General features: G+C 35.2%; 1 pseudogene; it reads right to left on the minus strand.

The window, feature by feature from the left end:
• Positions 1–33,919: 33,919 nt before the first annotated feature.
• On the minus strand, positions 33,920–34,317 carry LOC127232325 (prothymosin alpha-like; annotated as a pseudogene).
• Between the last annotated feature and the right edge of the window lie 37,772 nt (positions 34,318–72,089).

Here is a 72,089-nt window from a genome sequence, read left to right on the forward strand (position 1 = left end):
ATGTGCTCTGGGGGACTTGTCTCTTCTCGCTTCTGTAAGGGCCTTTATATGAATCTCTTAGAATACACCTTGTACCTAGTTATGCTCATAGATGCAACCCTCATCCAGCTACACTTTATTCTCTAGATATTTGAAAAGGATGCTGTTGCTGTGTTTCCTTTGACAGTAGTAGAATTATCTTTTTAATTTTTCACTTATAAGGATATAAACAATTTCTAATATAATTGTATTTTGGCATTAGGTTGAAAAAGTGATTATAAAAAAGATAGTTATGTGAGAGAAAGAAAGATAGAGATATGAAGGCTTGGTCCTCAGTATTCACAAAGAACTTCATTTTTATGCCAATGATGAGATTACTACACTTTCTCAAAGAAGAAGGCTCATAGTAACCTTTTTTCCTCTTTCTATTCTAATTTTGTGAGAATAAACTTATTGCATGTATTAATTATGCTGATTCCATACATATTGAAACTATTTTTCATAGCACCACCTAATTACCTAACCATATTCAGCTAAACAATTGATTTCTTGGTTATTTTTGACAAATTTTAAAATTATAATTGCATCTGTTCCCTTCTTCTTCTTCTTCTTCTTCTTCTTCTTCTTCTTCTTCTTCTTCTTCTTCTTCTTCTTCTCCATACCCTCCCATGGAACTGCCTTTCTACCATATTAATGGCTTGTTCTTATTTAATTGTTCTTACAAGTATATGCACAATATTTCTATAATATACTAAAATTTAAGCATGTTATTAACACACCCTGTTGTGTAATTAATGATAACTGCACCCACTGGAGGAAGCGAAGGGAAGACAGAAATACAAGAAAACACCTAACAATAGAAAGATAACCATTACATCACCAGAATCAAGGGACTCTACACCAACTAGAACTGAACACTAAAGCAGATGAAGCAGAAGAGAACGACTTAAAAAATATCTTCATTAAAATGATTACAGGCCCTCAAAGAGGACATGAGAAAATCCCTTAATAAATGGAAGAAAAAACAAACAAAAAATTGGACGAAATAGAGAAAAAGAACATGCAAAAGTGCAAGAAATGAACAAATCTCTTACACAAAGTAAATAAAGCCAAGAAAAAGCAATCAAGCAGGTGAAGGAATCGGCCCAAGACTTCAAAAATGAAAGAGAGACAATAAAGAAAACAAAAACTGAAGGAATGCTGGGAATAGAAATACTAGGCAAATGATCAGGAACAAAATATACAAGCATAACCAACAGAATAAAAGAGATGCAAGAGAGAATCTCAAGTGCTGAAGATAAACAAGAGGAAATAGGCTCATCAACCAAAGTTCTTAAAACCAATAAATCCTACACACAAAGCATCCAGGAAATGTGGGACACCGTGAAAAGGCCAAACCTAAGAATAATAAGCATAGAAGGTGAAGAAGCCCAGCTCAAAAGTGCAGAAAACATATTCAACAAAATCATTGAGAAAACTTTCTCAATCAGAAGAAGGACATGCCCATGAAAGTAAAAGGAGCATACCAAACACCAAATAGAGTGGACCAAAAAAAAAAAAAAAAAAAAAAATTAAAGACCTCTCGAACATAAAAATCAAACCACCTAACACACAGAATAAAGTAAGAATATTAAGATCAGCAAAGGAAAAAGGTCAGATAATATATAAAGGCAGACTTATCAAAATTACACATAAATTCTCCATGGAAACCCTCAAGGCCAGATGGTCCTGGATAGATATTCTACAAGTTTTAAGAATCCACAGATGCCAGCCCAGGATACTATGCCCAGAAAAAGTCTCAATCACTATAGACAGAGAAAACAAGACATTTAATTACAAAGCCAAATTTTCAAAATATGTATCTACAAATCCAGCCCTACAGAAAGTTCTGGAAGGAAAACTCTAACCCGAGGAAGTTAACTATGCTCACAAAGACATAGGCAATAGATAATCCAACTTCACCAGAACCCAAAGGATAAAGCAGGGCAAATATATTCACAATACTACTGCCAACAACAAACCTAAAACAAACAAACATTAACAATCAGTGGTCCTTACTTTCCCTCAACATTAATGGTCTTAACTTGCCTATAAAAAGACACACGTTAACAGATAGGATATGAAGACAACATACATCCTTCTGCTGAATACAAGAAACACATCTAAGCTTCAAAGACAGATATAACCTGAGGGTAAAAATTTGGGAAAAGTTATTCCATACAAATGAACCAAGAAACAAGCAGGTGTGGCTATCTTAATATCTAACCAGTTGGTACACCTTGAAAGCAGTGCTACAAGGGAAGCCCATTGCGCTAAGTGCTTATATGAAGAAAACTAATCACATTAGAAAATTAACAGTACAACTGAAAGCTTTAGAACAAAAATAAGTAAACTCACCATTGAGAAATAGACAACAGGAAATAATCAATTTGTGTGCTGAAATCTATAAAGTAGAGACCAGGAAAATAATACAAAGAATCAATTCAAAAAAGAGTTGGTTTTTCGAGATAATCAACAAGATTTGGACAAAACTTTATCCAAACTAACCAAAAAGCAGAGAGAGAACATGCAAAATAACAAAATCAAAAACAAAAATGGGGACATAACAATGGACACTAAGGAAATACAGACAATTTCCAGGTCATACTTTGAAAACATGTACAAAATTTCAAAATTCAAAGGAAATGAACAAATTTCTGGATAACTATCCCTTACCAAAATTTAATCAAGAACTGATAAGCATTATCTTTTTAACAGACTACTAACCACTAATGAAATAGTGGCAGTCATCAAAAGCCTCCCAAAAAAAAAAAAAAAAAAAAAAAAAGCCAAGGGCCTGATAGTTTCAGTGCATAATTCTACCAGAAATTCAAAGCAAAACTAATACCAATACTCTTCAAATTGTTCCACACAATAAAATCAGAAGGTTCATTACCAAACTCTTTTTTAGGAGGCCACAGTTACCTTGGTACACAAGCCACACAAAGACACAACTAAGAAAGAGGAATACGGACCAATATCCCTCATGAATATTGATGCAAAAAAATAAAATATTGGCAAATTGAATCCAAGAACACATCAGAGAAATCATACACCATGACCAAGTAAGCTTCACCCCTAGGTTTCAGGGATGGTTCAACATAAGAAAATCTATCAATGTGATCCACCATATAAACAAACTAAAAAAGAAAAACACATTGACCATCTCACTAGATGCTGAAAAAGCCTGTGAAAAATTCAAAAGCCTTTCATGATAAAGATCATGGAGAGATCAGGGATAGTAGGAACATATCTAAACATAATAAAAGCAATATACAGTAAACCAAGAGCTAACATCAAAGTGAATGGAGAGAAGCTTAAGGCAATTCCTGTAAAATCAAAAACAAGACAAGGCTGCCTTCTGTCTCCATATCTCTTCAATATTGTACTTGTAGTTCTAGCTAAAGCAGTAAGAGAAAAAAGAGAGAGAAAGAGAGAGAGAGATCAAAGGAATACAAATTGGAAAGGAGAAGTCAAACTGTCACTGTTTGCAGATGATAGGATAGCTTACATAAGCAACCCAATAAACTCTACCAGGGAAATCCTATAGCTGATATACACTTTCAGCAAACTAGCAGGATATAAGATATATTCAAAACAAACAAACAAAAAATCAATGGCCCTACTGATGGGAGATGTCATTCTGTATATGTTTCTCATACTGGTTAATAATAAAACACTGTTGGCCAATAGGAAAGGAAGATAGGAGGGACTAGGAGACAAGGAGGAAATAGGAAGTAGTAAGGAGAGTCAGGATGGAAAGCCTGGAGAGAATAGAACCGCCAGCCGCCTCTCCCTGGTAAGACCACGTGGAAATAAATAGAAATGGGTTAATAATTAAGATAGAGCTAGCCGATAAGAAACTAGCACCTGGCAAACAGCATAATATCAAATACAGAATCTCTGTGCGTTATTTGGGGCTGGCGGCGTGGCAGCAGGACAAGACCAGGTGGCAGGCAGAAAAACCGTACTCGTTACAAATGGCGCCCACGTGGCTAGGAAGAACTTCCACTTAAAATTTAACAAAAGCTTAAAAAAGGGTTTTAGAAACAAAAGAACAGAGATAAGCAAAGTTTCTTGGTAGCAGCATTTTTCGCGGTTGAACTCTGCTTTGCTAGAGACAAGCAGATATTCGCGCAGCTCCTTTAAGGGAAGATTCCTGACTCAGCATAAGCGGAAAAAAACCGCACAGCTTTTAAATAACTCTGCTAACAGTTTATTGGTGTGTATGAGAGATGGCAATGGCAGTGACCACATCTCCAAGCCGGCAGCATGCTTTCTGGGTGGCAGCGCAGACCAAGGCGGTGAGCACAGCTTTCCGTGCTGGAGGTAAAAGTACCCGCCACCATCTTTGGTAAACCGAGGCTGACACAGCTATGACTTTCATTTTAACAATGTTGTTGTTTAACAGATAAAGACTCATGGCCAGAAAAAGATAAAGATTTACAGTAGAGACAGATTTACATTAAGAAAAGGTGCTAAAAGTTTACAGTGTGTTTTAAAAAAATACATAGGCTTGGGAGAGAAAAATAAAATGGTTTTAAATAGACAAAGAGGAACTGGGTGTGGTGGCACACACCTTTAATCCCAGCAATTGGGAGACAGAGGCAAGCAGATCTCTGTGATTTGCAAAGTAAACCTGGTATGCAGAGTAAATTCCAGGACAGATAAGAGTTACACAGTGAAACCCTATGTCAAAAATAAAAAAAATAAAAGTAAAATAAACAGAGTAATAATAAAGCCACATAAAGATGAAAAGCTCAGAGAGAATCTGGTTACTGTATGGCATTATATTGTCTTTATATCATTTGACTGCTGAGGAAACAACAACTGTTGAAGGAAATGCTGGATTAATTCAATTTATATATTTTAAAAATGCTTTGACTCAAAAATGTAAGTTCAAGGACAAGTTACTGGGGAAAAGGATTTCTATTTTTGTTTCCACAGAAAATAAAAAGCTATGGATTCCTTCCAGACTAATGTGGTTTGAGCAAGCCAGGCCCCCTGAAACAGAGTTGTTGGTGATCCAACATTCAAAACAGCTGAACAAAACAGCCTTGCAGACTACAGCCAAGATTTCTGCGTCTTCTCAGGATCCCCCATGACAGCACCCCCTGTCAGCAGGAAGTAGTTTGGAAAGAACGACGCCCAAATTCCCAAATACTGTTTATAAATGTTTGTTTTCATTTAAATGGACTTGGTTATAAATGGTTAATGATCACAACCAATATTCTTTTTAAAGGTAAAAAGGGAATTATGGTATAGATATGGATACTTTGTATTGGAATGGATTTTCATTTACTGATACAATTTAAGGTCAATTTTGTGATATGTATATTTCTCCTCTTGTTTAGGTATTGTGTTTATATAGCTCATTTAGAAATGTAATGTATAATGTAGTACAGATTATAGATAATTACCTATGATAGTCAAAGCTTAGAGTTAAGTTAGTTAGGTTTTCAAGATAAACAGAGATGTATTTGAGATAGATAGGCATTCTTCAAACCTTTCAAAGACCTACAGAATATGGCATTTAAAATGGTTTAGGGTTTTCGTGACAGTGAGACATAATTGCTCTTGGCAATACCACCTGCAACAGAAAGGAAGATGGACATTGAAGAAACTCGTTATGGAGTTTGCTTTCAATATGGCAAGACTAGACATGTGGACAAGATACTGCTCTTGTCTGGACTGTTTGACTTTGTGCTATATAAACTGGACATGCAGGACCCATAGAAAAGTGATTGCTGATTCAAGATGGACATTGCTATAGAGTTCCTGCTTCATGGAAGAGTCTGCCAGACAGTCTGCAGGACACAGAGGAAAGTGACTGACAAACTGCCAATACAAGAAGACAGTTTAAAGTTTCCTGCTTTGCTGAAGAGTCTGCCAGACACACTATGGCCTATGGGCTGAAGATGGAAGATTACAGAAGAACTTCAGGTGACTGACAAAGGCAGGATGTCTCTGTCATTTCTAGAGTTTATATATTATCCTTCTGTGGTCTTTGAAGGAGTTGAAGACAGATAGTTATGGTTATAGTTTTCCTTAGTATTAAAGATAAGTTACATAGACTTTAGACACACAAAGATGGGATAGATGATGGAATATTTTCTTCAAATCTTGCTAAATGTTAATGGACTAAATAGTGTTAACTGTGATTCTTATTTGATAACTGTTATGTGATATATTTTGCTATGTTAAGGTTAAAACCCTTGTTTTTATTTAGACAGAAAAAGGAGATGATGGGAGATGTCATTCTGTATATGTTTCTCATACTGGTTAATAATAAAACACTGTTGGCCAATAGGAAAGGAAGATAGGAGGGACTAGGAGACAAGGAGGAAATAGGAAGTAGTAAGGAGAGTCAAGATGGAGAGTCTGAAGAAAGCAGTATGTCGCCGGCTCCCCGGTAAGAGAAATACATAGATCAGCAGAAATGGGTTAATAATTAAGATAGAGCTAGCCGATAAGAAACTAGTAACTGGGCCAACAGCATTGTATCAAATACAGAGTCTCTGTGTATTATTTGGGGCTGGCGGCGTGGCGGCAGGACAAGACCAGCAGCGGCAGGCGGAAAAACCGTTCGCCTTACACCCTACTATATACAGATGATAAAAAGGGCTGAGAAAGCAACCAGATAAACATAACATTTTACAATAGCCACAGACAACATAATGTATACTGTGGTAGCACTTACCAAACAGGTGAAAGACCTGTATAATAACAACTTTGTATCTTTAAAGAAAGAAATTAAAGATGATACCAGAAAATGGAAAGATCTCCCATGCTCTTGGATAGGTAGGATAAACATAGTTCAAATGGCAATCTTACCAAAAACATTCTACAGATTTAATGCAATCTCCATCAAAATCACAGCATAATCTTCACTGACCTTGAAAGGATAATAATCAACTTTATGTGGAAAAACAAAAGACCCAGGATTGCCAAAGAAAGGATAATAATCAATTTTATATGGAAAAACAAAAGACCCAAGATTGCCAAAGCAACCCTATACAATAAATGAACATCGGGGGGTCCCCAAATTCAAGTGTTATAGAGCATTAGTACTCTAAACAGCCTGGTATTGGCCCATAAACATACAATTGAAAATCCTGATAGTAACACACACACCTTCAAACACCTGATTTTTGACAAAACAGCTAAGAGTGTACAATGGGAGGAGGAAAGCATCTTCAGCAAATGTGGCTGGCACAACTGGATAATAATGTGTAGAAGACTGCAGATAAACTCATGTCTATCACCATTCACAAAACTTAAGTCCAAATACCTCAACATAAATCCAGCCATACTGAATCTCTTAGAAGAGAAAGTGGGAGGTACTCTTGAACAAATTGGAATAGGAGACCGCTTCCTGAACATAAATTTAGTAGCACAGACACTGAGATCTACAATTAATAAATGGGACCTCCTCAAACTGAGAAGCTTCTGTAAGATAAAGGACACAGTTGACAAAATCAAATGGCAGCTCACAGATTGGGAAAAGATCTTCAAAAAATCCTACATCTGACATAGAGATGATCTCCAAAATATACAAAGAACTCACCAAAACACCAAGAAACGCTATAAAAAATGGGCTACAGTACTGAATAATTATCAATAGAAGAAATCAAAAAGGCTGAAAGACACTAAAGAAAGTTCCCAACATCCTTAGAGATCTAGGAAATGCAAATCAAAACAACTTTGAGATACCATCTCACTCCTGCCAGAATGGATAAAATTAGGAACACCAATTATAATTTATGCTGGAGAGAACGTGGAGAAAGAGGAACACTTCTACACTGCTGGTTAGAGTTCAAGTTGTACAGCCATTTTGCGATTATTATGGTGATTCTTCAGGAAAATGGGAATCAAGACAAAGCATCCCACTCTTGAGCATATAACTAATGAGCCACATCCATGCAACAAAGACATGTGCTCAACTATGTTCATAGCAGCATTATTTGTAATAGCAAGAACCTGGAAACCTAGATACCCCTCAACTGAAGAATGCATGAAGAAGAGGTGGCACTACAAAATGGAATACTACTCTGCTGAAAAAAAAAAAATAGAATCTTGAATTTCGCCGGCAAATGGATGAAACTTTAAGAAATCATCCTAAATGAGGTAACCAAGTCACAAAAATTGGAACATGGTATATAGTTACTGAAATACAGATTTTAGACATACAGCAAGGATTACCAGCCTATAATTTACACTGCCAGAGAAACTGGATATATGAAGGATTCTAAGAGATTCATATAAGGTCCCTCACAGAAGTGGAAAGGGATAAGATCTCCTGAGCATATTGGGAGTGGGGCAGCAGTGAGTGGGGAGAGGACTAGGAGAAAGAGAATGGGAGGAAAGGAAAGCATGTGGAACTAGGAAGATTGAGCCATGCAAGGAATAGATTAGAGAAAAGAGAGATAGAGAGTGTGACAGAGACAGAGAGACAGAGAGAGACCATATAAGAGGGAGCTATTATAGGTTTGAAGAGAAAACTGACTCCAGAGAAATGTCCAGAGACCTACAAGACTGATCTCAAATAAGATTTTGTGTAACAGTGGAATGACTACCATAAATGCCCTTCCCTGATAATGAAATTGATGACTAACTTATCCACCATCATAGAGCCCTCATCTAGTAGCTGATAGAAATAGAATTAGACACCCACAACTAAACATTGAGCTAAACTGGAATCCAGATGCACAGAGGGAGTACAAGATCATGCTACTGAATCCCTCAGAGACAGGTGACCTGAACACGGAGGAGCTAATGGGCCCCCAGACTGATAGCTGGTAGTCCAGCATTGGTGGGATTCACACCCCCTTAACATGGGTCTCTGTTAGAATGCCTGAGCAATCTAAGGGAACTTAGATATTGGAAACAGGGTGTATCCCTTTTACACCGAAGGAATTTTGGAACATATTTACCATGGAGGGATACTTCCTTAACCTTGGGGCATCAGGGAGAGCCTAGTCCCTACTCCAAATGACTTGACAGATTTAGATGAGAACTCCAGGAAGGCATCACTCTACATGTGGATTTGGGGTGGGTTTGGGATGGGAGAGTAGTTAGGGGCCATGGGAGGAAGAAAGAGAGGGAGGAAAGGAGATACAGAGAGAAAATTAGGATCTATATGTTAAATAAGAAAAATAAATAAATAAAGGAAGAAAGAAAAAAGAAAGAAAGGAATAAAGAAGGAAAAAAAGCTTAAAAAGAATTTAGTTCATGGTTGCTATACTTAGGAAAATATAAGCATGGAATTCAAAGACACATGCCAGAAGCATTGTGTTCTCTACAACTAACAAAAAGGCATTGTGCATAATATATGAAAATAATAGTTATCCGTATTCTAGAAAATTGGTAAAATGACAGCAATAAATTGTTCTGTTTGACCTTCCAATTGTAGAATTGTAGAAGCTTAGGCTGACTTTATTTGTGGACAATAAATCTTAAATTAAAAGACTCACATTTTGTTCATCAGAAAAGCATATCTATAATTCTTCACACATATTGGTTATTAGTAAACTGATCTCTGATGGTCTTGAGTAGACAAAATTCAGTGAGAATTGTAGAATAAATGCATCATAATGAAAATCAAGTCAAACTTAGCTAAGCAATAGCTTCCAGAAAGGCACACATGCAAACAACAGAGTTAAACTTTGACCTTCCCTAGCTTACAGCCCCAGAAGAAAGGGATATGACAGCATTTTCTTCAAGACAAACATGGACTCTTCCTTGTTTTAGTAATGATCTCATTCTATTTGTTTTCTTCACAGATTTCATCCTCCAATTATTTTTCCCTGTCCCCTAATTTAGCACATGGTTCCTTACTATTTTCATTTCTTTTCAAATATAGTTGCAAGACATACAATATGTTAAAAATTAAAAGAGTGTTTAGGAGGCATGCTTTTCCAGTATTTATAATAAAATACTAACATATTTGACAAATTCTTCAATTATAATTAAGAAAAGAGAAAAGTAAGGAAAAACTCATACAGTTATGTAATTTGGCTATCATAATAAAATATTCTTGAATTAGTCTGTTTTATAGTTTTATTAATCAGACACCTTTTTCTATGTTTTATATGTGAAATAAAATAAATGAAATAATTTAGAACTATGTGTTTAGAGCATTACAATCAGAGTCTATCTTCATACTTATTTTGTTGCATTGATTTAATAATCCAACAAGAGCAATTTAAGGAAAAAGGACTTATTCAGGCTCAATTGTTTAGAGTAAGGTGAATAATGGTGGAGTAGCCCTAACAGTAGGAGCTTGTGGCAGCTGGTCCTATTGCAAAAGTTAAAAATCAGAGACAGTCTAAGAATGAAACTGTTGATTGGATACCTTCTCCATCTTTATGTAGTTAAAGGCAAAATTCCAGGGAATGCTGATAATCTGCTTTAGGACATGTCTTTCCACCTCAAATAATAAAAGGTTAATATAAATTGCATAAGTCCTCATAGCTGAATCTGTAGACTTGTCTTCTAGGTGATTTCAGGTCCTGTTAACAAAACTAATGTCTTGGAATACCACACTCATTGCAAATAAATCTTTATTTCAATGAATGAGCTAACATTTCATCATATCAAATGTGAAACATTTTGCATATGCTTGCTGATAGAGGAGTGCACAGGGTGGTGGTGTGGCGGGCTTTTGATATTAGGTCTCTTATCAGGAAAACAGACTTCAACATATAGCTGGTAAGGATGTGAACAAATTGCTTGATGCAGACTGTCATAGATAGCAAAAGCCTGACCAGCAGGGAATCTGCTGTGAGACATTCACTGGAAAAAGTTGCTGGCTGTGACCAGTAAAGCAATCCAGAGAGCGATTTTGCTTTCCTAGCCTTCCTTGCTGTAGACCTACTACTCTATAGCATACATTAGCAGTTGTGGAGAGTCACTGCACATCCTAATTGCTCTGTTCTCAATCAATCTGTCCAATTTCATTCTAAAAAAGAGACTAAGGAGTAAATCAATGACCAAAGATGAGATCAAGAGATGTTTCATTATTAGATTGTTTGTTAAAGGAAAATAAACATTGCTTTAAGAGTACTTATCCCAAGGCAAAAAGCAGGAAAATAGGTGGACAAGTATACAGGTAGCAGTCTTGACAACTACATGAATTATGACATACCAGTTTTACAGTTTTCTGATTTTTTAATAGTGGTTTTCTTAGGTACTGTAAATTGAATAAAATCTTATAATGAATCAGATATAATTTTTGTTAAACAATTCCTTCAACTAAAAACAAACAACAAAAACTGAACACAAATGTTTCTTACTACTTCAACTCATTATGCATGTTTCTCTCTCACACTGATTTTTCTACCACTTAGACATACAAAACATCTTCCTCTTTCTGTAAATCTGTAGGGTGCTTTGTTAATGCTTCTTTAGAGGATTTCTTATAAGTAGAATTTTTATCTCCTGACTTGAATATATGAGTCCTTAAGCAGAATACCGTCAATTGCATGCAAAAGAGATTACAACAATTGAAATCTACATTAATGAAAATCTCTGTTTCCATTGCATTTAAAAAACCTCAACTATTTTTTCTATTTAAATTAGGTTTGAAAATATATGTTTGCTTTTCTACATATATACCCTTGGTTTCTCAGAATACATTTTATTTATCTTCTATATCTCATTTAACAAAATATAGCTTTTAGCAGAATCTATAAAATTGTTTGTCTGTACTTATTTAAAAGTTTATTCTTATTTATATTTAGATGTTAAATTTCAATCGAATTTATTTTTGTTCATAATAAACCAAATGAAAATAAATTCAATTTCCTTAATATTGTTTACTGAATAGATTATTTTCATACTGATGGACACATTAACTGGATTATAAGGATTGGTATTGTAAAATTGCACTTTTGAAATAAGTGAGAAACTGTAAAATATGTATTATATTTCTATATTTAATTATGTTTATAAGTACATGTGTTTAAGTTGGCACGTGTCATATATATATGTATGTATATATTCTATTTTCTTTACTAATCCTTGTGATTTTATATACATAACAGTGTTTTTTTTTTTCTTTCCTTTCATTGAAATTTCCATTTGCATGTGCTATATTAGTTGATCTGCAATGAAACCTATGGTTTTCCTTATTGCACACAATTTTTCTACCATTAAGATCTACTGATTTATTAAATATTTTGGGTATAATTGCATGGAAAGATATGTAAATAATAGTTTTTAAAAGATAATATTTTAATGACTATACAAAGTAATGAATATAGAAAATGATAAGGTGGACCTTTTGCCATTTCAGTGACATTAAGTGAATATTTTACTGTGTGTGTGTGTGTGTGTGTGTGTGTGTGTGTGTGTGTTTGTACTGTCTTTACAAACATTAAAAAAAGATGTACTAGTGTGAGTAAATGCTATCTTATGAAGCATAAGATTGGTCATCCTGAGACAGATACTTTCTGTGGAAAGCTGTCTTTACGGGACTGCAGTCTGAATCAGCCTAGCAGCCTGAGGTTCATACCTGAGGGGGGGGGGTGTGGACTAAAGAAAGGATAGCTAAATACATTGAAGGAAAGAAAGAGACATAGGATAGTGTCAGGAGGGCATATTCAGTTAATATGGAATGCACCCTGAGTTTATCCTTCACCATACTTCTATACCTAAACAAAAAGGGGAACATGGTATCATGCATATGGAACAAAAAGATTTCTCTTCCTCTCTTCTCCAAGGATTCAGTATCCACACCTTAGATTCAAATTCTTATTACCTGACCTTGAGGGTCAAACCAGGTCTGTTGTTATTTAGACTAAAACATCCAAGGCCAATATCAAACATTATACTGTAGCCACACATTTGACCTTTAGATCTTATGACTTACTGAGAACAGTTTTGAACTCTCTGCCCTTGAACCAAGATGGAGTAAATTATCTTATGGTCACCAACTATTTTCACACAATATATTTTTTATATTATTTCCACTTCATTTAGTTCAAGATGGTCCCCATCTCTTTATCACTAATATCACATTCTTCCTATCTTCTCTCCAATTGAATAATATTTGTCAGTGAGCCACAATTCTATCAACTGGGAAAAGAGGAAGCCCACAGACTGGGAGAGAATTAATAGCTATACATCTGACAGAGAATTATTATCCATGACAATCAGGAAAACAGAAATTAAAACAACTTTTACTTTATGTCAGTCATAGTGCAAATATTAAAAGAAAAAAAATCTAATAACAGATGTTCGAGTAAATGTGAAGAAAGTGGAAAGTTCATTTCCTATTGGTGGGATTGCAAAATGGCACCGCCATTCTGGAAATAGTGAAGAATTTTCAAAAGATTATAAAATTAATTCCATATAACCCAGCTATACCACTCTTTACCATATGTCCAATTGCTTGGCATCCTATGTCACAGATATTTACTCAATCATTATTGTTCCTGCATTATTCGTAAAGGCTAAGAAATAGAAACAACCTAAATGTCTTATAAAACACAAATTAACAACGAAAATATGGCACATATATATTATGGGATCCTGTTCATCTGTAACAGAAAATTTACCGGTAAATGAATGGAACTGTAAAAGTAAGGTACCACCGACTCAAAGGCAAACATCACATGTTCTCTCTCATCTAAGATCCCTCACTCCAAATCTTCAGATTTGAGTACATATGTAGAAGTAACTGCAAATCCAAGAAACAGTAAAAGTTTTGTTTTGTGGGGGTGGTGGTGTAAGAAAGGACTAGCAGATTAAATATGATCTGACTGAGGAAATTGAAAAAGGGGGGGGGGAAATCTCATTATGTGCAAAAGAAGGGAGATAAGTTCAAAGGTGGGTAAAATAATATTAAGGATATCTGAAAATGTGTTATTGAATTATATCATATTATTAGTAATCTACATTAAAATTATAAAACATAAATTCTGCATATAAATATGAATACATAGGTTAAATATCATTATCTATTCTGGCCTGAAAGTGTTCCCCTCAGGGAGATCAAACCATTTAACAAATGTTCTAACTTTAACAAAATTTCTAACAGAATGCATGAGAAGTCCTCTTATGAGTTGTTAGTTAGGGGTATCTATGAGATTCTCACATTACAGGCTATTGATTTTGGTTGTCCCCCAGTGGTAGACAATTAATAAAATACCATACTTTCAGAAACCTCTGAATTTGAACTGACCTGAAGACCTCTTCTTAGACAACTAGGTTTTGTGGTACGAGAAAGTACCTAAAAGATTCCAAAAGAGGGAACCAACCAACAGTACTGCCTAGTATGATGTTCATGGACTACAACAATGACCGGCATGGCATAAGAACCTAAGTTGCACTAGTGGCATTGATACCTTTTCAGTAATCAACAATTCTCTAATTGGACATAAGTCTAGTTCAAAAGAAAGGAAATTATGCCTGTTACAGAAAACCTGGTAAACTCCCTAGGGCTAGGGAAACCATGATCTTGGAGGAAAACTGAGTTCTCAAAAGATGAAACAAAAAATGGCCAAGAAGCACTTTTAAAACACTGCCTGTAAATTCAAAGGAATGCAGATTTATGCTACTTAGATTTTTTTTTTTATAATTTCCTGGTAAGAATGGTAAATATAAATAGATCAGGTGATAGAAAATTCTGGTGAGAATACAGGGAATGGAGAATGATGTGAGTGTAAACTGATGAATTGGAACTGACCAAGACCCATAACAGGGACCCAGTCATAAAAATGGGATGATTCCAAAAATTCCCTATTTTGATGGTTAAGAAAATAAGGCAGATATTTTGTCAGTGTCAGAGAGGATGGATAACTCCAAGGAAATAGTGTGTTCCAGGAACAACTGGACTGATGCACATGAGAATTTATCATGCATAGGACCCACACAGGTTCAAGTCAGATCCAGTCCTAGCACAGATGGTGAATAGGAGAAGTGAGCTCCCATCCCTAATTAACACCTTTGCTTTCAAAGAATCATTAGTATTCTGCAGTGTAATCTCAATAAATGTATGAGAAATAGATAAATGTAGGCCCCATGCAAAGCAACAGATGGCCAACAGTCATACTTGGACACTTTCATCAGGACCACTGGCTCCTCAGTAATGACAGAGACTTATCATTTATTTAAAATCTCAGCCAATATCTTAGGCTTGTTTCTAACTAGCACTTATAACTTAAATTAACCCATATTTTAAAACCTATGCTGTTTTATGTAGTTTGGTTACCTTTAATCTGCAATTCCCATCCTGTCTCCTCTCGATTTTGTGCTTACTCTCCATCTCCTCCATCTACACGCATCTTCTTGGCCCTGAAAATCCTGCCTACCTATGGAATGTTCAGGCTTTTGCTAAACTAATCTAATTGACAAATCTTCACAGTCTACAAAAAGATTATTCTGCAACAAATAATAAATTGAATGATATTTTTGGAGACTTCGTGTATCATATTGCTTTGCTTGGGTTTTTGTTTTTCTTTTTCTTTGTTTCTTTTTTTTTTTTTTTTCTTTTTCCTTATTGGTCTTTTGCTTGTATAGTAATGCTTTTGGCTTTGTTGTTTCCTAGTTTATCTTTGCTTCACTATGTTTTGTTTTGTTTTTGTGTGATATGTTTACTATCTTTATTTTTCCCTTTATTTCATTATTGTTCTGGTATCCTATTTTGTTTTGTCAGTTTTTGTTCTAAAGAGAAAAGAAAGACAAGGAACTAACTGGATGGAGAATGTAGGAAAGTTCTGTGAGGACTTGGAAAAAAATGGACAAATGGTGATATACAGTGTTGTATGAAGGTTTTTAGTCATTTAGTAACAAAGAAAACAGACAACAAGCAAAAGGCCTCTTATGTACAATGATAAATTATGTATATGCTGTTAATTATCTTAGATTAAAACACTGATTTTTAAACCTAATTTTAAAAATGGTTGTTTTATTATTTAGAAGGTGAATAATTTATTCCATTTATTCACTTGTATTTTACATGTTTTTTTCTACATCTAGTTCTTATTCTTCCAAGTAAAGTAAAGTTCATTGTGAAATTAATAAGAGGATATATGTAGTAATAACATTATTAAAAGTAATATGTTTAGTTGTAATATGTTTAGTCATCTTATTAGGGGTAAAACAACCTATTGGGACACATTATTAAATATCTACTTTTAATTTCATCAAAAATCATTATCCAAATTTATAACAATCAAATATCTTTCATGTCACAGTCCAGATCAAAGTTGACAGAGAACCATCCTACACCAGGTGGATTGCTTAGTTATTGTCAGCTACAGTGAATACATAATGACCTTGGAAAACTTTTTGATGGAGTATAAGATTTGGTGATATTTCATAGCAATACAACAGATATTGATGAACCATGGGAAGATAAAAGCTTCAAACTCAAAAAAAAAAAAAAAAAAAGCCTTTTTCTTCGTGGCCTTTGTATTGGAAGCTATTATGTAGCAACAATTACAACAGCTGGTCAATGAAAGAATATCATCAGGACCATTCAAGGATGCATAGATGTGATGCTATTTGGCAAGTTGCCTATATATCTGAGATAAAATAAGCCTAGCAACTGGATGCTTTAGCATCTGGACAAACAAAAGATATTGTTCAAATATTTAGCAGTAGATAATTGAACACTCTAGTAATAGTTGATGCAAAGGAAAGGAAAGTGGTTAGAACCCAAATGGGATTGCAAATATTTGGATACATTGAAACTTAACTTTAGGAGATAGATTTATAGAGAGATAAACTCAAGGCTGTGTGATTATCATCTCCAGTCTTTGAGGAAGACTTTCAGTAAGATTAGGTTAGAACTTCATCATATAAAAAATCATGAGTCATATATACACTTCAACACTGAATATTCATTTTACACCTTTGAATTTTTATTCAAATTAGATCAGCCCCCATGTTATCCATTTCTATTTTAAGCTTGATTGTGTTATTTTTCTAATAATATACACATATATTAATGAAATTTTTTGTTACATGATTCAGCTTTTTAGATCTCTTCAACAATCTACTTATTAAAATTAATTGAAAGATTATTTACTTATAGTAAAATGAAAGAAGAAAAACATTATATACTTATTTGATTGCTAAGGTGGCATATCATTTTGGCTCATGGAGAGAAATTCAATATGAACAGGCTAATTTTTACTATTTACCTGAAATTTTAGTACTCAAACTTTAAGACATAACTATGTTCACATTTATTACAATGTTTAGAAGATTTTGGTGTAGAGGAATGTCTACTTATTTTAAAATTTAATATTAATCCTGATGGGACTGTGGATGCAGCTTATTAGGAAGGTGTTTGCCTTGTATGCATGTGTCTGTACTTTCAATCACCAACACAAAAATGCTTATAGTCAGTGGCTCACAACCCCAAAGCTCATTAAAAATAATCACATTGGATTTCCTGTCCAATTATTATATATTTGACTGATTTATTTAATTAACATAAATAACTCCTTAAATTCAAGTACACAAAAATGAAAAAAATCTCCTTTCATTACACTTCATTAAAGTGTACCTTTACTAATAATAAATGTGCATCTCTTTTAAGACTACATCTCTTTTAAGACATGTTATGAAAATTATAAATTTCCTTACAAACTGCTAAAATTGTTACAGACCCTTATAATAACTTCATTTGGATAGAATTCTTATCTGTCTCTGAATGGAAGAGCAGAGAAAGGCAGGACCCACAGGAAAGTGACTGCTGATAGAAGATGGATATTGCTACAGGGTTCCTGCTTCATAGAAGAGGCTGCCAGACAATCTACAGGGCACAAAGAAAAGTGACTGACAAACTGTCAATACAGGTGGACAGTTTAAAGTTTCCTGCTTTGCTGAGGAATCTTCCAGACACACTATGGCCTATGGGCTGAAGATGGAACATTACAAAAGGACTTCAAGTGACTGACCAGGTGAGTTGTCTCAGTTGTTTGTAGAGCTTATATATTATTTTTCTGGGTCTTTGAAAAAGTTGAAGATACATAATTATGGTTATAGATTTCCTTAGGATTAAAGATAATTTAAATATAGGACTTTGGACTCACAAAGATAAGATAGTGGAATATTTTATTTAAATCTTGCCAAATGTTAATGGATTATTAACTGTGGTTCTTATTTGATAACTGTTTTGTTATATGTTTTGCTATGTTAAAGTTAAAATTGTTCTTTTTATTTTAGACAGAAAAGAGGAGATGATGGGAGATGTTATTCTGTAAATATGTTTCTCATATTGGTTAATGAAAAAGGCACTGTTGGCCAATTTGAAAGCAAGATAGGTGGGACTAGAAGACAAGAGGGATTCGGGAAGAGATAGGGGGAGATTCAACATGTAGGACCCAGAGAGCAGAGGCCTGAATCCTCTCTCCAGTAAGATAAGATCACATGGAAATACTAAGTTTGACAGGAATGGGTTAATATTTAAGACAGAGCTAGCCAATAAGAAATGCTAGTAACTGGCCAACAGCTTTATAGCTAATACAGTTTCTCTGTGTGTTATTTGGGGCTCTGTGACCATTATGGCAGGAAAACTACTCATAATATAAACATGTGATAGCTACTTTTAAAAACTATATATAATAACTAACATACCTTAATATTTGTGAAAAATAAATATTTCTGAATGATAAATCCTCTTGGTGTTCTTTTTGAAATGTTCATGCAATATAACATTTTGAGATTTTGTTCATTAAGTTTCTTCTTGTGCTGGTCCATGCATGTATAAACACATTCTGAACACATTCTGAATTCTATTGGCCTCACATTCTCTCTCTCTCTCTCTCTCTCTCATATGTATACCAAATCAAAATTAAACTTCCTCAAGTCTAACAGTATTTCTCATATATTCAGTTTTTCCTTCATTTTTGTTCTGTTTTGCAATTAGGCTCATAATCCTAATATGAAATAAAATATATGCATTTGTCTTTTAGTATAATTTTCATGCCTGTTAATTTAACAGAATAATTCATTATTTCATAATTTTTCAAAGTTCCATAACATTCCATTATATCACCACAATTTCATAATCCATCCTTGAGTTGATGGATATCTAGGCTGATCCCATCTGTTGGTTATTGTGCACAAAGCAGTAAGAAACACAGATGGAGAGGTATCTCCATGGTAGGATAAAGATTCTTTTCAATATATGCCCAGAAATGGTATAGACAGCTCATAAAATGGCTTTATTTTAACTTTATGTAGAACACAAACACTAGTTGCACTAGTTGATTACTCAATTTAACACTGATTGAAGTCCCTTCTCTACATGCTTTCCCACACTTATTATTTGATATCTTTTTAAATTATAGCAATTCTGACTGAGGTAAGATAAAAACTCAAAAGTAGTCTTAATTTGCATTTCCATAATAGTCACTGGTAATCACTTTTTTGAATGGTTATTAACCATTTGCATTTCTTCTTTGTAGAACAATATGTCGGACCTCCATCTTAAGGATTGATAGAAATGATATTGTGAAGTTACTATCATATTAAAAGTAATTTCCCTATTTAATGCAATCCCAATAAATTTTTCTATGTAATTCTTTACATATATAGAAAAAGCAACAAAAACCTTAAATTTATATGGATTTAGAAGAGACTTGGGTAGTCAAGACCACCAAGCAAATCAAACCAAAATTAGAAAAAACGGCATTGTCATTTATATACCCAACCTCAAGTTATATTGTGAAGCCATGTTAATAAGACATCATGCTATTGGCATAAAAACAAGCACAAGAAGAAAAGTATGGCACAGATTATAAGGTAGATAGAGATAATGTGGTACTTTGAATAAGAATGATCTGCATAAGGTCATATATTTGATTGCTTAGCAAGTGAAACTACTTAAAAGGATTAGGAAGTGTGGCCTGGTTAGTATAGGTGTGGTTGTTTTGGAGGAAGTTTGTCTCTGAGGTTGGCTTTAAGATTTCAAAAGCCCAATGTTTCTCTTTCCTGCTGCCTATGGATCTGGGTGTAGAATTGTTAGCTACTCCTCCAGCTCCATTTCTGACTGCATGGTGCCAGCCTTCCTGTCATGATGACAATGGACTAAACCTCTCAAACTGTGAGAGAGTGTCAATTAATTGTTTTCCTTTATAAACCTTGCCATGATCATGGTGTCTCTTCACAGCAATAAAACACTGACTAAGACAGATAGGGACATTATAAACAGGATTTTGATTAATCTTCAAGTAAACCTGGCAAATTTGATCTGATGAAACCAAAATATTCTGAAGAGCAAATAATATGGTCAATTGAGTGGAGAAGAAGCATAAAAAATAAGAATAATTTTGCAAATTAAATGTCCACCCTAGGATAAGTACTTCAAACACATGAAGACCTAGAAAAAAATACATATAAACAACTCAACGAGAAACTGGATTGCTAATCTAATATTTTCATTTTTTTCTTTTTATTTTCTCTTTTGCATTAGAAACAATTATATTTTAATTTATCAATCCCAGTTCCCTCTCCCTCCCATGTGCCCATACCCCCTACCAATCTTCCCCATCCAATCTCTTATCCACTCTCCAGGCAGGTTGAGGCCTTCCATTAGATATCATCAAAGTCTGTAAAGTCATTTGGGGCAGGACCTAGACCCTCCCCCAAGTATCTACCCTAAGAGACTATCTCTCCATGGGGAACGGGCTCCTGAAGTCTGTCACATACTAAGGATAAATACTGGTTCCACTGCTTGAGGCTCCATACAGTGTGTTGATCTCCTAGCTGAGACCCATGTGGAGAGGACATGGTTTGGTACTATGCTGGTTTCTCAGCTGTCAGACTGAGTCCTATGAACTCCCACTTGTTCAGGTCAGCTGTTTCTGTGAGTTTCTCCAGCCTGATCTTGACCCCTTTGCTTTTTGCACTTCCCTTTCTATAGCTGGATTCCAGGAGTATGGCTCAGTGCTTAGGTGTGGGTCTCTGCTTCTGCTTCCATCAGCTACTGGATGAAGTCTCTAGGATAGCATTTAAGGTAGTTATCATTCTCATTACAGGGGAAGGGCATTTAAAGTAGCCTCTCCAGTATTGCTTAGATTCTTGTTGGCATCAAATATTTTTAATATAAGTATCTTGGCAATATTCTCCGCTTTATAAAAGCCTATTGAATTACCTTTTGATAAGTTATAAGAATGTGAATATTTGTACAAATAACTATGTGTGACTATTTATATAAACTTATGTTTGCCCCTATTACTTTTCTACTCCTAGACTAATGGCTGCTGAAATAGCCAGCACTTCTAAAATAGGCACACATCATGTCTTTTATAAAATATACCAAGATAATTGTTGTATTTGATATTTAGAATATGCTTTTATGGTTATAAGATTATTTATTAAAAGATTATTGTGATTGTTAAGTTTGATGTTAACTTGACAGAATTTAGAATCACAATGGAAATATATTGGTGGGCCTATTTATGTGTTAATAAGGTTGGAGGGGTGGGTTGGTAGTAAAGTTTTTGTATGCCTTAGGATCTGAATTCAGAAATCTATCTATTACATAAAACCTAGACACATTAGTACAAGCATATGGAATTCCACCCTGTGCCTACTGGGAGATGGCAGGCTGAAAGAAAGTTGAAAGAAACTCATGGGTCAGCCAGTAAGGCAAACAGCAGTAACCAAAATGACACAAACAAGGTTGAAAGTGCTACTGAAGTTTGAAATCTCACATCCACACATAGATACACACAGACAGATGCATAGGTATAAACCAAATGCACATTCTATATGACAACATACACATGAAAAAAAGAGAGGGTGGGGCTACAAAGAAAAAAAGATGGAAGAAAGGAAGAAAGGAAGGAAGGAAAGAAGAATAGAGTATTTTTAAAGTTTTCAACAAACATTTGACTTTGGGGGGATGAATCATGCTGCATATGACAGGTTAAGAATTATTTAATGGGTAGTGTTTCTGAATTGAACAAAAAGATTAGAGACAAATCAGTTTCTGGTTTGTATCCTCTCTCTCTCCCTACTGTGCATATTTTGTGACCAGTTATTCATGCTATGCCATACTTGCTTGCCTACTATGATGGACTGTACCATAAATGTCTGAACAAAAATACATCTTTCCTTCATCTATTTTTGTTAAGTATTTTTTCATTAAAATGAGAAAAATGACTAATAGAGTAATCCCTTCCCATTGCTATATTTTCATTTCCTCAAGATGCCAGCTAGTACAATACTTTATGAGAAAGATTGATTATCTCCTTTGGGATTTTTGTTTTCTTTAAATCACATACATTGTGACCTGAAAGTTTATATTTCCTGGATTGGGGAATAGATATTTCTTATACAATGGATAGAACAAAGGGAACAACCATTTACCCTAGTAAATATGATAAAAACAAGAACATTGCAAGCATCTATGCTTCCCCAACTTATTTAAAATATACTTACTTATTTCAAATACCCTCCTTTTCTCAGTTCTTCAGTTGTGTTTGGTTCCACCCAATGTTTCTGGGTTGTCCAATCACTTGGTCCCAGTGCTCCAGTAGGATCAAGAATAGGCTAGACCAGTCACACGATTGCTTTTTTTGTGGCAAAGTACAAAATATCTGTTAAATAATTACTCCCAATATTTTTATAAAAAATAAAAGAAGGAAAGTACATTTGTCATGTTTGCTATGACAACAAGGGCAGTATATGTTCAAGTACATTCTCAAGTACAATGCATATTGGCTAACTGGGAAGAAACTGAATTAGTAGTCTGAGATATTCTTCATTTTTCGACTTAAACAATTATTTTGTGACACAATAACAAGAAAAGACATTTTCATACTATTTAAGTATAAATAGAATTTTAAGAAATACTTCCTTCACGTTAAGGTGAAAATTTAACACTTACACAGTTATGAGCTACATGATCCAACTTTTAGACTGTCAGGACTGTTTCAATGACTTCTTACCTGATACCCTTATGTCCTGTGAACTACACTATAATTTCTTTCCCTTTATGACAAGAATATTCTTGGTATGGAATAAAGCACAGCAAAGTTGAAACAATTAAAATGTAAAAAATATAAGCCTTAAAAAATAATTGGAACCAAAGTTTCCCACTGGAAACTAATAAGTCTTTACTGGGTTATGTTTGCACAGGAAAACACAGAAGGAGGAAAGCTAATCCATCCAATTATACCACTTCCCATGTATTTATGTTTGAGTCCATCTACTTGTTACCTCTGAATCTGGAATGAATTCCAGGCATACCTTTCCAAGAGTTTTGAAGAACTTGATCACACTTGCCTTATAAGCAACAGGGTTCATTTAAGTTGCTGTGCAAAGAGTGCAGAATAATTGATATGACAATATGAAACAATGCCCCTCACCATTTTTAATATCTGACCTATGGTCAGGAAAAAAACTACCAATAGATCATAGGATATGTCTTGTTTATGGTCAAGTCTGGAATGCTTGACAGGGATAAGGATAAGGAGCACATCTGATCATTTTCATGGATTTACCACTTCCTTTCTGTTGTTTTTAATTAGAATGACAGTGAATCAAAATGACATCTATAAAAGGTATGGTCATCGTGGTTTTTCTCTTCATCTGTTATGCAAACAATACTATGTTTTATTCTTGTATGCTTCACTTTTTAAAAACTATCCTTGAAAGCTCCCCAAAAGACATATTTACTTTTTGAAGCACTGTATATATTTATATATACAAAAAAGTAAAATTCTATCTCAGAGGATCTTGCAGTTCCACCTATTTTTCTGAATTATTTATAATTGCTAAGATATACTGCTAGTCTAGATGCCAATCAATACCTGTAGGGACAAGAATATACAAGGACTTATATTTGGTACTAAAGAAAAATGAAATTATTTTTTCAGGAAAATGGGTAGAGCAGAAAATCATTATGTAAATATGTTAAGCTGAGAAAGACTATGGTTTCTGTTACACGCAGTTTCTATATTTAATTGTATAAATATTTTTTGTGTTACAATATGTACATATGCATTTATGTATGGGGTACTATGCAGACAAAAAGGGGACCAAGAATGCAAAGGAAGAGGTCTTTTGGAAAGCAGAAATGAGGAAGAAAGAACTTCTGGAGGGAGAGAAACAGAGACAGAGACAGAGACTGACAAAGAGCTAGAAAATATGTGAAATTAGAAGGGCAAGTTCAAGATGGGATGTGGAAAGGAGTGGATGAGAAAACCTTGGGAATGAGGACAAAAAAAAAGTATGTCTGCAAATGACACAAGTAGTACTATCATTTTAGTTCAACAAAGTAATTTTGAAACAGACATAGGAAGTATAGGTATCTAATAATGAAAGAAAATAGTAATACACATTGTAAATCCTATGAACATTAAATCAGAGATGATAATTAATCAAAACAGATTGTTTTCTTTGGAAATTTGTCAATGATGCTTGATGGGAGATATAATTCTGTAAATATCTTCCTCATACTGGTTAATGAATAAAGCACTGTTGGCCAATAGAAAAGTAAGATAGGTGGGACTAGGAAACAAGGAGGATTCAAGGAAGAAGTAAGGAGGAGTCAGCATGGAGAGACTGGGGAGAGGCAAACCGCCAGCCCGCTCTCCAGTAAGATAAGACCATGTGGAAATACTTAGACACTTAGATTAATAAAAATGGGTTAACAATTAAGACAGAGCTAGCCAATAAGAAACTAGTACCTGGCCAACAACATTATATCAAATACAGAGTCTCTGTGTGTTATTTTGGGCTGGTGCGGAGGCGGGACAAGTCCAGGGGCAGGCAGAAAAACCTACTCGTAACAGATGCTATCTCCATGAATTATTGTAATTTAAGCAATGGACCATTATAGATTTTCACTGTGTAAATTATATAAAATTGAGATCTAGCACTCAAATCTTGAGAAGCTATGACATGCAGAATATATATATATATATATATATATATATATATATATATATATAGTGAATTAGAACATGTACTTTTTCACTCTAACACTCAATGGATAATGAAGTAGAAAAAAAAATATTTCTTTGACTTCCTTGCATAACTTCTGTAGAATTAAACAACCTGGTTGAGTTTTTCATGTTCATTTAAAAATTCCCAGGTTTCCATCCATTAAGATTTTTATTCTATCCTCTCTGCTGTACCCTGCTACCTTACAGATTGATTCAACATCCATTTCTTTTTCTGCCATTTTCTTGTCATTCTTGAAGGGAAAAATGCTTTCACTTATAGTTTGCAGAGGTAATATCAAGAAGAGTTTAATAGAATGCCAGAGAAGAGACACCTATGATAGTGTGGTCAGGCAAACAGGAGCATGGTGCAACATTACATGAGACACCTGAGAGAAATTATGAACAAGCAAACTCAGAGGAAGAGGGGCAATTCAGAGGAAGGTTATTATGTGTTGTTATTTTACTAACTTTTTCATGAAATCACAAGTTTACCAGAAATTAGCAAGTCTTTCAGAGTGAAGTATTTTAGAAAATATATTAAAACATTTAAAAGCATCACATCTACCTCGGCCAGCAAGGAAACACGACCACGACTCTTCTTCAAGCAGTTTATTCAGGAACCTTGTACATCAGCTTCTGCCTCCAGCTTGCCCCAGCAAGCCCTTAAATGTGTGCTCATTGCCCAATCAGCTCATGCCACCTGGAGATCCCAGATAGGCACAGAAGAAGGAAGCATACCAGATCCATCAAGAACTTCCAAATAAGGCTTGTTTACAGCTAAGCTCAGACTACCTGGCATCTTGGGGATGTGGCTTCCCACAGTTCCCCCTTTTTTGTTTTAAATGCAACAGGCAAGGGTAGAGGTCTGATCTCTGATGAACAAGGGACATTGTAATGGCCCCACACCCAGTTATCAGCCAAGCTAATGCCACACCCATCTGGTATCTTTTCTCAGAGATGGGATTATGATACCAATCCATATGCAATCAGACTTGCCCTCCATGAAGCTGCTAGAAGCTGGCCTCAAGTGCAGTACTTTGTCTTGCATCCTGAGTATGATGACTGCTTAGCCTTTTAACACAGTTAACCAAGCCTGAGGTGATTGCGTGATTGCCCTGCCTCCAGGGCTGTGAAGGCTTGTGCAATCGTGGCATTACTTCTCCGCTGTGTAACCCTCATCCTGTAGATACACCATAAGGCAATGAGACTGACTAGGATAAGCACCCCTTCCCCAGGGCACCCATTCCCGCCCATTCTTTCAAGTGGTTCATGGCACGAGTGATCCATGTAGATAGTCCCTCTGCAAACGAGAGGGACCCTGGTAGAATTCACATGCACGAAGGAAAGTCTCAGGTCCTGCATTGACTTATTGAATTCACCGAACCAATTGCCTAAAAGATACTGAGAAAGCTGGTTAGACATATTGGCAGCCACTGGATACTTTTGATATGGCACAGAGGTCACACATAGCCCCGTCATCTTCCATTCACATCCTATTTGTGCCAACTGCCAGAGTGTCAATCTGTTCCTGAACTAGATCAATTCGTTGATTCAGGACCATAATACCACCTTTTAATTGAGCATTAAAGGAAGATTGTAAGTCCAAAGCAGTGGCTACATTTGTTGACAGGTTATTTAAGGCAGCTGCATTACTAGAGCTTGCAAAGATGCTATTGCTAATCACAAACACAAAAGAATTAGAGGCTCCAAGTTGAGCTGGGCTTTGATTACAATAAGGAGCACACCTGGGTTGCAAGAGAATCGTTGAGTTACCCCTCTCCAGGGCTTTAGGCCATCAACCTCTAATCCAGGTGGCATTACTCTTCAAAATGGTTTCACCATGTGGCAATTAAGAGCTTCCACCTGCACTATTGTAAAAGTAGCAGTGTTGTCAGTGGGTCTGGCTTGCTCAAACCACATTAGTGTGGAAGGAATCCACAGCTTTTTATTTTCTGTGGAAACAAAAATATAAATCCTTTTCCCCAGTAACTTGTCCTTGAACTTAAATTTTGGAGTTAAAACATTTTTAAAATATATAAATTGAATTGCTCCAGCAGCATTTCCTTTAACAGTTGTTGTTTCCTCAGTAGTCAAACAACACAAAGACAATATAATACCATACAGTATCCTGATTCTTTCAGAATGCAACTGCTCCTGAAGAGCGAGATAAATGGGTTGTAATGTCGAATTCCCCATACTTTCACTTTTGGTTACTTTTACCTTGTTCGATCCCGGAACTTTATAGCTCCTACCGGAGACCTTATTGCCTCTTTACCGAGGTCCTTAACTCGGTCCCACCTTACCTGGGACCTACCAGTGGACTACCCTGACTGAAGAAATTTCTGAGCCATTCACCCACGGAGAGAGGATCCCCATAAGGGCCACCACTTGTTGCGTCTACCTCGGCCAGCAAGGAAACACGACCACGACTCTTCTTCAAGCAATTTATTCAGGAACCTTGTGTATCAGCTTCTGCTTCCCCCAGCCCCAGCAAGCCCTTAAATGTGCACTCACTGCCCAATTAGCTCATGCCACCTGGCAATCCCTGATAGGTCATAGAAGTAGGAAATGCACCAGATCCATCAAGCACTTCCAAATAAGGCTTGTTTACAGCTAAGCTCAGAGTACCTAGCATCCAGGCAGGTGCCACCTTGGGGCTGTGGATTCCCACATAAAAGTACTATATCAGATATTAAAACATTGTATATAGAAATATTTCAGACTAAAGCCAAATAAATATTTCCAACCAATCACACAATTTTAAGAAACTTCAAACATGTTGCTTCAACTACCAAACATAAATAAGCCCAAGGAATACACAAGTACTTTATTAAATATGCAAGCAAGATAGAGTAGAAATGGCTAGAAATATTTAAAATCTTGAGGCAAAATAATAATTCCTTCATTTTAACTTGTTCATTTCAAAACTTAGCAAAGAGCCATACTGATAACTAATATAAGTGTACCTGTAATGTTATTGTGTGTTCTATAAAATCACACTTATTGATCGAAACACAATTTATTGATAAGAGTTCATGGGTTGTCCTTCCAAGAAATAAGTGCACAACATTTAATGTCTCTCATACTCTTCTCTAATCATAGTCTTCTAAAGTCAGACTTCCCTAAATCATGTTGTTCTATCCTTTCAGTTCCTGTAGGAACAATAATTATTTGTTAAATATTAGATCGATAGATAGATTATGTGTGTGTGTGTGTGTGTGTGTGTGTGTGTGTGTGTGTGTGTGTGTGTGCACTAAGAACATGCCAGGTTCCTCTGGAGGATGAAGGTGATAGATCCCCTGTAATTTACCTTATAGATGTAATCTGTCATGTCAGTGGTGGAATCTGTATCCAGTCATCTTCAAAAGAAGCAAGTATTCTTCACCACTGATCCTGTAACTAAAGTAAATATGCCCTCTAACATGCAATTCCTTCTATCAAACTGCCCAATCAATATCTCTGCATGCACTCCGAATAAAAATCCAAGACCTTACATGACAATACTTATGGTGATATATTATTTATGATTTATCAAAGCTTTCCTAGTGGTACATAAAACAAAGCCAGCTACAATAGTTAGCTGGGAGTGGTAGTATACATATTTAATCCTTCCACGAAGGATGTAGGGGTAGACAGATCTCTGTTAGTTGAAGAATACATTGAGCTACACAAAATGGATCCATTCATAAAGAGAAATAGCTCACACATAGATGATATCAGTACTTGGCATCACATGCCTTTAATCCCAGTACTAGGGAGGTATAAAAAACAAAGGGTCTCATTTGGAGATTTATTTCTCCAGCCATACGGAGAAAGGACATCTGTCTGAGGCTTGTTGGAGAACTGCTGGAGACAGCCCTTTCAGCCTGAGGTAGATGTAAGAATTAGTGCCCAACTCCTTTGCTTCTGTGACCTTCAGCTTGAAGCTTGAACCCCACTATCTGTCCCCGGGTTTTTAATTTTTTTTTAATCTTGTTCCTTTTATATATTTTTTTTAAATTTAAATTTGATACAGCTTGTTTTACATGTGAATCCCAGTTCCTACACCCTTCTGTCCTCCCATGTCCCCCATTCTGCTTCCCAGGGAGAGTGAGGACTTCCATAGAGAGTCTTCAGAGTCTGTCATATCATTTGGATCAGGGCCTAGGCTCTTCTCCATGTGTCTAGGCTGAGTGAGTATCCCTTCTACATAGAATGGGCTCCCAAAGTCCACTCATATACTAGGGATAAATACTAATCCATTACTAGAGGCCCCCATAGACTTCCCAGTCCTCCTAACAAATACCCATGTTCAGGGAGTCTGGGTCTACAAGGGATTTAATTTTTGTGTTACAAATACTGATTCCTCCTCTGTTTTCTTTATATTTACATAACCCTTTCACCACCAGATGTCCTTGCAATGCTAATAGAGATCATTTACACTCCGTCCATTCTATCTCCTTCTTGTTTAATGTCTTGCTGTCTCCCTTTACATTTCAGATATATTCTTTCTGGACTTCTGCAGTCAAATCTCAGATTCTGTGAGCTAAAGTATTTCTTGTGACCACACCTATGCGGTAAATGAACCCTTCAAAGTTTAGGTCCAACTTTCCTCCAAGTATCTTCCAAATTAACTAATCTAAGTCTTTGTCACAATATCATGTTACTATGGCTTTTAGTTTCACATTTTTTTTCTTCCTGTCAGCAGTATAGAAGGGACCAACAGAAACTGAAAAAAAAACAAAAGGTTTTAAGATGTAATTTATGCAACTTTTTAAAAAAATGAAGTGTATTGAATTAAGTTAAATTGTGTCTTTCAATTTTATAAACTCTTTGCTTTAAGACAAATAATTCATATTTTCCATCTTATGAACATGCTATGATGATTTTGAAATATATATCACTTTCACTTGTAAATATAAAACATTAACTTTTAAAACTAGTAAGACTGCTTCCTTTCCATAGACTATATGCTAGAAAAGTAAAGCCACAATAAGTGAAATATAAAGCTTTCCTGGCTTGGATAAGTAAAAGCATCTTGGATAGCCTCAAAATCATCTCTTAAAATAGACAGCAAAAGTGGGTATGGGACACAGATGTCTATGTTTTAGCACACACAAGAAAAATGGTAAACAATTATGTCAAATATTCAGGATACTTAGTAGCAGCAACCTTGCAACATTGGAAAGAGAGCCTGGGCTTCCTCTCCCTAGAAACTCAGGAATAATGGGTTTTGCTTCTGTCTTAAACTGAGGTAAACTGTTTGGCTGGAGGTCAAAACAAGAGAATTTTAGACAATAGAATGATGGGATTTCATTAACAGAAGAACTCTGATACACTGATGACTCCTGTTTATTTTATTGATGGTAAGTTGTGTATTGAACAAAATGAATTGAGCAAATATGCAGTAACAAGAATAATTTCAGTATCTCACAGTAATCTTGCAGTAGAAGTAAAACAGGCATGATCTGAACTGGCATGGAAAAAAGACATATCTGCATGTGATTTTTAAAGTTATTTTTTATCTTCTGAACATTAATCTTCCTCAATGTAAATAGCCCACCCTCACACTTTCTGCAGGCTGCCTCTTCACACTGTTCATTGTTTCCTTTATTGGGATGAAATTTGCTACTTTTATGCAATCCTATTTGTCTATTTTTTGGGGGGGTCTATTTCTTGTTATGACCTTGGAAATAAACAAATAATTAATGGAATTTTCTCTGTGCCTCCTCTACCTATGTTTCTAAAGGTGTTGCTTATCTTTTCTCCTATCAGTTTTGTAGACTGAGATCTATTCAGTTATTTCATCAATTCTCAATTGCCATTTGGGCAGGAATAATGACCCCGACTTAAGCTAAAGACATGAAATGCATTTACTCAAATTTCCACTTGTAATTCATGAATATGATGAATCATATTCTATTATTCAAAAAATATAAACTAGACAAATTAAAGTGAAAATGTTACTTTCCCTGAGTTGGCCATTATTACATGTTTATTAAAGTATTACCTTGTACCTCCTAAATATATATAGTCAACATAATTATTTAAAAGTAACTGAAAATTAAACCATATAACTAGAAGTTTTAAGAAATGAAAACACGTCACTGATAATTTTAGGATTAATTCATATAAAATATATTTTAATATATGTAATTAAATATAAGATTATTAAAATTAATAAAACAGTTACTCTATTCCTTTAAATTATTAAATTATCTATTAGAAAACATGATTGGAGTATGCCTAATGTTTAATTTTTACTGTATAAGTAAAGTATACAATAAAGTATTATGGTGCCGTTTGACCAGATATGCCATACAATACAATATCCATTAGTTGACAGATGACCCATTCCTGGTCTGGTCTCCAAAATAAAAACGGCAGAGATGCAGAAACTTATTCTATTGTTTATCATATTGTTTATGTCTATTGTTTATGACATATCACCTCACCCTGTGGCAATTTTTCTTATAAAAGGCAGATGATTCTTTGCAACATTTTCTTCATAAAATTTCCCAATTGTAGCTTTCAGTCCCAAAGCAGGTATTTCTAAATTTTGATGATTCTATGACAAACTGTCAATTACTAATGTTCATTCAAATACTGATTTTGTTTTCCTTAGCTTTATTATGAACATTTGGAAATGTATATAGAAATTTAAATGAAACATTGAATACACGTGAACTCAATCCATAATCCTAGCAGTGCATTTCCAATCATTAAATATTTCTTAGTGACTACTATATAATTTGTACAGAAAGTCTTTCAATCTTCTGGAAGGCATGCTCTGAAACACAATGAGCATCAGCACATAATTTCTTATGGTAACTTCTAGGAAGCAAATATATAATGAGATAGAGATATGGGGAAAATGGTGATAGTGACTTTATTTAAAATATGGTTTTACTCTTTGTGGCTGAGCATGGCTGGGCTAAGTCTTCTTTCAAGGTAAAGGCAGAAAGCACAAGGACCCTGTAAGGAGTCCCAAGCATGTTTGGCAACAAGGAGGATGAAGCAAGCATAAGGCCCAAAAATGGGAAGGAAGAAGCCTCACTGAAAGCATTTTGCACTCTAACTTGGGTAAAGGAGACTACATTCTCCCATCAAAAACATTGGAAAATTGTGACAGAATTTAATATGTTTACTTAATTGTTATGCATTCAACATTTTCCAACATTATTTTCATTATTCACACAGTGTCTATTGAACTGGTATGACAAAAGGCCCGCCAGTCTTAGTCTCGGACAGCACAGTACTGCTCTGCAGCCTGGTGTGCAATGCCCAGACCCTTCCCTCATGCCTCCTCCCGAAAGTGGAAACTATGGTTCCTTCTCTGGGCATGTTCTAGTTCTTCTTATTCTACTTTATTATTGGTAGGGAAAGCTACAGCTATGTGAGAATGGAAGTCTATGTACATAATTCCTATATGCACTTTCTATTTGGGGGACTTTTGAATAATTTTTTTACCTAATTGGCAGTTATAGATTTGTTTAATTTATATACTTCCTTCCAGGTACAGTAGGCAATATATACCTAGAAACTCATCATTGTTTTAGATTTTCCAACTTGTTATGACAATATTGATTTTTAAGAGTGTCTTCCTCATAGTTTGACTATGTGAAATCTCTAAAATTTTGCTGTTGTTTTGTTTAAAGTGTACTTAGGATTATAAACTTACCTTTTAGGACTACCTTCAATACAATCTATATATTTACATATCTTTGACACTTAATTCCTGTAATATTTGTATCTCCTTGTTTTTGCAATGACCCATTCATCTTCTAGCAGTGTGTTATTCTATCTTGACGACATAGTTTCTCTTTCTATTTCTAGTTTCATTGCTTTGTGGTAAGAGAGAATGCAGATGTTAACTGAGTCTATTATATCTGCTGATACTTTGTTTTCTAATATATGATGTGTTTTTGAGAATGCTTTATGGGGTATTTAGAAGATTGTGTATTTTTATATATTTTGACAGAATGTACTAAATATATCTGTTAGATCCATTTGAACTTTGATATTATCTAACTCACCTGATTGCTTATTCATGTTTGTATAGTTGGTCTGTCTATTTTTGAGACTCCAGTATTGAAATGACACATTACTAATGGGTTGGAAATAATCTGTAATTTTAAATCTAGTACTGTTTGATTTGTGAAATTGAATGACCTGGATCTCTATTTGTGAGTATATATTTAGAACTATAATTTCATCTTGATGGAATTATCCCTTTATCAGTAAGAAATAACCCTCTTTCTTACAAGAATTAGTTTTTGTCAAGTATTAGAATATCAATGTTTGCTTATTTTCTAGTTTTGCTTGAAATCATTCTTCTCCTCCCTATCACCATAGGATAGTATTATATTTGTTGATCAGTACTATTATCTAGAGTTTGAGAAAAGAAGAGCTTTGTTTTAAAATCTAATCACCTCAGCAAAATAAAATTCCGGTTTATTGTTGGACATTGTTTCACACATACATCAAACAGGCCAAAAAAATAGCAACTTCATAAACAAAAAAGGAAGGAAACAAAGAAATCTTTTATCTTTTGCATTTTTAACCATCTCATACAAACCAACTACTTATAGTACAGCTAGGTACATACACACACAAAAAAAAAATTTACTGGAATTCTCAGAATAAGGTTTTGTTTGTTTTACAAGGTTTTTTTTTTTTTTTTTTTTTTGCTCATTTTGAGATTATAATGAAAATGGTCACACCACAAGTAAGGTCAGTAAGAAGTAGGACAGAGATCACTCTGAAGGCTGGTTTGGTCACCCGTTATCATTAAAAATGGCTGACCCCTTAACAATATGTACAAAAATATAAAATGTAAATAAAAAATACAAACAAATTTTCCTTTTAAAGTATTTTTTTTTTTTTAAAGCAGGGCCTTGGAAGTTTTGGTTTTCTTTCCTCCCTGGTTGCAAATTCATGTTGTTGTTTTTGGTGGGGTGTCAGAGAGCACATGTCATCTGTGGGTGGCACTGTCCGCTATGGCCACGTTTAAATTCTGAGAGGGGAAGTGGAGGGTGAATAGGTCAAGGTGGCCTTAAGTTTAGCTTTTCCTTTCTGCAGTCTAGTCATCCTCATCAGTCTTCAGCTTCTTGGTGTCAACATCATCATCCTCATCATCTTCAGCTACCCGCTTGCCCATAGGAGCCTCAGCTTCCTCATCTTCATCTCCATCCTATTCCTCACCGTCAACTTCTTCCTCCTCCTCTTCCTCTCCACCTTCTTCTTTTTCTTCATCTACCTCAATGTGAGCCGCCTGCTACCCACTTTCCTCATTAGCATTCCCATTGGCTGGTGTGTCTCTTCCATTCTCTTTCTCCTCCACAACTTCCTTCTTCAAGTCCTTGGTGATGATGTCGGAGCTGGTGTCTACGGCTGTGTCTGACATGGTGGGGCATGCCGGTGATCTGCTGCAACGAGGGTGGAGAGAAACAGGAGTTCGAGGACTATGGCAAGAAAGCTGCCAGAGTCCACCATGGAGGAGGAGGAAGCAGGCCGGCAGTGAAGGTGGCTACAGAGAGCGAGGAGCAGGACCCGGGAACAATGCAAAGATTGCTGTGTTTATGAATGTGTCTCTTGAGTGTATATCTATAATATAGTGCTTCCGAGGTTTTTCATGTTCCATTTAAGATTAATATCATTGGTCTTGACTGAATTATTAAATTCTTCTATATTGTCTTCATATCCCAATATATTTTCTATGTTATCAGTTCTCTTGGTGACACCTCCCCATGAACATTGAATTTGACCTAATGTGGGTTTCATTTCATTCATCATTATCCTGGACCATACTCCATTTGACTTGACAGATTTTGATGATTCCTTCTGGAAGGCATCACCCTTTTTGTGCAGTGTGTAGAGGTGGATGGGAAGGGAGGGGGTCTGGGGGACCTTGAAGGGAGAGGGAACTTGGATTGTAAAATGTTCTTATTGTACAATAAGAAGATAAACAAAACAAAACAATGTTTTACCTCAGTCAAACAAGGCTGAAGAAATTTTGCCAGGCAATGTACAAAAGAAACCACCTCTGCAAATTTCATAGAAGGGTACTCACTGACTCCTGCCAGTGCTTTCATTAGTGGCTCCAAGGTGCTTGAGCAAACATAAACTCTGAATAGCAATTTGGGCATCTTCACAACCACCAGCTGCTTCGTACCTTGTGAGATGACAGAAACTCTGGAGGAGGTTGCTTCTTCACAGTAAAAAAACATAGATGTAGAAGAGGGAATGAAGTTGTGAGAAGATACAAGATAAAGAAATCAGCAGATAAAATACAGGTGTGTGGAGAAGTACAGCAAGAAGGAAACAGAAGAAAACGAGACATTGTCCTAAATGCTGATTTCCTCTTCCCCCAGTTCATTGCTTTGTTTTTTAGGTTCTGTTTTCATCTGGACTCAATGTTATTTTTAAAAAGTCCCTTTCTTGTGTGGGTTCCAAGCTCCTCTCATGTCTGGATTTTTCTTGATCCTTTTCTGTACACTGTGAAGAATTCTCTCTTGAGTTCTGTACCCTATTTTTAATCGGGTTATTTGATATTTTGGTGACTAGTTTCTTGAGTTCTTTGTATATTTTGGAAATCAGCCCTGTGTCAAATGTAGGATTGGTAAAGATCTTTTCCCAATCTGTGGACTGCTGTTTGGTCTTGTCAACTGTGTCCTTTGCCTTACAGAAGCTTGTAAGTTTGGGTAGGTCACATTTATTAATTGTAGATCTCAGTGTCAATGCTGCTGGTGTTATGTTCAAAAAGTCAGGAAGCGATCTCCTATACCACTTTGTTCCAGGGTACCTCCCACTTTCTCTTCTAAGAGGTTCAGTGTGGCTGGATTTATGTTGAGGTCTTTGATCCATTTGGAGTTGAGTTTTGTGCATGGCACAGGGGTCTATCCGCAGTTTTCCATATACTATCATCCAGTTGTGCCAGCGCCATTTGTTGAAGATGCCTTCCTCCTACCATTGTATACTTTTAGATGTTTTGTAAAACTCAGGTGTTTGTGTGTGTGTGGGTTAATGTCAGTATTTTCTATTAGATTACATTGTTCTACTTGTCTATTCTTTTGCCAGTACAAGGCTGTTTTCAGGACTATAGGTCTGTAGTAGACCTTAAAGTCGGGGATGGTGATACATCCTGAAGTTCATTTATTGCACAGGTTTGTTTTGGCTATCCTAGATCTTTTTTTTTTTTTTTTTTTTCATGTAAAGTTGCAAATATCCTTTCTAGGTCAGTGAAGAATTGTGCTGGGATTTTAACGAGGATTACATTGAATCTTTAGATTGCTTTTGGCAAGGTTGCCCTTTTACTATGTTTATCCTACCTATCCAAGAACATGGATAGGATTTCTGTTTTCTGATATCTTTAATTTCTTTCTTCAAAGATACAAAGTTCTTGCTGTATAGGTTTTTCACTTGATTGGTAAGTGTTACCCCAAAATAATTTATGCTGTTTTTGGCTATTGTAAAGGGTGATGTTTCTCTGATTTCTTTGGTTGTTTTTTTTTTTTGTTTGTTTGTTTGTTTGTTTTGTTTTTTCTTTTTTAGTCCATCTCATATCCAGCTAGTATATTGAAGAAGTTTATCATATAGAGGAGGTCTGGTAGAATTTTTTGGGGTTGGGTTGCTCATGTAAACTATTATATCATCTGCATATAATGAAAGTTTGACTTCTTCCCTTCCAATTTGCATCCCCTTTATCTCCTTTTGTTGTCTTTTTGCTTTAGCTAGAACTTCAAATACAATTTTGAAGAGATATGTAGAGAGAGAGGACAAGCCTTGTCTTGTTCTTGATTTTAGAGGAATTGCCTTAAGCTTCTCTCCATTTAGTTTGATGTTGGCGGTTGGTTTACTCTATATTACATGTATTACGTTTAGGAGCATTCCTGTTATCCCTGATCTCTCCAAGACCTTTACCGTGGGAGGGTGTTGAATTTTGTCAAAGACTTTTTCGCAATCTGGTGAGATGATCTTGTGGTTTTTCTTTTTCAGTTGTTTATATGGTAGATCACATTGATAGATTTTCATATGTCGAACTATCCCTACTTGGTCCTGGTGGATGTTTTCTCTGATGTGTTCTTGGATTCTATTTGCCAGCATTTTAGCGTTAATGTTCTTGAAAAAAAAAAAAAACAACTCTTTGTTGCATTGATTATTTGTATTGTTTTTCTAGTTTGTATTTAATGATTTCAGCCCTCAAATTGATTATGTCCTGGTGTCTACTCCTCTGGGGTGAGCTTGCTTCTTTTTGTTCTAAATCTTTCAGTTGTGCTGTTAATTCTCTAATGTGATTATCCTCTGTTTTCTTCATATGGGGAATTATTGCAACGGAATTTCCTTGTAGCATGGCTTTCTAGGTGTCACTTAAGTCAGGTATGTTGTGTCCTCATTCTCTTTAATTTTAAAGACGTCCTTAATTTCTTTCTTTATTTCTTCTTTGATGCAGGTATGGTACAATTACACATTGCTCAGTTTCCATGAGTTATTAGGGTTTCTGTGATTGGGTTGTTGTTGAATTTCAACTTTAAAGCATGGTGGTCTGATAAGATGCAGGGGACTATTCCAATGTATTTGTATCAGTTGAGGCTTGTTATGTCACCTAGTATGTGGTTGATTTTAGAGAAGGTACCATGTGGAGTAGGGAAGAAGGTATATTCTTTGGTATTTGGGTGGAAAGTTCTATAGCTTTCTGTTAAACCCAATTGAGACTAACTTTTGTTGTTAGTTCTTTTGATTCTTTGTTAAGTTTCTGACTGGTGTCTTATCTAGCACCACCAATGTATAGTGTTGAAATCTCCCACTATGGGTGTGTGAGGTTTTATGTGAGCTTTGAGTTTTAGTAGCTTTTCTTTTATGAATGCGGGTTCCTTTGTATTTGGTGCATAGATGTTCAGAATTGACACTTTCTGCTGAAGGATTTCTTCTATGATGAACACGAAATGACCATCTTCATCTCTACTGATTGATTTTGGTTTGAAGTCTAACTTGCTAGATATTAGGATAGCCACACCAGTTTGCTTCTTTTGATTGGAAGATCTTTTCCTTTACCATGAGGTAATCTCTGTCTTAGAAGCTTAGATGTGTAGCAGAAGCATGGATTCTGTATTCATATCCATCCTGTTAGGCGAATAAGGACCATTAATGTTGAGGGAATGTAAAGACCATTGATAGTTTATGCTTGTGTGTTTTAGATTTGTTTGCATTGGCATTGTGAATATATTTGTCCTGCTTTATTATTGGGTTCTGATGGAGTGGGATCATATATTGCCTATGTCTTTGTGAGGGTAGTTAACATCATTGAGTTGGAGTTTTCCTACCAGTACTTTCTGTAGGGCTAGGTTTATAGATATGTATTGTGAAACAGCTGGCTTTGTCATTAAATGTATTGTTTTCTCCATCTATACTGATTGAGAGTTTTGCTGGGTATAGTAGCCTGGACTGGCATCTGTGGACTCTTAATATTTGTAGAAGATCTTTATATTGTAGAACCTTCTGGCCTTCAGAGTTTCCATGGAGAAGTCAGGTGTAATTTTGATAGGTCACCCTATATATGTTACCTGTCCTTTTTCCTTCACTGCTCTTAGCAATCTTTCTTTATTCTGTATGTTAAGTGTTTGATTATTATGTGTTGAGGGGGTCTTTTCTCTTTGGTCCAGCCTATTTGGTGTTATGAATGCTTCTTGTACTTTCATGGGCATGTCATTCTTCAGATTGGGAAAGTTTTCTTCAATGATTTTGTTGACTATGTTTTCTGCACCTTTGAGCTGGGCTTCTTTGCCTTCTTCTATGTCTATTATTCTTAGGTTTGGCTTTTTCATGGTGTCCCACATTTCCTGGATATTTTGTGTTAAGGATTTGTTGGACTTAAGATTTTCTTTGGTCGATGAATCTATTTCCTCTAGCTTATCTCCTGAGATTCTTCCTTCCATTTCTTTTATTCTGTTGGTTATCCTTGCACCTGTTGTTTCCAATCATTTGCCCAGTTTTTCTATTTTCAGCATTCCCTAGTTTGTGTTTTCTTTATTGTCTCTTTTTCAGTTTTCAAGTCTTGAACTGATTCTTTTACCTGCTTTATTATTTTTTTCTTGGCTTTCTTTACTTTGTGTAAGAGATTTGTTCATTTCATGCAATTTTTTTTTTTGCATTGTCTTTTCTTCTATTTCTTCCTATTTTTTTTTTTTTTTTATTTTTGCTTTTTTTTTCTTCCATTTCTTTCAGGGATTTTCTCACATCATCTTTGAAGGCTTCTATCATTTTTATGCAAATATTTTTAAGTTGTTATTTTCTGCTTCATCTGCTTTGTGGTGTTCATGTGTAGTTGGTGTAGAGTCCCCTAGATTCTTGTGTGTCTTCCCATTGCTTATTTCAATGGATCTAGGTGGAGGTTCTCTCTCTCTCTCTCTGTGCTACTTCCCTTGTGGGCTTATGTGTGTCAGAACTTTGATGTCTTTAGCTCTGGGTGGTTCAAGCTCTCTAGGAGGTCTCTCCTCAGGCAGAGGCCCAGTGATGGCAGTCAAAGATCAAGGATGGGAGGATTCTGGGTGGTCCCGTGTGGATAGGCTGGTCTCTTGCAGAGGCCTTGCGATGGGGGGGTTCTCTGGCAGTGGCCTCCACAGATCCTTTGCAATGGGGTTCAGAGATCAGGCAGATGGGGACTCCAGGTGTTCCCACGTGGGTATGGTTTTGGTGTCTTTGTGGTTTTTCATTTTTTTTTTTTTTTTTTTTTTTTTTTTTTTTTTGCTTTTATAGGTCAGAGAATGATAATCAGTAATCATTATGATCTGTAGGAATCCAAACACAGACATTTCCTCCTAGCAGGGAACTCATGATGCTCAGAAAATAAACAACTTGAGTTAGGGCACTGATTCTTAGATATGCTAAGATAATGTCTTAATTAAGGATTCTATTGCTGTGAAGGAAATACCATTTCCATAGAAACTCATGAAAAAGAACAGCTCATTGTCAATCACTTATAGATAGAGAGGTTTAGTCTATTACCATCATGGAGTGGGGCACCTGCGAATTTTATATCTTTGTCCCAGGTAACAAGGAATGAACTATCACACGGTGCATGGCTTGATCTTATATGAGACCTCAGTGGCCATGTCCACAGTAACACATTTCCTCCAACAAGGCCACACCTATTCCAATAATAGTGCTACTCTGTGGGTCAATCATTCAGACACAGGAATCCACAGGGGCCGTAAAACTAAACACATATACATTGTTTGCAGCAGGACATGGGAGCACATGAGATGGTGGAAGGTAAAGGCACTTGATGCTGAGTTTTATGAATTTATTTTTGTCTCCAAAATTATCTTGCTATGAGGAGAGAATCAATTGGTCCAGAGTGTACTTTAGAGCTTCACACATAAGTAGAACATGTGATTGTGTGCAATACACACTACAAACACACACACACACAAATAAATAAATAAGTAAATATCAAAAATGAACTCAGAAAGACAACACCAGGAGATGATCTTACTAACCAATATGCTAAGAGAGACTCTTTGACCCACTGAGTTGCCTTTAAACTATAAAGAAAGCTCTGACGCGTTAGTTTCCATTTGTCAACCCTCACTCACTCCAGGTGACCTTCCTAGTGATAAAGCCATCTTTGATATATACATTGTCCTCTAAGTCCTCTGCCTTAGTAAGTCCAAAAAACACACTGCTTTGTCAATTTTGTCTTTGGTACAACCAGTATTTGATCTGTGATTATTTATCTATGGGGAGGAAATTAACATTTCACAAAAAGAACATTAATTTCTGGCTTCTGCATGATGTACATTGGCACACACATGTCTACACACACACACACACACACACACACACACACACACACACACAGAGAGAGAGAGAGAGTCAGAGACAGAGAGACAGAAAAAAGATGTTGCTGTCTTGTTGTTTCCAGTTCCTCTAAAATGAATTTGTAATTGGCAACACTTTAACTTTCTCCTAATTCTTTTAGGTAAAACTTTATTTTTGAAACAATAAAATTTTCCCTTTCTCAGATTAATGCAACTTCTTAATAGTGACCCATGAGATGGAAAATAGAAGAATAAGCAGTGTCTTCCAAGTATCTAATATAATATGAACAACTTGACAGCACAGGTTTTTTTAGACATGTATTAATTCCTCAATTTCACAGTTTCCACAAAGCATAATAAAGTTACTTTTTATATCGTCATCCTGTACTTATTTCAGCATGGCTTATAATAACATTTATATTATCAACTTCAAGAAATGAACCCAAAAATTTACTGAGTGATATTTGAATTTTTGTCCCAGAATTTTCTACTTCATATTACTTTGACTAGTTTTAAAGTGAATACATGTAATATATTCCTCAACATAAAAGTCATATAAGAATGTGAAAATACACACACAAACATTGCTTCACATTTTTTTTAAAAAAAAAAAGTTTACCCTTTCCCAAAGGGGGAAAATGGTCTATGAACTCACTGCTTAAATAAGTAGAGCTGAATACCTTCTGATCCTACTGCTTAGGTTACTGCCTGAAAACTCTGCCCTTTGTTCCCCTTTGCTCTTTTACCAGAGGAGTCTATCAAATAACCTAGTAAAATACATCATCAAAAGAATTCTGAGAACTTAGTGACCTGCAAAAATGTTAGTTATGAAACTAATGACCTAAGAATGCCTTTAAACCACAGAACATCTAATATAGCAGAGAGTCCCTCAAAATGGACATGTAAGCACTGACCCAGACAGGAGATTAAGTAGCACGATAAATTAAAAGCTGTAAAGTGTAATAGAAGTTGGAATGTTTTACTGAGTTCAAATATTTTACTTGATAGCTGAGAAATTCCCCTCTATTCCAACCTTCTTTTTTTTCCTTCCTTCTACCCTTTATTTCTTTCCTTTCTTCCTTCTTCCCTTTTCTTAAATCCTTTGACAGTACTCTATAATTTCTTCATTTCTCTCTCAGATTCATTCATTATGTTATACAAATATACCACAGTAATGAATTTTAATCATGAATACAATATTGTTTCATGGAAATGGATAATTGCCATAACCTAATCTAACTAGGATTTATTGGCTTGTTATTGTACTTCATCTACTAAAAACATGAATAGTAATTTTGGATATGTGCATGTGTACTGGTATTTTATCATTTTAAAAATAATAATGATCCCTAATAATCAACTTCAAAAATAGTAATTTGTGTATTCATTATTTCCTACAATGTCTGATTTTAAAACATAATACACATTTTATGTTATATATAAAGCTATCAACTTTCAATTTTTAATCAATAAAATACTGATAGATTTTTAAAGGCAAATCACAGGACCAAAGGAGAGGGACATTCACAGCATTTATCTAAATATTAAATCAATAGATGAAGTTTTATTAATATCTGCAATGATTGACAGGAAAAATATGACTGTTGTTCTGTTATTTTTCACTAGGAAGAAAAGGGCAGTGGTGAAATATGCATAATGAATTTGTATCTGAAAATTCCTTAGATCAAAAAAAAAAAAAAAAAAAAAAAAAGCTCTTAAAGCTCTCCAATTCATTTTTAAACAGAATATTATCCCCAGTGTACAGTTCAATAGAATTCATTAGAAATTATGGATGGGCAGCTACAGTGCTGGAAGGGATCAGAAGCTGCTTATACATAGCTCAATAATCACATTGTATTGTACAAAGTGTGTTTTCTGTTTACATAATGAGCTGGTTATGTTTCTTTCCACATCCCACCATAATTAAATAAATATAAAATGCTTTTTATTATGCAATTTGTGTTTCTCAGAAAAGCTTTATAAAGATTCTCAGCAAGACTCAAAATTAAAACTAATTATAAATCAATTCATCCCAGATTTGCTTCCTAATTCAGGGTTACTAGAGGAAGTGAGAAATATTTGTAATACTAGAGTTTTAGTTTTTACTAGAAGCTTTTTAACAAAAGGATATAAGGGTTTAGATTTAACAATGTTATTTTCATACAATATTTTGAATGTGTTAATTTTTTCGTTTTTCGTATTTCGATATCATTTAATATATCAATTAACATTGCAAAATAAGTTATTTAAAACAGAAAATTAATTCATGTATCCATGTTTCTCATACACATTCTCAATTTTTAACATTTGGGCTTAAACACGAATAGTATAACTGCACATTCTACTATCACAGCCTTCTTTCTGTACTTGTTACTTATACTTATGCAATACTATGACTTTGAAATGTTGCTTATTACTATTTACTTGGTCAGGCTTATATTTGATCAAACATATAGTTTCATCTTGGGCATTATTAGAAATTAAACAATGAAAATATCTTACTAGTATTCCCCACTCTTCTTAGACTCATATAATAAAATACTGTATAATAGTCAGCTCCTGATCAAAAGAAATGTACCTAACATAATTTTGAGCTAGCAGGTTTGAGATAACTTGTCAATATTCATGAACCACTAAGATTTGGGGAGATATATTATCTTAATTACTCATACTGTTTGTTTTATTTTGTTTGTGTTTGTTTGTTTTGTTTTTTTCAATAGGAACAAGGCTTCTTGTGTTAGTTTATTAGTAGTGCTAGGGGAAACTGTTATAACTTTTTTGAGTGGACATTTGAAATTCTGTTGTTACTGTGATTGACAAGTTTTAAACCACCTAAATGGTGCTCTGAGTCAAGTTTTAGGGTCATTCAATATTAATAAGCAAAGGGGATATTTACAATGACCCCAGAGGATCTAGGACTAGGTATGTCTTCTGAGCACAGGAACAATCATCATTGAGCTGATTCTGTCACCAGACCTTCAGAATACTGTGGAATGGTCATAGAATTGTCTTTGTGGTATTAGCATGGCTTGGTAGGTCTGGCTTCCTGGAGTGTTGGGTTTGCTGTGGGGCTCAATAGGGGCCTTAGGCTAGTTTTACAGCATGGTTAGAAAGTACAATGTTTGGCAAGTGCACATGATGATTTGGTCATTAGATTTGGAACCTGAACTTGAGATGAGGATGAGTTAGAGGAAGTACATGGAGTGATGGCCAGGTGATGGGTAAGAACCTAATTTTAAATACCACCACCTAGAATGATGTGATTTCAAAATCTGTAGTTTCCAAATATATTTATTTTTGTCTTGGTAATCTCATGTATGTAAACAATGTGTTTTATTGAAATGAATTCATTGTCCATCTTCTCAGCTCATTCCATTGGAATGCATCACTTTCATTCCCAATTACATGAATTAAAAAACAAAACCAAACAAACAAAAAACAAAACAAAACAAAACAAAATCAAACGAGGGCCAGCCAGTGGAATGTGGATAACTTATCTAATTGGTGGTCTCTCCTGCGCCAGCTGCCAACTATTCCACAGTTATGGTGTGGGTTTGTGAATGCTACCTATTTTGGAATTTTGACAAGCTCAATTTTGTGTAGTTCCTGCACATTCAGCAACAAACAAAATTTGAGGTTTGTATACTAATTTAAAAATTTTCAATTTGGTGTCTCAAGGTATTAAGAAAATTTAAGCACTTTTAATGATTGTCAACATATATTTTTAGCTATACATTTGTCACTCAAGGCTAATAAGATAAACAGGAAAATATAAATATTCAAGTGTTTTTGTATAGTATTCCAATATTATTTTACTTAAATTTTGTAATAAAAACAATTTCAAATATTTTATTCTTTTTATTGCAAATTGATGCTTATTTGTTTTAAATATTATTTTACCTACTTTTCAAACTATGATTTAATGGCATTTTTTAGGTTATGTTGTTTTATTTTGAGAGAATATTAACACAATGTAATGACACTTGTAATGCAAGAAGATATATATAATCCTTCGTTCTTAAAGTATTATTATATTTAAGGACTTTCTTTGAAATTTTACTTTATGCTCTTTTTTATGTAGATTGTATATTTCTTATTTTTTATTTTGAATTATTTGTATGTAATCCCACAGTAAAAGACCAAAATAGATCAATGAAATAATTCATTTGGATTTTATATTGCTCAGAAGGATAATGTATATTTTATAGAAGAGGCAGAATTTAATAATGAATTTTATTATTTTTTTCCTTTATTTCTAGACTGTAGTTCTCTTGAGTTTTTAAGCACTCAAAACTAACACCAATTGGGGAAATAAACAGTTTTATACAACAGATAAAATACATGAACAAAGGAAATTAATATTAAAGTAATTTTTTACACTAGAAATTTTACACCATGTTACTGTGTCAAATTGATGTCTCTCTCTCTAGTATATGATTATTCAATAAGACATCAATCTAGGAGTTTGTATGAAGGCATTTTTAATGTTATTAATATTTGCAGAAGATTGACTTTAAATAAATAATTTTTGTCAATGATTTGGGTTATGTATCCCCTATGCAATCAATGATACGGTTCTCACATAAAACTGGACTATTCTGGGAAGGAAAAATTTCTGCCCCAAGCATTCAGAACTAGCTCCTGTTCTGTACTTGCTGAGTGATTTTAGGATTCCGAAAGCAGCCTGAAAACACTATTAGCAAAATCTCTGAATTCTGACTCTTTCTCTCTCTCACACACATGCAAGCATGGACACACACACACACAAACACACACACACACATACACACAAACACACATACACTATTGCTCTGGATACTTTTGATAATTTTCCCCCAGTGATATCTCAGTAAGTTCACACTAATGAAATGAGATACTTTGATTAATATAAAGGGGTTCAAAGCTCTGTATTCAATTAGGAAAAAAGTATGGTATATAAACATATATCAAAATAAACTATTACAGCCATTTCATACAAAACAATTTGTTTCTACATAGTCTTAAGGGAATGTTTCTTTTAATTGTGATATTCTATATTTATAGCCAATATTTTAATATATTTATTTTCTGATAAACTATATTTTGTAATTGATATGAAAAGCATATATATTTCTAAGAGTTCACATATATTTTCCACAAATATTGGTAATTAAGAAGATAGTTTATCATTTCCAAATTCATGAAATATATTTAGAATAAAATATTAATGTTTTGTTTTCTTGTATAGCCAATATTATATCATTGTATGTTTATTTTAAACATCAATAGTATTATCTTCTGTATACCAAAATCTCAGGATAATTCCAAAAGAAATGGCACAGACAAGTGTTTTAAAATTCACTTTTCTATATAAGCATATTTTGTAATTCTCCATGTCTGACATTTGCTCATTATGTCAAAATTACTTGCATTAAATACTTTTTTTTCTTGCCCATCTTCAAAGAAATTTTAGAGGTGGAATCAAAAAAACTATCTCTCAGTCCTTGGCATTCACTCCACTAACACGTTTGCTTTTAGAATATGGAAACTTTCCTTCAAAAGAGAACAAAGAAAGAGTGTTTTGATAAATTGTGAGGGGAACCTTGGCAGATTCTATGGCAGGAGAGGGTGACCAAGTTGAGGGGATAAAAATTACCAAGCAGACAGAGCTTAAGTGAGAAGTTTTATTAGAAAGAGGAAGGAAGGGGGAAGGGAAAAGAACAGAGGTAAAGAGACACAGAAAGAGGACAGAAAAGAGGAGGGTGAAAGGAAAAGTTCTGTCTGTCCCAGGGGAACAGGAAGAAAAAGAGAAGGAAAGAGAATATAAGTGGGCGGGGGGGGGGGGACTTTTGCGTCTGTGTGAAAACAAGTAATCATGGAAACCTGGGCTGACCCGGGTACTGCCTGAATGTATTCTGCCAGGTGACAAGGGCAAGCCAACATAATGTCTAAATCTTTACAAAGAATGCCTATGCTTACACTTTTTTTTGCTAAGTGACAATGGAGGTTAGTAATGGCAAAGTCAATTATTCCTATTCCTGTGGGCTTTTCAGATCTGTGGCCCTGACTGAGCTGAACCACTTAGGCCACAGACATACACCTTTAACTTCCAACATTGGCATGATTCAGAGTGAAAAAAAATATATTATTTTCAGCATTCTGGTTATAATAATGTTAATTAAGCTACTGACACAGTAGGGAACCTTCAGAGTATGTTTGGAAAACTGTCTTATTTTAGAGAGGTTTATAATGAAAGTGGTTTTCATACAGGTGGGTCCAACCCAGCATTAAGAGACTTATGAAGACATGGCAGAAGTATGTACTAAACCATCAGAGAGGCCTTCTGGGACCAAGTAAGAGTGATGCTTTAATATAGTTCTCCTTTATTCAATTGATATGAGATGTACTGTACTTTAGCATATGTCTGTTACTTCCATCCTCCTTAGCAATCTGAGTTGGGAGGAACTTTCCAGGCCTTCATTTAGAGGCAGGATGGGAAATGCAGCAAGGCATACCTAGCAAATATCTTGGGCTTTGTTACTAATCCGTGCCAAGTGGCCCAGAAGCACAAAGACCAGTTGCTGGTGTTTTTACCCATCACCACATTCTTGGAGGAACTTCTTTGAGATTATTCTTAGAGTTCATCTTCTTAACTATCATTATGTAAGAGGCTTGTGAAGTGCTAACCTTTGGAATGCAGATGATCAATAACAAAAAATGTAGGTTAAACAAGGCCCTATATTGAGTTGGACTATCAGAAGAACCTGCGATAAACTGTTTCTGTCCATATATCTTTGCAACTTCCTGAACTCTAAGTATCATATCATGCAAATGATAGTCTTTTCCTGTACCATGAGTTAAGGGGTCAGAGACAGGAGAAGACAGAATACATCTGGGGTATGTTCATTGTTTTGCTTTGTTTATATTGTCCAATGTTTGATATACCTGATATGCCCAGGGCAAGTGCTACACCACTGAGCTCTAAAATTATGCTTTGTAAGCTTCCCTGTGACCTAGAGGTGAAAGTGTCTGCCAAAGAAGAATTTTAAGCACAGATAGGTGATTGGAGATGTCATTCTGTAAATCTGTTTTTCTTATTGATTCATGAATAAAGCACTGTTGGCCAATATAGAAGCTAGATAGTTGGGACTGGGTGAGGTAGAGGATTCTGGGAAACATAGGAAGGATGATGTCTTGAGAGGAAAGACACGTGAGTCTGGCATTCTCTGTAAGATAAGACCATATAGAAATACTCATATATTAGTAATTATGGATTAATATTTAAGAGAGAGATAGCCAGTAAGAAGCTATAGACATTGGCCAACAGCTTTGTAACTAAAAGAGTATATGTGTGTTATTTTGGGACTAACTTGTCTCAGGAACTATGCTGGATGGAAAGTGCTCTTAACAGACAGGGACAATAGTTTAGTTAGAGGCATTTGAAGGACATAAGTTGCCTCAAAGGAGCTTGGATTTTATCATGTTAAAGAAGATGTCAAAAAGGTAGCTGAAAATTAGCACAATAAAAAGTACCCTTTAATTTACCTTTAAAAATCCAACTTAACTGCCTATGACAATTGTTTGTCCACATATTCAAACTAAGACATATCAGCTATCATTGGCTTTAGCTATATATTCTACTTGTTCTAATTAAATACCTCACTAAGCATCAACTATTCTAGTTCCAACATGCATAGACTATATTAAGCTTACAACAGTTAACTTATTTGCAGATATATTGCCTGAATAGTTTGCTATATACAAAGAACAGTGCATAATTTCTAAAAAAATATCTAGTTAAGTCCTGATTGGTGCTCACTGTTATCTCTTTGTTATCCATTCCCTTCCACTAAGCACCACAATTCTCATTCAAATTCTACACTACAATCATTCTGGTTCTTGGTTGTATAATCTGTTTTCCTGAAACCATCTCTCAGCAGCCTTTGAACAGTGCTCTAATTTGCTTTCCTAACCCTTTTACTCAGCCCAATTTTTCACTCACACATTACCAAGTGGATTTCTAGAATGAGAACATTCTCATCTTTCCATTTGCAGTCTTCTGCTTTTTAATAGTCTTATCATTAATGCCACCCCAACTAAGAAAGGAATTAAAAGTTCCCCAATAACCCAAGAAAAAGCTAATGCTATCATGTGACAGTAGATCTAGTCTCTTCATCAGTGTGGGAAATGCTTTTTGGCAATGAAACATTGTTTTCAAAATGTGTTCAGACAACAGCAACTCCAATACAAAGTGATAGTAGAGGTAGGAAATTCCTAGATATAGGAAGCCTGTAACTTAAAAATTTATAAAGTATCATCAGACCCTATGTCTTTATTTTCAGATATGTTTACATTAGGGTTAATGATTATCATTAATGAGTCTTTATGAATTGTATAAGTGAGCTATTATGTACATTTTGTAATGTAGCTTTAAATTATAACTACTCAGACATTTAAATGAAAATAATACAGTCTTTCTGAAATATTTTATACAACTTAAGTGTATCAGCTTTTAAAAAAATCTCTATTCCTTTCAATTAGAACATTGAAAACATACAAATAAGAAAAAAAAATAGCATTCAATTATATTTTTATAGGATTAACAAGACTCCATGGTATTCTTTGAAGTACTGGTTTCAGTATCTAGTACTTTGTTCATGCTAGGAAAGCACTATATTATTGAGCTCTATCCCATGGAGTCATGGGAAAATATCCCACCAGACATCATATGATGCCATATGAAAACCCCAATACTAGAAATGGGTTACTTCTTTAAGAGTCATTGGTCAATGGAGTCCCATAAATTCTCTAAATATTATAAGCAATTGCTAATCATACTTCCTGAACTTGACAATATGACCATATTCCTGAAGATCCTATACACTTATAACACAAAACCTGGATAAATTAGGCTGTCATCTGTCATTTATCTGGTACATTTATGCCTACTGTCTAGAATTCATAGCACTGGAAAGTGATATATATATATATATATATATATATATATATATATATATATATATATATTACTGAAGATGAGAAGAACCTATCAATATTATCTAGCTATGAAAAACCAAAACTACAATAATGATGTGTTTTACAACATGTGCACCCTGGTACAATACTGGGAATGAATCTCATGGGAAAAATCTATCAATGTTTGATTGGAGTTCCATGACATGGAAACGATACATGGCACTATAAATGATGCCTAGAACCAGAGTGCAGAAAGCTCATGTCATTTAGCATGAAATATACTATTACTATTCTGCCAAATGAGCAAGGCAATAAAATGACTCCTAGTTAAATATTGCTAAATCTATAGAATCATGCATTTAAATTCTTATCAATAAGCTTCTTAGAGGGAAATTATCACAGAAAGCCACACACTGCTCAATGTGAAAAGAATAAAAGGTTACTCTAAATATCTTCCTCAAAACATAAACATCTGCATGGAAAAAGGAGAAAACATAATTCTAACAGCCAGAAATAATTGATGACTTCAAGGGAACTGCTTTCTAGACACAATAGGACAGATTCACACATGAAGCGACAGAGATTATAAGAGCTCACACAAGTCCTGTATAAGCTGAAGAAAGGCAAATTCCTAATAAGAATAAGAAGAGATGTGCATAATGCCCCACCTCTGTGAAGGAGCTATTGGTATCTGATTGTTGTTAAGAAAAGACAGTGTATCTGCTCCACATAAGGGGAGGCCTCCAATCCAGGAGTACTAAGTCACCAAAAGATAGAGTATTAAAATTTTGTTTTGTATCTCTTTGCATTGGTCAAATACAGACATACAGAGAGAGACCAAGAAGCTGAGTGGATAGTGGATTTTTTACTTTTACATATGAAGTTGATTATTGTTTTCTCAAAGACTGTAAAGACTTGTGTTGGGATTTCATGGGCATTGCACAGAATCTGTGAGTTGATTTTGGTAAGATGGACATGTTTACTATCTTTTGATATCCTTTTGAATTTTTTCTTTAAAGATTTGAAGTTCTTATCACGTAGATATTTCCCTTGTATGCTGAGAGATAAACAAATATATTTGATATTATTTGAGACTATTATAAAGGGTGTTGATTCTCTGATTTATTTCTCAATCCCTTTTTCATTAATATATATAGGAAGGCTACTAGGTTTTTTATATGTTCATCTTGTACCCAGATACTTTAAAGGTGTTTATCATCTCTAGGCATTCCCTGGTATAGTTTTGTGGGTTGTTTATGTATAATAACAAATCATCTGTGAATAATGATACATTTACATCTTCCTTTCCAGTTTGTATCACCTTGATTTCTTTGGTTGTCTTATTCCTCTAGCTAGAACGTCGAGTATTATATTGAATAGTTGTGGAGATTAGAAAACCTTATTTTGTTCCTGATTTTAGCAAAGTTGTTTTGAGTTTCTTTGCATTTAATTTGATGTTGGCTATCCTCTTTCTGTATATTATTTTTATAGTGTGTAGGTATATCTCCAAGACTTTCATAATGAAGGGGTATTAGATTTTTGTCAAAGGCTCGTTTTAGCATCTATCATGAGGACTAAACATTACATGTACTCACTCATAAGTGGATATTAGCTATAAAATAAAGGATAACTATGATATAGTTCTCAGACCCAGAGAGACCTACAACAAGAATGGTTCATGGAGTGATGCTTTAATCTATCTGAGACAGGGAATTAGAAGAGATTTTGTGAGTATACTGAGGGCAAGTAGGGATGAGAAAACGAGAAGTTAGTTTGGGTGGGCTATAGAGGGTGAGAATAGTGAAATAGACTACTAGAAGGTCTATTTCACTTGGATACAAAAGTCAAAGTCATGCAAGAGAATCTCCAAGGAATCTGCAAGAATAACCACAGCTAAGCGTCTTACCAATAGTGTATAAGTAGCCTCAACTGGCCATCTCTTGTGACCAGATTTGTGCCTAGCCAAATTGTCATCAGAGAAGTTTCATCCCACAGCTGATAGAAAAAGATGCACACCCACCCAACATTAGGCAAAGGTCAAGGAAGCCTGCAGAAGAATGGCAATAAGGAAATTTAGGAGCCAGAGGGGTCAAGGACACTAGAAGAAAACTCACAGAACCACCTAACCTTGGTTCTTCGGGTATCACAGAGCCTGAACCAACAACTAGGGAGCCTGTATGCAACTGACTAGGTTCTCTACATATATGTTACAGTTGTATAGCTTGGTCCTCTTCTGTGACTCCTAAAAATGGGAACAGGGGAAGTCTCCAACACTTTTACTGGCTTTTGGAACCCTAGTCCTCATACTGGGTCACCTAGTCCATACATGGAGGAATGCTTAGTCTTACTGAAACTTGATATGCCCTGATTATTCTCATGGGAGACCTACCCTTTTCTAAACAGAAACAAAGGAGGAGTTGATTAGGGAGTGGGGACAAAGGGGCATGGGGTCAGGCATTGGAGGAAATGAGGGAGGAAAAACTTTGGCTGGGATGCAAAATAAATATTTTTTGAGTACTAAACTAGTATTAATATGGTCTTATTTTACCATTTTTTAACCTGAGCAAGTTTCTCCTTTGCCTTCCTTCATAAATATAGCTTCAGAAATATGAATAACAACATTGCTTTGATGAAATTGTTTCCTAATAACTTTAGTTAGCATTTCCTATTAACAATGTAGTTTATTCTTTAAAAAGGAAAAATGCAATCCATTCAATTAATAAAAACAAATTTACTTGTGGTTTTATCAATCATGTGGTCAAAATGATATTTAATATAGTTTTAAATATTTTCTCCTAATTTCAGCAGTTGCTGTGTTCAATTTCACTGTTTTTCAACAGTGTGTATATGGTGCCTAAATTTATATATATTGTACTACTCATTAGATTCTGTATTAGAAACTTACTCTGGATGGGAGCAATTGGTCTCAGTACCAAGCACCACTTAGACATGTCTTAGATGACTCTGTTCTGAATTCCTGTACAAATTAATTTTCCAGAATTGCATTCAATATGTACAGGTAAATGACCAGCAGAACTAAATATGACCACTCAAGGGCAAAAGAAAATTAACATATTCCCTCTGTCATTAAATTATGACCCTAATACTCAATATAGGCCAAAACTAGTTGCTTATTATTATTATTATGGATATTTAATTCCAACTTAATTTCCGATAGAGAATTTAAAAACTAAGTGTTCACATACCTATTGGATTGTTATAATGAATAATGGGTTACCTTTTCTTAGTAAATTCTAATGCTCTACCAAAAAGTTCCAATTCTGTTTCATTGTTTGCTGTTTAATGACATCTCCATAGTTACATTTTGATTGTCACTTTACTATAGGCTTTTATTAGGAAAGAGACATGTATCCATAAAGTTCCTACATTTTTCACAAAGAGATAGGTAAAAACAACTTCATTTTGCTTCTTCATCAGTCAATAAAATGTATTCGTGTTTATGGTACTTTTATGACCAAAAATGATAAATCAAAGATATATGTAACCAGCTTAGAACTTGTTATTAATGATAGAATTGCATCCTAAAAATTGTACAAAGGTATATAAACCTAATGATAAGCCATGTGAGCAAACAAAGCGCACAGGAAGACAACAGACAATGCATTCTATTTAGAAGTGTTAGCTGTCAGAAAATGATTTCTGAGAGCCATTGACAGAGTTTGAAGAGAACTCATTTAATCAGACTAGATTTGTTTGTCTGTGACACGAGTTTTCCTTTTGAGGGACTGAAAGGAAGTCTGAGCAAAATAATAAAAGAGGTGCCAAGGAAACAGGCCACAGTATAGGCCACATTTTAAAAGAGGAGGGTTTCAAAATTCATCTATTTTCTTTTTCCATTGTCCTCCATATTATATCCTTTAATTTCTGAATTAAATTATGTAGCATTGAAAACATATTCCTGTCCATTAACTTAACAACTTATCCATCTTTCATTGGTGTGATTTGAATTCTATGATGTTGATTTTTTTTTAAATTCTAAAGCCATTTTTCTACTAGTATTCAAATAGTCATTTTGTTACTGTTTTCTATTTTGTCAATAATTAAAAATGTTTCTCTGATTAAACAATGAAGTATATACCATGGTTCCTTATTGGTGAGACTCCTACCAAGAACTTTTTCTGGTTTTCTCTCACATATTTGTTTCTATAGCTCTACTTCTTGCTTATGAGTATAATCCTGTTAATCCAATAAACCCAAGTCAGCTCTCAGAATATTCCATTACTGTATATTGAGAAAACAGAAGACAGAATATGTAGAATTGACATGTCAGTTCACATTGTTGCATACATCTACCATAAGACATGTTTCCCAGAGCCAAGATGAATTATTTATTCTTCAATATTTCTTCATTAGAAAGTATAGGTTTATATATAGTCCATTGGATGTTATTATTTGCTATTACAGATTGCAATAAAATATTACTCCAAATTTTCTTCTACCTTGTTAAATTTTCTACATTTTTAAATTCATGGATTACTTTGAATTTTTTGTTAATATTATCAGTGTTATATTCTTGTTCAATTTTTTTCTACTCCTCATAATTTTTAAAGGTGTAGATGCCTATGCTGCATACTTTTACAAAACTTGACCAAAGCTAACGTTATCTATGAGGGAGGAACTTCAATTTATTATAATGATTCTATATGATGCTACTGTAGGCAAGCTTATAGGGCACTTTTTAAAAATAATTGAATGGTGACAGGGCCTGACTCTTGTGGTTGGGGCTGTCTCCGGACTAGTGGTATACAGAAAAAAAATACAGGATGAGTAAGCTAGAAGAAGCAAACTAGTAAGCAGCCTCTCACCAAGGCCTCTGCATCAGATTCTGCCTCCAATTTCCACAAATGCTTGTGTTTCAATTATGACTTTCTTCAGTGATAGACTATGATGGGAGATGTCATTATGTATATATGTTTTTCATACTGGTTAATGAATAAAGCACTGTTAGCCAATAGGAAAGGAAGATAGGAGGGGCTAGGAGACAAAAAGGAAATAGGAAGTAGAGAGGGGAGCCAAGATGGAGAGTCGGGAGAAAGCAGTATGCCGTTCGGCTCCCTGGTAAGAGAAATGCATAGATCAGCAGAAATGGGTTAATAATTAAGGCAGAGCTAGCCGATAAGAAACAAGTAACCGGGCCAACAAAATTATATCTAATACAGAGTTACAGTGTGTTATTTGGGGCTGGCGCGGCGGCAGGACAAGACCAGTGGCGACAGGCGAGAAAACCATACTCGTTACAGGACTATGATTGGAACGTCTGTGACAAATAAACCCTTCTTCCTCAACTTGCTTTAGAATTTTTTCTCATCATAGAAATAGTTACCCTAACTAAGACAATGGTCATTACATCAAACTTGTAGTTTTCTTGACCTACATGGTAATTGGTTTCCATTTGCCAAATATACACTTGGCTTCAGCAAAGGAGCATATCTAATATTAGTTCTGTATTTTTGACTTTAATGTATCTGTATAGTTTCTAATTCTTAGTTGGTTTTCAGATATATAAAGCTGTATATTTTGGGTAATTTTCTTTTATAATTCTTTTAATTCACCATGATAATATTGCCCAAATAGTGGATCAGCTATGTATTATTATATCCTAATTATTTACAGCACTGAGAGATTATTTTTACTCATTTAATCATGTGGAAACCTCTGATTTTCCCCTTACATAGAGTTAACTTTTCAGTTGTCAAAAACTATCTCTAAACAGCCCCAGAAAACATTGTTTTTACAACACTCATCAAATTATGATACATTCCAAAATTTTAAATAGACTTTTAATAATTAAAAGTCTATTTGAAATTTTTATTCAAAGAGACAACCAAGTAAATTCTCAAACAAATATTTAGTTAACTTTTGTAGTGATTTTTGTTTGCTTGCTTTTTCTTATGAAAGAAGAAAAATGAAGTCCCATTGTGCATTCCTGGATGACCTAGAACTCACTAAAACATGGTTGCCTCTGCTTCCTGAATTTTTAGTATTATAGTCCTAAACCATCATACCTATAAGATGATCTTTTGTTTTAATTCATAATAATAGAACATGGGTAAAGTCATATATATATTGCATTCTAATGAGTTGCATCTGAGATCTTAAATATACTTTAAATGTTGATTTAACTTTATCATCCATGTGTCAAATCAAGACATTAATCATAATATTTACAATTTTATAAGACTATATACTCATAACATTTGAAAATTGTGACAAAAAATAGCACTTCATATTCTACTAGTCATCCAAACTTTCCTGCTTCAAAGCAGAAAACAATGAGTGAAACATCTATTACTAACTTGTATTTCTAAATTGTATAATCTAAGTAAAACACAAATACTGAGTAAATATTGTCAGTATTTGTAAATGTATGTAATTTATGTACATGCTCATTTGAATATGTGCATGTCTACAAATATAAAAATATTTTAAAGTAGTAGAATGTTTAATAATTATAGAATTGGCTTAAACAACAAATCATTTTGAATGGACATATAATACACCCAATTTTAAGTGAAACAGTGTTTGTGTTTGCTTCCCTAGAGCCATTTTAGTTCCTTGTTGATCATCTGCTCTATGAATCAAAGGGAAGTGAACAGATTTGATTATGAAAGTGGTAATTTGATTAAGGAGGAAGCTGTCCTGACCAGGATTTTGTTTTTCTTTTTCTTTTTTTTTTTTTTTCACAAAAGACCAATGCTTGCATGATCAAGATGTCATTCTGTAAATATGTTACAAAATGTAGGACCGAGAGAGAAGAATTCTGGACCCTCTCCCTGGTAAGATTAGACCACATGGAAATACTTAGATTAATAGGAAAAGATGATCTTTCCATGAATGTGTTACATCAATGACAACTTATGCTGGAGAGGATGTGAAGAAAGGGGAACACTCCTCTACTGCTGGTGAGAGTGCAATGCATTATATACATAGTTGTTGCTGAAAATTTAAATTACTTTACATGTAAAGAAATACTTCATAGGCCTGATAAGTGAGCAAAAAAAATAAAAATAGATTCAAGTGAGAAAGGATATTAATCAAGTATTTAAATGATTTAAAGAAAATATAAATGGATGGGGTTACTCATTGAGAAAAAAATAAATGCTAAAAAAAAGAGGGAAAACATTCATTGGAAAACTGAACTATACACTAATTTTAAAGGTAAGCTTTTTAAACATAAACTATAAAACTGTACTTTATAGGAAATGACTGGTTAAATTGCATATGAATCAATGTAGGACAACTACTGAGAATAAACCAAAAATGGTGTTTTCAGGCATGGACTCAAAGGTATGCATCAAATTTATTATTAGTGAAAAACACACTTGTAAAACTTGAAATGTAGGCCTACACTTAGATAGAGAGCCAATATTGGTTTGAAGATAAAATTGAACACAAAGAAAGGTCTAGAGAACTACAAGACTGCTCCCAACTAACAATTTGAGCTTCTGTGGAAAGGCTATCATAAATGCCCTTCCCGGAGAGTAAGATCAACAACTAACTTATCCATGGAGCCCTCAACTAATGCCTGTTGGAAACAGGATCAAACACCCATACATAAACACTGAGTAGAACTAGAACCCAGCAGATGGAGAGGACAAGACCAGGCGGCAGAAACACATACAGACAGCTTACCTGAACAGTGAGTGTAGGCCTTTAACCTATCTTGCTTCCCCTCACCTTTCTTGAAGTTTCATGAACCAGCGACTATGTGCATGCTTACTAGATAAAATCTGGCAGGCCAAAATATCCGCAGTTAGTCAACACCACAGTCCTGGCCCTACCGGCACCCACTGGGTGAGAATTAGGCCTGCTTTACATTGGTGCCTTGGACCTGCCTGCCCTCATTGGGAGAAAACCATGAACCTGTACCCACCAGTAGAGTGACAGACTCCACCAGCACCCACTGGAAGAGGGCATGAGAAAACAACAGTAAAAGAATACTTTCAACAACAGAAAGAACAATATACCACCAGAATCTAGGGAGACCTAAACTGAAAGACCTAAACATCCCAACTCAGATGAAACAGAAGAGAATGATCTTAGAATTAACTTTATAAAGATGATAGAGATCGTCAAAGAGGAAGTGAGAAAATCACTTTTAAAAATATAAAAAAACAGTCAAAAATGACAGGAAATGGAGGAAAAGACAAATCAAACAATGAAAGAAATAAACAAATCTCTTAGAATAAATGAGGAATAAAAGTCTGCTGCTTAAGGTATATAAGAGTAACTCATGGAATTTCAGTATTGACTGATCTGTCCTCCTGACCTAAAAAAAAAAAAAAAAAAAAAAAAAAAAAAAAAAAAAAGAAGAAGAAGAAGAAAAAGAAGAAGTGGAAGAAAGAAGGAGAAGAAGAGGAGGAGCAATCTGGGGTCATGAACCCCAACCTAGTCCCCCAGGTCACACCCGCATCTGTCCCTACACCCCAATGGCCATGGTCTGTGCAGAAGGTCCAGGCTTGGTGGATAGCTCTCTTCAACTTCCCTTTTAGTCTAAAGAAAAATTTAGGCTTGAAACAAAACTATATACAAATACAATAAATATCAAGTATGCTCTAAGAAAAAGAAAATTAAGAACATACAACATACACACTTAAGACTTACATATCCAGTCCTAGCGTGAAGGCATAACAGAGATTTTAAGAGTTGTCCTAAGCTGGAAAGCTTAAATCTAGTACACATTATTTCTATCTAATAAGAGATAATTATGACAAGAATTGTGACAGTCTAGTCTTTAACCTTACCATAGAAATGAGAAGGAAGATATCAATACTAGGGTAGGCAGGAAGGGCAGGCTGACAGCTTCCAAACAAGGCAGTGAAGACAGGAACAGGATATTAAATGGACAGTCACCTGAAGTCACATAGCAACTTCATGGTAACCAGTTTTGGCTAAAGCTTAAGAGTATCTGGCAGACCAGTACAGAAACAGGGAGGTAGACAGGCTGTCTTTCCCTAATTTGGCAAGTTTCAGCAGTCTTCTATGTTTGTCCATTGCAAGCACAGTTGGACAGCATGTCCAAAGTCAGGGGTCAAGGTGGGGGCAGTTCTTTGCCCAAGAGGCCAAACCTGAGGAGAGGACAGACTCCAAAAGGTGTGACATAAGTGCCCAACATATCCTCGGGAAATGCTCAGTGCTGTCAGGAGCAACAGTGTCTTATGTCAATTGACTACTTAATATTAAAACATCTAAATGCCATATTCTGCAGGTCTATGAAGTGTTTGATTATCTATCATCTATGGCTTACTAATCTCATATGTGTAAGAAACAAGGGTGAAGATAATCTGTAGTACTCAAGAACATAGCTATATGAATGTTTGAAACTTCCCTAAGTAATAGCAGGAACAATGATTTTTAGCAATATAATTACATACACATATATACATATTATGTATATAATTAGCATATATATGTGTGTGTGTGTGTAAATCTCTAAAACACAGGTAGAATTAAAAGTCTTGACCTGATATAGGACTGTATAGTGCAAAATGATAAAAAAAATCCTAAATTATATCAATATACAAAATGTCTTGAATACAAGTAAAGATATACATATGAAAAAGATATTGTTCACAAAACATCATAAACAGAAAGATCTTACAAAATATGAAAAAATACACAAATAATTCAAGAAAAGAATACAAACTTAATTTTATGTAATTTATAAGAATCTATAACAATGTAAATTGTATATAACTAATAATTATTAAGATAATTCACAAGATAAATTAATCTACCTATATCCCAACTAAACCATAACCTTCCAATCCATAACCTATAATTATCTAAAAGAGATACCTTAGTCTGAGCATGACCTTCCACACTCAACCCTAAGTAACTAAAAGCAACCTTATGCAGATTAATATTATCTCTTAATGCCTACAGTAGGGAAAGCAGTTGTTGTTATCTAAAGACTACTTCCTGCTGAAATAGGATGTTGATGACTACATGATATCCTGTAGGAAGAAAATTTCAAGCAACAATGTATTGAGGGGACTAACTATAACATTTGTAGCTAGTCTCTGTGTGACAGGACATGCTTGACTGGAGTTCTATCTGAAACTCTAGCAAGGATTTAATAAGAAGGTGCACCATTTCAGCTAGCTATTCTTGATTTGTCTCAAGCAACAGTACCAAGCTGGTTTTAGGGTGATGTTTGTAGTACAGAGGCATCAGGTTGAATCAAGTGGAAACAATGAAGTGGGGTCCCTTCTTCTTTCCAAAGAGTTCAAATATTGCTGTGAGGAAATATTGTTGTTCCTTGTGGAAAACCTAAACATCACCATAAAAAATTCAAACTTTTACAGGTATGCATATTGGGAAAGGCAACATTAAGCATGAAAATAAATATGAGGAAAATAAGAGTTTCGGAGAGAAAACCTAATTTAGACAAACTACAGCCCCCAGATTTTGTTTTCTTTTGCCTTATACCAATTGGCTTCTTAATATAAGGCAGAAACTCTGAATTTATTTTTAAAAACAGGCTTGAATTTAGAGGAGGAAAGCCAATTCCAACTCCAAAGCCAGCATTGGTTTACATGAATTGGGACTAAAGGAGTACTAGGAAGTAAGGGAAATAGATTCACTAGACTTAAATTTTTGTGCCATATATTTGATTCCTCTTTGTTAGTTCTTTCTAGAGAGCTATCTTCTCTTCTGTAAATACCTATACATTCAGTGCCTTTTGGCTGTTTGAAGATGGGCATATTCTGTTTTCCTGTACACACAAGAACAGAATACTTCACTTACCTTTTAGAGATCTCCATACAAGTCATGGGAAATACTTTGGTGGATGACTTGTCATTTCTCTTCATTAAGATGTTTCTCTTGTTCAACTGAGATCTTGCTAAACTTAAATGGTATCCACAGAGTTTCTTCTCCTGTAGATACAAAGGCAAAAAACCCTACCCCAATGTAGCACATATCCTGGTTTCCATACTCAGGTCAATACATCCTTGAAGTACACTGGATGGTTTAGTTCAGAAAGTTTTTCTATTGTCCAGTGTCTTTCTGTAGCTGTTTTTCCTTTCTCATTAGCATTAATAAAGATTATTGTGAATAAAGCATTATGTAATCTTTTTTGGGGTGTCTTGGTCTCCCCTGCCTGTTTATAGAATATTTCTTTTAAAGTATGATTAGATCTCTCAACTATTGTTTCTCCTGTAGGATTGTGTAGTATACCAGTTATGTGCTTTATGTTATAATATTCAAAAAACTGTGTAAGTTTGCTAGAGACATACGCCGGAGCATTGTAAGCTTTTATTTTTGTACGTATGCCCATAACAGCTATTATCTCTAATAGGTGTGTGATAAAAGAATCAGCCTTTTCAGAGCTCAGAGCAATGGCCCATTGAAACCCTGAAAATGTGTCTATAGTATGGTGCATATATTTTACTTTTCCAAATCTGCAAAATGAAACACATTCATTTGCCATATTTCATTCCTTTTTATACCTTTAGGATTCTGCCTGGTAGTAGAGGAGTGTGGTTATGAACATGTAGGAGATTTTCTTACTATTTCCTTAGCTTGTTGCCATGTGATAGAATTATCCTTTGTTAAACCTAGCTGTTCACATGGTGTTTTTTTATGAAACTCTGACGCCTCTAGTACACTTCCTATTAATAGCCAATCAACTTCATCACTGCCTTGTGCTACAGGACCTGGCAAATGAGTATGGGATCTGATTGCTACTCCTGATTGTATCTTGTAATTGTATAAACAATGAAGTTAATTCTGCATCGTCAGGAAGAAATTCCACAATCTCAATGTGTAAGACAACTCTCTCTTCATATTGAGAGGTTGTGTAAAATTCATAAGTACCATGAGAATGGAGTACAATTCTACCTTTTGTACAGAGTTATATTGGCTTTGAAATACTTATTTATTTTTTCTGATTTATATCATGCCTTACGTGATTTGTTTGCATCAGTGTAGACTGTAAAATTTCCAGAAATTTGTGTTTATCTTACAATGCATGGCAGGATCCATATTGCTCTCTATGAATTTGAGTCTCCCACTTTTAGGGTAATTGTTGCTAATCATTCCCAAAAGTTACTACAAGCTTTCTGCCAATATTCATTATCTTTTCATAAGGGGGGGGGATTTCCTCATTTATTAAAGGTCACTTCCTGTCAGTTGATGAAGTATTAATATACCTTTTAAAATCAAGTCAGAGATATTTTCTATGTATTGTTTTAGTTTTTTTGTTCAGTTTACATGGTAGAAATATTCATTCTAATATGGTATCTTCATTCTGCATCAAAATACATGAAGGATATTATCCAGAGGGTAATATAATCAGAATACAGTCTAGTAATTTTTGAAGATCATTAGCCGACCAGTAAAGATCTCTACTGATCTGTACTTTTTGTGGTATAATTTTCTGTAGTCCTATTTATACCCTAATAATTGATAGAATGTCCTGTTTGTATTATTTCTGTTGGGATTTGTGATCCCCAGGGAGGAAAAAACTTCCTTTACTTCCTCAAACAATTTTTCTAATATTTCTACTTTAGAATCACCTAACAATATATCATCTATGTAATGGCAAATTATGGATTGTGGGAACTGTTTACAAATTATTTACAAACATGTTTGCACAAAATAATGCACACGGTGGAGCTATTTATCATTCCCTGTGGTAAAACCTTCCATTGATATCTTGTGAGTGGCTGAAAATTATTGTAATTAGGTTATGTGAAGGCAATTTTTTCTTTATATTTTTCTTGTAAAGGTATAGTGAAGAAGCAATCTTTTAAATCAAAAAATAGAGTAGGCCATACATTAGGTATCAGAAAAGGCAAGGGCATTCTAGGCCGTAGAGAGCCCATTGGCTGGATTACTTTATTGATGGCTGTCAGGTCTTCAAGCATTCTCCATTTTCCATATTTATTTTTGATAACAAATACAGGTGAATTCTAAGGGCTGGTGGAATCTTCGATATGTACATCATCTAGATGTTCCTGAATCAAGTTTTCTAAAGTCTCTAGCTTCTCAGAGGTCATAGGCCATTGGCCTACACAGACAGCTTCACCAGCTAGCCATTTTGAAAGTAGGGCTTTTGGTTCCTACCTTTAGTTTGTTAGTTTGGCATGTGTATTCTGTTTTTGTACAGCCTGGATATTTGGTGCCTGTCTTGTTTAATACTTTACAATATTTTTGCTACAACCATGAGTTGTGTTATGGTTCATACATAATGCTGATGGAAAGTTAATCTGTGTATTTCATTGCTGCAAGAGGTCATGACCCCATAATTTATTGCATTATCAGCCACAAATGGTATCAACCTTCCTCTCTGTTCTTCTGGTCCTATACATTCAATTCATCTCATGCTCTGTTTTTATGAGGGATAAGGTTCCAATCCCTAAGTATTGAACATTTACCTCTTACAAGGGCCATCTTGGAGGCCAGCATTTATTAGTTATAATGATCACATCAGAGCTAGTGCCAAGGATCCCCTCTACCAGTCTGTTATTCAACTTACTCTCAATTTAGGATGTGAATGTTTATAGAAGTTTGCCAAAATATACTTTTTTTGGTTCCTCAATTTATGTTTGACTCATTTTCCACAGCTAATCTGTAATCCAGAGTGGTATAATTTTTTTTGATAGTCACTGAATATTTTAATCTTCCTGGGGGAGATTGCCCTCTGCAGTGCCTGGGAATGTCCAGACCATCTTCAAGAGGCTCCCCAAGTAGTTTCCTAATTGTAAAGGGTTTCCTTGCACATCTCTGATCTATCAACATCCATTGGTCCAGTGTCAGTCTTTGCAACATCTTCTTCATAGTCCAGAAGGTTAAAGCCTCCTGTTCGATTCATTCCAAAGAGTGTTATTTCGAGGGATGCTTTGCCTACAGTTTATTCTTAGAGGTCCCATCCTACCACAATTAAACCATGTGGTTTTTTAATTTCTTTTTCAAACCTTTATAGATCACTTCTCCTACCCAAGCTTCAGTGTCATGGTCATCATACTCAATGTTGGCTATATACAGGCCCCATTCAGCCAAGGATGCTGATCTGATTTTACGGGCTAAAACACTTGTTTCGTTTGTGGATTCGAATTCTCATATGCTAATGATTCTATGAGTATTCCTCTAGAATCTGGGTCTGCTACCTTTAATTTTATTGCTCTAGACCTTTGTAGAAATACTCTAAAGTGTTCTCTTGGTCCCTGCCTCACCTTGGTATAGAAATCTATCCTCTCCTCTGTTTCATGAACCTAATCCCAAGCATTCAAAGCTGCTGTACTGCATAGAGACAAGATGTATTCCTCATATGCTAATTGAGTTTCTGGATAGCATAAAGACCTTCACCAATTATTTTATCTTGGGGGGCTATGTAAACTGTCTTTAAACTCTGAAGTTCAAGAGCTTTTGCTTCTTCTTTCCACAAAACCCTCTATTCTATCCAATTGAGATGAATATTCAAAGACAGCTGATATTAATTGCTCCCAATCCTTAGGGGTTCCCTTGTTATTCCTTGCCCATGATTCTACTAATTGCTTCACATATGATGATTTTATGTTATAACAGACTAATGTTTCCTTTATACCTTTTTAATCTTTCATACTTATTGGTTCCCATTAATATGCAACACAACCTTTCAGGTATTTTTCATTGCTCTTTTTTCAGCAAGAGGTACAGGGAAAACCATTGGGGATAGCATAATGACATTAGGCAAGTCTTCCCTGACCCTGAAATGTATAGGAAATTGTTAATTTATTTCATTCCTATTACTTGTACTTCTTCTTCTGGTGTATAATATTCATGGTCTTAGGCCTGCAATCTATTCACCATTGCTTCTCTGAGTGTTTGAACTTCTTGAATTTTATAACTTTCTAGAGACTTCATTGAATCAATTTTTTTGTTTTCTCCAACTATGAATGAGTCTATTACTTTAATATTCTCAGATATTATTTAAATGACATTTAAACTACCTTTCAGGCACAATGTTCTATGTGTTAGCTTGCCATTATACTCAGACATGGAACAAATTTTATCTGCCAGTTTTTCCATCTGATGTTCCAGGTTTTTAATCTTATTATTCAATTTGTCAGACAATGAGTGAGATGTTTCTTTCTAGTAACATGCCAATGCATTGCATTGTTTCTGTTTTGGTCACTGAAGCAGCAGACACTGCACAAATTCTATTTTCTAGTTGGTCATTTTTGTGTTCCATGTTTTGTATTCTACCTGTCAGATCTCCATTGCCACCTTCAATATTCTTAATCTTTGCTACTAGGTGTCCTATGGTTTTTATAAGTTCCTTATTATTTGTTCTAATTTTTTGGGGGGGGTCCAATTTTTTTTGTTTTTTTATTATTTCATTTTATATAACAAAGTCCAATTAAATGAAAACAAACATTTATACACAATATTTGGGAATTTGGGCGTCGTTCTTTCCAAATGACTTCCTGCTGGTAAGGGGCGCTGTCATGGGGGATTCGAAGAAGATTCAGAAATCCTGGCTGTAGTCTGTAGGGCTGCTTTGTCCAGCTGTTTTGAATGTAGGATCACCTTGTACTCTGTTTCAGGCAGTCTGGCATGATCAAACCACATTAGTCTGGAAGGAATCACATACAGACAGCTTACCTGAACAAGGAGGAGCTAACAGACCCCCAGACTGATAGCTGGGAAGCCAGCATGGGACTGACTCAGGCCCCCACTGAATATGGGTCTCAGCCAGAAGGACTGAGCAGTCTAAGAGACCTCAGACAGTGGAGCCAGGATGTATCCCTGGTGCACAAAAGGACTTTGTTAACATATCCCCCATGGAGGCATAACTGCCTTAATCTAGAGACAGGAGAGAAGCCCTAGTCCCTACTTCACATGATCTGTCAGATCTACATGACCCCAACATATGGAATTGTGGTGGGGGGATAGGAGGGGAGGGAGGTTAGAGTGCATGTGGGAGGGCAGAGAGGGTAAAAGGGAGGGAAGGATAGATGGAGGGATAAAGGAAGGGAGGGAGGGAGAGGGAACTGGGATCGACATGTAAAATAATAAATTAAATATTTGTTCTAATCTTAAACCCTTTAAGAATATTATATTGATTAGGAAACTAATCACCATTATTCGGAAAATGTATATTTTGGTTATGTCATGGTTATCTTATAAGATTCCCTCGATATATGAAACAAAAAGATTTTAATGACTTCATCATAAGTTTATCCAAGGAACAATTAATCTCAGTAATCATATCAGCTTAAAATGAGAAGGATGTTGTGATTACTTTAAATATAATCCTGCTGTCCTGGGACTTTGATGCTTTTAGCTGCAGATCTCAACTTGTATTATTTACACCTGGCCAGAAAGTGAGCAGTTGTACCAACAAATACTGTCTAGCAGCAGGAGATCCTTTTAATCTCAGTCCCTAGAGTTAGCTCTAAACAAACCTAAAGCCAGCACAACATGGCAGGAGTGGGTAGCACTTGTGGTGAGTGCAGTCTCAGGGACACTGCAGGGATATAGGAGTTATTGTGCATACACAAATGTCCCAAGCTTATGTGTGTCCTGCTGGTTTTGTCAAACCTACCCATGTTCAGGATCGAGTTGGCAGTAGCACCTGTGGTGGCAGCAGATGGCAGCAGGAGGCACAGCAGGCAGCTGCATATGGCATATTTGAGCACTGGCTGGAGCAAAGAAATGGCAGAGCAGAGACAAAGAGCAGACCGTGGGGGAGGGAGACTATTGCCAAATAGCTGGGGTGAGGGGAAGAAGCAGCATAGCACAGATGCCACCATCTTGGTGAAACATAATACCCTAGATCCCAGGAATATCTAGATCCCACTTCTGACACCAGATATCCTGCATAAATAAGAATCTTGGAGAACAAATCGTCTGATGGATGTTTATTCAGGGTGAAATCACTTACACCATTGACTAATAACAGATCCCTGTCCCAAGAATACCTCTGGATGCTTTCTGTCTATGAAGAGGAAGCTAGAGAACAAGTTGGGGTTTGGGACCCCAGACATAGTCCTCCAGGTCATGTTCTCACCTGTTCCCATGAACCAATGGGTATGGTCAGTGCAGCAGGTGCAGGTGGGGTAGATATCTCACTACAATACCCAGCAAAATTTTCAGTCACTATAGATGGAGTAAACAATATATTCTATGACAAAAACAAATTTTAACAATACATATCCACAAATCTAGTCCTATGGAAAATGCTGGAAGGAAAACTCAAGCCCTAGGAAAGAAATATGCTTACAAAATCATAGGCAATAGATAATCCCACTTTACCAAAAACAGAACTAAACATAGAATTCTCAGTAGAGGAATCTAAAATTCCTAAAAGACACCTAAAAAAGTGATCAACCTCCTCAGCAATCAGGGAAATGCAAATCAAATAACTTTGAGATACCATCTTACCCATGCCAGAATGGCTAAAGTTAGAAACAGCAATGACAACTCATGCTGGAGAGCATGTGGAGAAAGGGAAACAATCTTCCACTGCTGGTGGGAGTGCAAACTCATACAGCCATTTTGGAGATCAGTATGGCAGTTCCTCAGGAAAATGGGATTTAGTTTAACACAGGACCCTATAATCCCCCTCTTAGGTATATATCCAAAATGATCCACATCCATGCAACAAAGACATATGTTCAACTATGTTCTTAGCACCACTATTTGTGATAGCAAGAACCTGGAAGCAACCTAGATGCCCCTCAATTGAAGAATGGTTAATGCAGATGGGGCACATCTACACAATGGAATACTACTCTGTAGGAAAAAAAAAATGCTATTTTGAAAATCGCAGGCAAGTGGATGGCACTTGAAGAAGCCATCCTGAATGAGGTAACCCAGTCACAAAAAGGGGAACACAGCATGTACTCACTCATATATGGATTTTAGACATAGATCAAAGGATCACCAGCCTATAATTCACACCACCAGAGGAACTAGAATACAAGATATAAGGTGTATTCTAAGAGATTCATATAAAGTTCCTCACAGAACTGGTAAGGGACAAGTCCCCCAGAGCTCAGGGGAAGTGGGGGGGGGGAGCAAATGGAGAGAGAAGTAGGAGAAAACGAGGAGGGGGAGGAAAACATGTGTGACCAGGAAGATTGAGCCTGGTTAGGAATAGAAGACAGGAGAGAGACAGAGAGAGAGAGAGAGAGAGAGAGAGAGAGAGAGAGAGAGAGAGAGAGACAGACAGACAGACAGACAGACAGAGAGAACATAAAAGAGGGAGCCAATATTGGTTTGAAAATAAAATTGAACACAAAGAACGTCTAGAGAACTACAAGACTGCTGCCAAATAACAATTTGAGCTTCCATGGAAAGGCTACCATAAATGCCCTTCGCAGATAGTGAGATCAACATCTAACTTATCCATGGAGCCCTCAACTAATGCCTGTTGGAAACAGGAGCAAACACGCATACATAAACACTGAGTCAAAGTAGATCTCAGATGCAGATGGAGAGACAAGACTAGGCTTTAGAAACACATAGAGACAGCTTACCTGAACAAGGAGGAGCTACTGGGCCACAGGACTGATAGCTGGGAAGCCAGCATGGGACTGACTCAGGCCCCTCTGAATATGGGTCTCAGCCAGAAGGACTGAACAGTCTAAGGGAACTCAGACAGTGGAGCCAGGATGTATCTCGGTACACAAAAGGACTTTGTGTACACATCCCCCATGGAGGGATAACTGCCTTAATTTAGAGACAGGAGAGAAGCCCTAGTCCCTACTTCACATGACCTGTCAGACCTACATGACCCCAACTGGGTGGCATTCCCCTACATATGGAATTGTGGGGGGGGTATGGGAGGGGAGGGTCGTTAGAGTTGCATGTTGGAGGACAGAGAGGGTAAAAGGAGGAAAGAAGGGAGAGAGGAAGGGAGGGAGGGAGATGGAACTGGGATCAACATGTAAAATAATAAATTAAATTAAAAAAAAATGCTTTGACTCCAAACTTCAAGTTCAAGGACAAGTTACTGGGGAAAATGATATGTATTTTTGTTTCCACAGAAAATAAAAAGATGTGGATTACTTCCAGTTAATGTGGTTTGATCAAGCCAGACCACGTGACCAGGTGACCCTACATTCAAAACACCTGGACAAAACAGCCTTACAGACTCCAGCCAGTATTTCTGAATTTTCTTGGAATCGCCCATGACACCGGCCCTTACCAGCAGGAAGTAGTTTGGAAAGAACGATGCCCAAATTATCAAATATTGTCTATAAATGTTTATTTTCATTTTAATGGACTTGGTTATTTAAAATAAATAAATATAAAAAATAATAATTGATACCATTTTTTTGCTTTGCAGAGTAGTATTCCATTGTGTAAATGTGCCAAGCAGGCAGAAATTACGCATAGTCCCACATGGATAGCCATGTCTCTGCCCATGACCTTGAGATGTCTCTTCTGATAGTGGTAGTGCTTTTAGTCTGCTGACATGACCTCTTAAAATGAAAGTGGGGATTTCTCTCCATTTTGTTTTCTTGCTCTGTGTCTCTTTGGTAAGATATCAGACTGCTGATTCCATCCATGCCCAGGAACAATGGAAGATGGTGGAGGCCATTTACGTTGCTGTGTATCCTACGAAATCCTTGATGCTCCTTTAAATGAACACTCTTGGATTCATATACAAGCTTACAAACACAATGAAAAATTCTTTGGAAGTAAGTGAAACAACCTAATTAAATTTAATGCGTGAAAAACAGAAGTCCCAAGAAGAAATAGAATGAAAAATAAATTGAGCATACAATAGAATAATCAATAAATAACAGCAATAAAGGACTCACACGCACCTCACCTTGCCCCATAATAAATAATTGTTACTAAGGAAGACAGTGAAAACAATGTGTTTGGATGGGCATGGGAAATATGTTTGTAATGAACCTAAGAGCAAGTACATGCAGCAAACTAAAATTTTAAATGCTAAATCAGCAAATATCAATAATGCAACAGAATAATTTATCATGGTGCATGATGTATATTCTTCTGTAACTGTTCATTGTTTTAGATAACTTCATTCATGTACACAGTGAAATTTAAATTTCTTTCTCTAACTCTTCTCTTATTCGGTAGCTATACCTCTCATCCAGGTGGGTTAAAATTATAGGAGTGAGCTACCTTGTCATTTAAAGGGAAAGCATTTCAGAAAGATCCCCCAGCCAAAAAAAAAAATATTCAAATATCAGTCAGGTGATGCTAATCTTATACTCTCATTAATAACAAATTAAATAAAGCCAAATAATGAAGCTCCCCTAAATCAGATGCTGTCATGTAAAATGAAGCATAAGCATAAGTAAGGGCACATGAAAAATGGTAAATTAATTAGAAAATGAATTTGAAAGCATTTTAATCAGAAATGGATACAAGTGACTCCCAATGCTAGGTCACAGACTCACATGTGTTAGAAACAACTCTGTACCCACAATTCTGTATGTTCCAATCACCACACTGTGAACTGGTACAAAACAAAACATCCTCACAAAGTGAAGAAACAGAGCAGGAATATTTGTCAGTGCCACTGAATATGGACCCCATGAAATGAATGTTTTGATGATTCCCCCAGGCCTGGAAGAGCCCTAATAACCACTATATATAGCTATTATCATCAGCCATATTTACTAACAGAAATGTTATTCTACTTTGTCTGAATAAAAATCATGCAAAATGTTAGATAGTTATTATTAGGGGGAAGCAATTTTTCATGCATTAATGTGAGAAATTAAAATAAAGCAGATTGTTTTAGATTCTTCATGAATAAGTTTACCCAAAATAGGGATAGGAGATCAAATATAAGTTAATCAAAACTGTGGAATATTGTACACTCAATGAAAAGCAATTATATCTAGAGATTAGAGAAAAAGGAGAAAATTGAAATGATCCCTAACAAAAGAATACTTTTAGAACTTACTGAAAAAGAAAGGCTGTTTATATTAAAAAAAAATAAACAGAAGCAAAAGATGGCTTAGTGTAGAGACCATTCTTTGCTTTTCCAGAGGACTGCAATTTGGTTCCTAGGACAGACACCAGGCAGATAAATCCTGGCCGCAACACTAGTTTCAGAGGACCTGATGCCCTCTTGTCCACTCAAAATAAATACACACATAAATAAAAACAAATAAAAAAATTAGAATAGGGCAAGTTTGGCTAATCCAGTGTGCCACACAGAGGCAGAAACAAATGGCAAGTTTATCAGTCACTGAGCGTAATTTTGGGAAGTGGGGTCATAGAAATGTTTTATAATTTTATCACATTAATGTTTATTTTCCATAAATCATCATTTAGAATATTTGTTGGATATTAAAACAAGTGAAATCTAGGTTTAATGTCTTCAGTGTCAAAGCTGTTAAAACTTAAACAGTGGAAGGTTCAGAAAATGGAGTAAAGTCTCAGCTAATGTCCAGAACAAACAGAATTGGAAGTACACAAACATAAGAGAGGAGATAAAATTGCCATTATTTACAGAAGATACTATCACCTAAATAGTTTCTCAAGAGAACAATGAAAGAAATCAGAAAACTTTCTCAATGCAAGACCATCATATAAAACATATTATCTTCCCCATATACTATCAGTCACTGGTAAGAACACATAATGGAAAAAGTTTTCTGTCACAATGCCACCAAAATAAATGATAAGAATCTAAGATGAAATGAGAAAAACCCTAAGAAGTTGAAAGCTTTACCCAACAGCATAGAAAAAACTTAGTAGGATAAGAATCCTATGAATAGCCTAGATAAATTACTCACCATTAAGAACATATGTATTGATAAAATCTAATCTGACTCATAAAAATACTTATAAATGAAGTAACATAAGACAATTTTTAAAGCAGTATAGAAAAATATTCCACAGGAATTATGATGATGACAATAAAATTAACACTAGAAAGGACTTTCTGCTTTATATCAACAATAAGTTATAGTAATTAAAAACCATTGCTACAACTTTATTTACCTCTTATTGTATTTTATGCCTTAAATTAAACTCATGTCCCAGGAAATTGCCCTATAATTAAGCTACACTCTCAGGGTTTTAAGTATTTGAAAACACTTCAAAAAAAGTCTTTAAAAAATTTATGTGTGCATGTTGGGTTTGAGTGTGTGTGTATGTGTTGTGTTGTGTTGCATGAGATAGGTCTGGATGCCATCTGCATTTGAGTATGTAATTGTTTTATCCATGCTCACACATGCAAAGGACATAGCAGTATATCTGATATCTTTGTCTTTCTCATTCTGCTTTACTGCCTTGTGGCAGTGTAGATGTAATTGGAGTATTTGAGTTCTGTGAAGGGATACTTAGGAAATCCTACTCTGTATTTACTCTGACTTAAATTCTTCTTAATGTTTATAGACACTACTTGTCAATCACACCTTATTCTTTCTATTATTATTTATTCTCTTAATTCTTACAG

This window comes from Phodopus roborovskii, unplaced genomic scaffold (assembly GCF_943737965.1).
Source record: "Phodopus roborovskii unplaced genomic scaffold, PHOROB, whole genome shotgun sequence".
In the NCBI taxonomy this organism is placed as follows: Eukaryota; Metazoa; Chordata; class Mammalia; order Rodentia; family Cricetidae; genus Phodopus; species Phodopus roborovskii.